This window comes from Diadema setosum, chromosome 21, assembly GCF_964275005.1.
Source record: "Diadema setosum chromosome 21, eeDiaSeto1, whole genome shotgun sequence".
Taxonomy (NCBI): domain Eukaryota; kingdom Metazoa; phylum Echinodermata; class Echinoidea; order Diadematoida; family Diadematidae; genus Diadema; species Diadema setosum.
Window position 1 is genome coordinate 23,130,502 of NC_092705.1, and position 62,912 is coordinate 23,193,413.

The 62,912-nt window shown below is 37.1% G+C and overlaps 1 protein-coding gene across 1 annotated transcript; it reads left to right on the forward strand.

The window, feature by feature from the left end:
• Positions 1–35,963: 35,963 nt before the first annotated feature.
• Positions 35,964–58,732, forward strand: LOC140244687 (alkaline ceramidase 3-like). The gene is made up of 10 exons (XM_072324304.1): positions 35,964–36,078; positions 37,767–37,880; positions 39,443–39,495; positions 45,178–45,230; positions 46,823–46,940; positions 48,240–48,295; positions 55,281–55,388; positions 56,339–56,443; positions 57,222–57,267; positions 58,504–58,732. The coding sequence occupies exons 1-10, from the start codon at positions 35,964–35,966 to the stop codon at positions 58,570–58,572; spliced, it is 837 nt and encodes a 278-aa protein (XP_072180405.1). The 3' UTR covers positions 58,573–58,732.
• Positions 58,733–62,912: the final 4,180 nt, after the last annotated feature.

Below are 62,912 nucleotides of genomic sequence, written 5' to 3' on the forward strand. Positions count from 1 at the left end.
TCTTATTGCAATAAACTGAAGATTCGTCATGCCTTCCTGCGCAGCATGGCGTTGCGCGAACCGACCTGGCTCTTAGTGTAATGATGCACCGCTTTCCGACAGATCCAAAACAAAGGAAAAAGCGAGAAATCAGAGTGCGACGGGAAAATATATATCTGATTTGTTTTCTTTGGATTCCTCGCGGTGTCTTTCAGACTATCCAAGTTTTAATTTACATTTGTATGTCTCCGCCATAACATACGAAAGTGTCGCCTGAGGCATTTGTTTTTGGTCGTCCGTCCGTCCTTCCGTCTGTCCTTCATATCGCAATCAATATTGTGGACACCGTTTGAGGTAATGAAACTTGACATGTATGCTTGTGTGAGTGGACGAAGTTTTATTTTTAGCTTATAGGGCCTAAACTTTTGTGTAAACACGCTCAAATTAAAAGTTCAAAATCATGTATATAATGGTTAAATTCTTAAAATATCACTATTTCCCCCATATCTATATGCAATATCTGGAGGTATAAGTACAGGTATTTCCAAACGAACTTACTGCCTGACCGTGATTTTCTCGTGATTTTATTTATTTATCTATTTATTTTTTTTTTTTTTTTTTTTGGGGGGGGGGGTATGGGAGTGGGGTAAGGGTCAGGGATTGATGTCAGGTAAAATGTAATGTTAAGATTCTACTCTCTATTGTTGAAATACTATTACCCATGCAGTTCCTAAATACCTTGGAAATTACCCAATTCACAAACTTAAAACCAAATATGGTACACGTATTTGCATGCCATCATTACTACACAATGACGCGTGATAGGGAAAGATTTTGGCCATGATGGTCCAAGGTAAGTGAAAATACTGAAATGACAGAATTTTCTATATATTTTTAAAATAACCGTTGAAAGTATTGCCATGAAAATAGTAGTAAGTAAAAAGTAGTGAGAAGAAGTAAGCAAAAGTAAAAATGCTCAAATCCCTTAATACTTGCTCTCTTAAACAATAAAAGACATCCATTCATACCTAGTTCAAGGAAAGTAAACATTCGACGCATTAAATTTAGTGACAAATTTGCCATTTTTTTTTCTGCCAATTATGTGAAACTGTCGTGTAACATTGTCAAGACGTACTCTACACCTGCTAAGAGAACAATGTAATATGGCGGAGGAATACCGGTCGCCATTAGGACATCTTATTTTGTGTGTGTGTGTGTTTTATTATTATTTGGTACAGATGTCACTGAGGATATCCCTCATATTATGTTATCCAGGTAAAGTACTTGTGCTTTCGTTCAACATGTCTTTTTAAAATATTATTTTTAAACAATTTTAGATCATTTTACATACCTTAATATCGGTGACGTCACTTTTTCATGTTGTACACATTGTACATGTGTATTCCTTTTGGATTACATACTAATCGGCCTTCCTGTCAGTTTCATACATATATGGGACTAAATAGGATTGTAATTGATGATTACAATGTATTTACGTGCGAAACAGTAATAACTGTGGAATTTGTCTATCCTCTGCACAGCTAGAATTGTAAATTTATGTATTATGTTGTTACACAATATTCTTGTTCCCTGGACAATTTGCTGAATACAATATACATAGCATACAGTCTAGTGAAAGTTTACGATACAACTTACTGTGAATTCTTCTTTTATTTTCACAGCAATACTTCATCATATTAATATTCAGAAATTATGTCCTTTAGACAGCTTCCCTATTATTTATACGGTATACCTGTGTGCTTGTGTCTATTTGAATGTGTAAAAATGATTGATTGTTGGCTTTGTTCAACATGGATGGAATGAAAGAATGTCCCTCCCTCAACCTACTCCCTTTCTCCCCCCCCCCCCCCTCTCTCTCTCTCTCTCTCTCTCTCTCTCTCTCTCTCTTATAAGAGAAAGAAAAGTCAAGCAACACCGTGCCTTTGGGACGCCTGCGCGTACACTGTCCTCCAAGCGCACACGCTAAAACCATAAGCGCACTGTACGCTGGGTAACGACATGGCGTCCAATGAGTTGGCCAGACTCTCTTAATATACGGCACTGGTTTGTTTACAAGCAGAGCGCCACTACGACAAAATATTGAAAGGTTTGAATTAAAAGCGCGGCCGAGCCCAGCAGTGTAAACGGACAAAATTGCGAGGCTCGGCCGCACAATTGAGGCCCGAGCCCGGCCCCGCACTGTAAACGGGGTCTAACCTTCTATCCAGAGCTTGACGGCAGGCACCAAATGGCTTAATAGCTGTACCTGTTACTTTTTGTGTCTTATTGATCATATCTTGGCGATTAGATAGTTTTAATGCAGCAACAGCTTCTAGTGCATATACCAAAGTAGGCTTTATAACATTATGTAAATCATGTTTTACTCCGGAAACCAATGATAGCTCGGTCACAGTAATGGTTCACATTATACAATAGTTTTTCTTTTTTTTTTTTTCTTCTTCTTCTTTTTTTTAATCACGTAGGCATACCCCGCTTTTCTTAATTGGCACCATTAAATCACCTGGTCTTATCTTATATCCGTTCTCCGTTTCTTTTTCACAAACACTGATTACTCGGGGCTAACAGCCAAACAAACTTGCTTTCATGTAGGTCCCGTCTTACTTCTCTTTGGTCATCCCATTTCGATTTCGATTTTGAACAGTTATCATTACATGTAATTACTGTGTTATCACCATGTATATTGTTTGTTTTCTGCACATTGCTTACAAGGTAAAAGAACTTGTTTGATTTCTGTTGTAATGTTCATGAATGAGAAGTATGAAAATAAATGAATCGAATTGAATTGAATTTGAATGGATAATGATCGATATAGGGCTATCAACTTTTATTTTCCGTCAATGGACTCACCGACCGGGTTGCCGTGGTAAGCCGAGCAGTTCACCTCGTCGGCCATCCCTGGGCAATTCCCCCACCCGTTACATCGGGTGTAGTACATCGATTTGCACGACCCGTCGTCACAAGTTACCTCGGTCTTTGGGTTGCATGTGCCTGCGTGGAAGAAACAAACACAATTTGGTCATATTGGTCCAAGTACAAACATATCGGTCCGAACTTTCCCTAAAGGCTGTCACTTACCAATCAACATTTTTCTCCCCTCCCCCCCCCCTCTCTCTCTCTCTCTCTCCCTCTCTTTCTCTCTATTTACCATAAACTGTTCATTGGTTGAACACTACACCATGTACATGGTAGACAAGTCATGTACTATCTTGTCGCTTTATATGTATTTTCTTTTTTGTAATTCCGAAGGCTCGTTCGTAGGATCTACGCATTATCCTTTTTTTTTTCTATTTTCCTTTTCGGACTATCGAACCTTCGGAACAACGAATCTTAATTCATTCTTTGGATTGTCCAACCTTCGAAGTAGCGCCACAAATGTTCAGAGTAAAGACCTCAATTTCACTTACGGCTTTCCTAATGAACATCTAGGCTATATATATATATATATATATATATATATATATATATATATATATATATATATATATATATATATATATATATATATATATATTATAAAATGACTGATTATGTATACTTTGTATTTTTCGGAATAATAAATATTCGCAATAACGAGCCTAATTTCATTTTCGGTAAAACGAGCTAACTGAACAATGAACATTACCCTGCATTACTCACCGCACTGTTCTGGAGATTCGTCAGAATTGTCGGAGCAATCATATCTGTGATCGCAGAGTCTGTCCCGGTATACACAGTTGCCATCGTCGCAGGTAAAGTGCGTGGTGGGGCAAGAGCCTGTACGCAATGAGATTACCATCAGTTGGGTATTAGACTATAGTAAGTGAGTGGAATACGTTGTGTGCTGACATTGTCATCTTGTTTTGACACCATCATTGTCAAGATTATCGTCTTCTACTCTGTCATTATCATTATTTTCTATGTGATGATGATTCCAATGATGATTATGATCATTGCTATCAATGTTACTATCATTTCTATCATCGTCATCATCAACATCATTTCAATTTATCATTATTATTATGAGACTCTGTCGTTTGTCCTTAATAAAAAAGTGTAGGGCGGTACAGCACCACATCCTTATTCATATCCTTTAACCAGGGAGGTGGGCCACCAGGTGCACGTCACGAGACCGACACCCACGAGTCATACAGCCCATGAGTTCGACACTAAGCCAACAAGGCCCACGAGACCGACACATTACGCGCCGTGTTGAATCTGTCGAACTCGTGGGCTGTTTTTACCTAGTATCGAACTCATGGGCTTTATTTGCCTAATGTCGAACTCATGGGCTGTATGACTCGTGAGCTGTATGACTCATGAGCCTGTTTTCAATGTCGAACTCGTGGGCTGTATGACTCATGGGTGTCGGTCTAGTGGGTGACCCCGGGCCACCTCCCTGCTTTAACACAGCAACAATGACTGCATGCAACTTGTTAACTGCAAGCGATGCACGATTCGATCATCACGTATCTGGAAGCGTTCTACATAATAACACACTACCGAACGGGGAGGGCGCTTCAGGAATAAAAGTTGGGTACACTGACTTTTGTGATTTCACACATTGATCTCAAGACACTCCAAAACAACTCATTAAACAGACAAATCGCGTCAGCCAAACAAGTTTCTAGAGCCTTCAGATATCTTGCAGGCAAATTCTGATCGGTTGAAGATGAATTTGAGCCCTTCTGAAAACTATGCTATTTTATCTTTGTAAGTTATACACATTTTCTATAACGGTACTTCCCGGCTTTTTTTTTTTTAGAAGCTGGATTCTTGTCATTACTATGACAATTGCTATTCGAGCAGGAGTTGCTTTATTATCCTGATATGTGTATATATATATATATATATATATATATATATCATATATATCTCATATATATATATATCATATATATCTCATATATATATATATATATATATATATATATATATATATTTATGAAATGCGGCCCAGATGGAACGGATTTTGTCAGAGGCCTTTTGTAGTTATTAATTAAACGAGAAAGAGGGATCATAACAGCAGCCCGGTCTTAATTCGCGACTGATGCGACTTATCAGCAGCGAAAATGCCTTCGTAAAGGCTACCTGGGGTTCGTTTCATGAAAGTCTTATGAAAGACTTTTCGCTCATAAGACACGTGAGAGACTTCATGAAATGGATTTTACTTCTCTTCGGGAGTCTCTCATATCTACATACTATGAGCGACTTTGGTCATTCTGAGATTTTTTGTAAAGACTTTTACGTGATGACTTCATGAAACGGACCCTTGATATCACCTGTAAAAGTGAAGGGGCACAGTGCTTCGTCCTCATTCCCAAGACACTGCTGTGAGTAATCACACAACATGTATTTCGGGATACATTTTCCGTCTCCACAGCGGAAGTGGCCATGTCCGCAGACATCTGCGGACAGACAAAAACCAAAATACACACAGAAACAAAGAAAATGAACCACGATCATGCAGAAACAAAGGAAAAAAAAAACAAATTTTTACCCTTCAAATAAGCATTTTCCCCCTCCATTTAAGCTGAAAACTTATATTTGGCAGGCCTTAGCAGGTGGAATATAGCGAAAAGAAAAATAAAGGAGAAAATAGATTAAAAAAAAAGACAAGCAAATGAAAAGAAAATGAAACAAAAGGAAAAGTAAGGAAACGAAAGACAGGTAAGAAAGACGATGCAAAAAAAAAAAGGAAAAGAGAGGAGGGGAGGAAAGAAGAGATGAGGAGAGAAAAGAAGGAAAAGAAAAATATTATTGGGAGGGGCATTTGAACCAAATTCTTTTGGGGCTTGCCTTGTGATAAAATACCAACCACATGCTTCTTCGTCCTCCCCGTACAATGGACAATCCGTTGCGTTGTCGCATCTCTGGTCCAATGGAATGCACGTGATTCCATCAAGACACGCCCACTCGGTGACGGGATTGCAGCTCACGGCTGGAAGAGCTGAGTAACAAAGGAGGGGCAAAAGGAAATGGTCATAAACGTGGAAGTTATGAGATACAGTCCGATGACGATTATCCGGCCATCTCCTATCCGGACTTCTCTATCATCTGGGCCCTGTTGCATAAAAGTTACGATCAAACGCAAGTAAAGAAGATCAACGTGAGTCCCAAATGCTCCATTCTGATTGGGTGAAAAGCAAGTTACGTATGATCTTCTTGACTTGCATTCGATCATAACTTTTATGCAACAGGACCCTGGACGTCTCCAAGAAATAAATGATAATAATAATAATAATAAAAAAAAAATTGATGTAAAACACAATCGAAAATCCTGCAAAACTCACGCAAATTACCTATGATTTCCCCCCCCCCCCTTCAGAGACCTGTTATGAATTATTGTACAGTTAAAATAAATTATTTCAATTTTATTACTATGATTATGGCCAGCATAAACTACACTATTGTTGAGATGTACACTACCTACTTTTTTCACTATTAATTTTAAAATCACTCTTTATTCAACAGACATTACAAAGAAAGTTACAGACATTACAAAAGAAGTTACAGTGGGTTAATTGTTAGAAAAATAAGAGGAACGAAATGTTCTTCACTTTCCGAATCTGCATCTTTAAATTCTAAAGTTATGTAGAGGGCTAAACATTTTTTGTGTGTGTGTAATGTGCATTACTTATGAAATCATCAAGCAGAGACAGTGTGAGAGAAAGAGAGAAGACAGACAGACAGACAGACAGACAGACAGATGTCTTCGTGAACTGAGCATAAAAAAACAAACAAACAGATAAATCAACTCGGTATATTACTAGCTGGAAGCGCCACGAACCTCCTTTGCGAGTGACATATATCTTGGCCGAAAATTCTACTCCGTCATCTTGACTTGAGCGAGAGAAGGTGAGCGCAACTTTATTCGACGTCGAAAACAACGTGGTCGGCCGATCACCTGATCGAAAGGCAGCGAGGCTCGACGTCACGTTCGTCGTCGGGTCCACATCGTCGATGAGGAGCGAGGACAGTCCATCCATGTGGAGGAGGGTGAATTCAAAACGGATGACGTAGTTGGTCAACTGTGTCTCGAAGACGGTCGAATACGTAGTCTCCTCTCCAGGCGCCGGCTTGGGATAGTCATTGGACGAGATGTAGTCGACGGCTCCTCTCTCTATTTCGACATATTCTATGACAGACAGGCAGATAGGTATGATGTTAAATAATAATAAAAAAATGCCTGTTTCATTAGGAGAAGCAACTGATTATTAGTCGAGAATTCAAAGAGAACGTTAACTACATACATTATTTGTATATCATTGTCATCATCATCATCATCATCATCATCATTGTCTACAGAGTCCATAATACGGGGAAAAAACAAAGATTTTCATTTATTCAAAAAGAAAAAAAAACTAATGAGAAAAATAGAGAAATATAAATGCTCAATTGAAAGAATATTTGTTTTCCGTGTATGGATAATTCCCTGGGATACTACGTGGTTGTAGCAGAGAAACGTATCATGAAAGAAACAAAACAAACAGAACAACTTATTACCATATAATATAAAACAATTTCGAAAGTTTTCTTATGCTGTCATCTATTGTCATAAAATAGGCCTACATTACACAATGCTAGGCAATTCCTTCATCGTATTTCGCTGATTAGAGAGAGAAAAATGTTGTTGTTGTTGTTGTTGTTGTTGTTGTTGTTGTTGTTGTTGTTGTTGTTGTTTCCGGAAGAATGAGAAATCTTCAAAACAATTTACAAGAATCTAATCATGCTGATACACAGTTTTAAAGAAATTGAATTCAAATTTTCCCATTCTTTCATGTCCCATATTTTTCCTTCTTTTCTTTTTCCATACCTCTGGCAGTGTCTTTGTTCTCCTTCCCTCTTCCTAAAACGCAAAAATGATGAAAGAAGAAAAAATGTATAAAACCTTTTCCCCGTACGAATAATAATAATAGTATTGTCGTAGAATTATTTTGAAAACATAATGAATTATTCAGTTCCCGGTTAGGAATAAAATCAGTATAATTGCAAACGGAAGCCGGGGCTTTGTTGATGAGCTAATTTTATTATTCTTACTGTAATGTGTCCCCATTAGGCAACCACACTTGGTCGGTGTATTTTGCTCGACACAACGGTTAAAAAAAGGAAAGAAATAAACCAAGTGTAAAATGAAACAGTAATCGGTATAGAAGCAGCTGAGAGCTTACTAAACAGTGGTAACTATACAATGGCAAAAATAAGTAGAAACACGAATATCTACATTTGTATCAATTCCTACTTTGATTGATAAATTCTGAACTCAAGCATGTGAAGATTTTGTTATTGTATTTTTCCTGAAGAAATAGACAATTATGCATAGTTCGATCGAGGGTCCATTATTAGAATTTGTCGCACTTCAAAATGTTGGACAAATATCGTATTAGGACATTCAATCCCCAGCGACAATACCGGTTAGTGATAGTGGACAGATCTCATCCATGCAGTGAGACATGCATTGTTCCTTCGCAATAACACGCAAACTTGAAAAAGTACAATTTGTCATTGTTGTCTTTAAAGTTCATGTGCTCAGTCATGCATGACGTTTGTCAACATAATTTGGTATCAATGGAAAGAGGAATAGCTCCCCTTTCTTCTCAATCGACATTGCGCTCTCCATACCTGACAGTTATAAAATAGTAGCGCTCCAAATTTGGATTACCTTTTTTTTTTTTTTTTTGATACGCACTGCAGAGGGGTAGAATTTGAGTTAGGGTCAGGGGAAGGGGAAGGGTCTGGGGTAATTGTCCAGGGGGTAATTTTTCTAGAACCGACAAATACATTATTCATGTCGTAGATGTGGTTACCTGCGACGATGACTGCGAATATGACGACAAAGAGAACAACCAGGATGACGATCCCGACAACGAGTTTCCTGGTCACCATTGAGGCTGGAGGGCCATCTTTCGTTGTTGCAAGAGAGTCACGTTGCGAAGCGCCCTCTTCGTTGAGCAAGACATCGCCTGTCTTCTTCATCTCCATTTCTAGTTAAGTACTTAGTACTGTTACAAAGGCTCAGTGAGGGTCCGTTTCTGGGTTCCCCAGAAACAGGCCCCCACTAGTCCTGAACAGTGATGATCGTTATATTTAATGTCGAAAGTTCATTAACCCTTTAGCAACTGAAGATTCCGTACATGATGGCCTATTGTTCCTTGGAAGGTATGGCAATATCACTGTCATTTCGACAACTTTCTAAATTATGCAAAATAGATCACAGCATGTTAACTTTTGTCTATTATAAGTTATGTTTATTTTGAAAGCCTATTAAGACTTTATCAAGAGAGTTTTGTGTCACAGAAATAATTCTGACATACTTTCGTTGACCGTTGACCTTTTTCAAATTGTGTAATCATCTTTTCTATATGAAAACAATAAAAATAGTAAAGCATAAAACTATAAAAATGCTGACGGGCGGTTTCGGGCGGTTACTGGGAGTAATTTGACGAGCGGTTTCGGGCGGTTCCGGGCGGTTTCGAGCGGTTCATGATAATGGGTTAATCAGAAAATGACATGGAATTCTTTATTCCAAAGGTTCTCTATTTCGGAAGTTCGTTAACCGGAAAATGAAACGAGATTCGTTATTCGGAAGGCTCGTTATTTCGAAACACACAAATGTATCTGATGTTTACTAATCCGGAATTGAAGAACTGTTTGTTAATCCGACCGTTATTTTTCAGGCGTTACATTTCGAAGATTCTTTAATCCGAAAGTAATTGAAAAATGAAAAGAGGTTCGTTGTTTCAATTAAAGGCTCGTTATTCAGAATCCTTCAGAATAACGAACCTTCGGAATAACGAATCGTTATGTGTTTCTGTCCTTTCACGCGTATCGGTAGTATCGGTGTGTATATGTATGTATGTATGTATGTATGTATGTATGTATGAATGTATGAATGTATGCGTGTGTGTAACAGTGGGAGACAGAAGGACAGACAGGCGGATCAAAGGATAGAGAGAAAGAGAGGGCGGAGCTGGGAGAGAGAATAGACGTGATAATGAGGGAAAGAGGGATTACAGGTAATATAATTATCAATTCGATGTAAATTTGTGTATGTGTGTGTGGGGGTGGGGGGGGGGGTGCAGGGCTTCCCCCTCTTGTTCTGCAGCCCCTGTATACTTTGTGTTGATCACGGAATGGATCATTCAATACTGGTGAATGCATACATTACATACATAGGCCTATACAAGCATGCATAATACTTATTGTGGGATGATACCACATGGATAATACTAAATGCGCACAACGCTAATTTGCAGGGCAACTTCCATTAAGCACATTACGGTGTATCGTGTATGATTATACATAACACAATGGGTTTTACCAAGGAGGTTGATTACGATAGAAACTAACTTGAAGTCCTGAAGACTGTTTTTGTTAGTAGGCAGATTCCCGGTATACTGTTTGTTTGGTTTAGTAACGAGTCTGCACTCCAAGGCAATAAAGGAAAATTATTTTTCGCGGCCGGGAGAACCAGCATAGTGTATAGTCAATGTTAACAGCCAATGAAAAATGCAGTCACCCCTATTAGGAAAAAGAAGGCAGTTACATTAAAAAAAAGAGTATACACATATTAATAACATTAGAAATCATTCCGTGGAATACTTACTTCACCCCAATTGCCTTGCGCACTGCGTCTCGTGAAGTAAGAAATGAATAAAATGTGATAGCCTCTTTTCACAACACGAGGATCAAACTTCTGCTTTTATCTATCCCGTCACAGCTTGGACCTCCTACTCACGCCTATCTACCGTTAGCAGTGGGAACGGTATATGAGCATTTTGGTTATTGGGTGAAAGAAAGAAAGAAAAAAAAAACCGATGGATTGTAAACTTTGTTTTCCATCATTATGACTATCCCGGGTGAAGGCCAAATCCCTAAACTCACATCCGCGAACACACATCCTGTCTCTAACTGTCCAATAGAGCTGTAAAATTTAAAGGACAAGTTCACCTTCATAAACATAAGGATTGAGAGAATGCAGCAATATTGTTACGAATCTAGTACGTCCCTATCTTTTCCTCGGGCCGGCCATCTTTTCAAGCAATGCTTATAATGGCGGCCTTCTGCATAATCGTGTTTTAACTACATTTGTTACTGTAATAACTGCTGCATATACATGTATACTGTATATTATATCATTAATTTTCTTTCATATAGTTGTTTATGCAAGTCAAACGACTCTGTGTTAAATTTACTTTGTATATTTCCACCATGTTCATGATGAATTGAACGTGAAAGCCACCTATATGTAATGGTGGCTGTATGCGTATTACAGCTATGAGTGTCCTTTCTCCTTTTTTTTTGGGGGGGGGGGGGGTAGGTGAATGATCTGTTTACAAAACAGTCCCGAAATGTGATTATATAAACTTCAGTAACAATTTACGAGTATTCACCTATACTTCCCTCATAATTTGTGTGTATGAAATTTAGAATGCATTTGCAATGTGTGAAATTTGAAGACTGCTCACATCTAAAGTGAATTGTACAGGACAGAAGTTACTTTTCTGTCACACCTGCATATTCCAGTTTATCATATTTAATCCAGGTACTTGCCCGATACTATCCTCATGGGGCAACCATGAAACCTAATTGTTATCTCTTTTTTTTATTGGGTTTTACATATTTTTGTACTCTTAATACCGATAAATTTGTCAAAGTATTTGTGTACACCAATCTTTACTACACCTCGAAGTCCCGCAATCCCTTTTCACCCTCACATGGCCACCTTCCCTAGCACCCCAGATAAGAGCTGATTCATATACATTGAGAAACGCATTTCTGACCTTTTTATTTAATACATAAGTTTACTTATTTTCAAAAGTAAATATTCTTAACTTTCGCACACCAGCTGTGAGGATGAGGAAGGGAAAGTATAGCTTGTCAGGTGTGTTGTATGCAAGAGAGGGCCATAGTTCTGGGGAGTGTGACCAGCAAGTACGCCTTTATCTCTACTTACTTCATTGTACATTGTTTTGTTTTGTTTTTCAAGGGGGGGGGGGGGGGTTGAACTCCACTCACCTTCCTACACTCACCTTCCTTCTGTACACACATGTAGTATGTCAGCCGTAACTACGCCGGAATTTTTTATGTAACAGTCCTCATTCAAATGCGCTCATACATTCACATCGTATACAATGTTATTCTCCCGTCCACAATGTCATTCTCCCGTACACATTTATTCTTATGCTGGGATGCTGATGATACTGAAATGTATTTGTCAGATAAGATAAGTTTTGATGTTGGCATTTGTTTTCGTTCTGAGCAACAGAACGCCTCTAAGAAAAGCTCACACGAAGTCTGTATTATTTACTGAAACCGCGAGGGTTTTAGTCCACAGCATCTCTTTGATGTGCCTTCACATATTTTTGTACTCTGAATACCCATAAATCTGTGAAAGTATTTGTGTACACTAAATTTCAATTCACTTTGAAGTTCTATAATCCCTTTGCAGATGTGTGGTACTGTACGGAAGGACAATAGTTTCGGTTGAGTGTGAGCATCGAGTACGCCTTTATCTATTCCACATACATCGTACTTTTTCTTGATTTGAACTCCACTCACCTTCCCACACAGTCGCTAGAATTAGAGATCGGCATTTTGTACACACAATCATGTAGCATGTCAGCTGTAATTACGCCACTTATGTAACAGTCCTCATTCAAATGCGCCCGTACACTCATCAGTGTACACAATGTTATTCTCCAGTTCACAATGTCATTCTCCGCCCGTACACTCATCAGTGTACACAATGTTATTCTCCAGTTCACAATGTCATTCTCCGGTACACAATGTTATTGCAGATTTGAATTTTATTCTTAAGCTGGGCACCATGGTGAAAGGAATAGAAAGCCACCAATGTAATGGCGGCTTTATGTGTATACAGCTATGAGTGCCTTTTTTTTGGGGGGGGGGGGGGTGATCTGTTCACACTTTTGTACCAGTAACATCAACTTGAAAATCAGTTCCGAAATGCATGTATAATAGACGAAATATTTCATTATATATAAAATTATGGGTTTTTTTTTTTCAACTTGAATGTGATTATATAAACCTCAGCAACAATTAACGAGTATTCACCTACTTCCCTCATAATCTATTTGTAACATATGAAATTTGAATCCAGGTAGCTGTTCACATTATTGAATTGTAAGGAGCAGAAGTTATCTTTCTTAATATCTGCATCCTCCCGTTTATTATACTTAATCCTGGTATTTGCCTTGTACTGTACCCTCATGGGGTAATTTTGGACCTAACTTTGGTCCTTTTTATAGTGTGCCTTCAATTACTTTTGTATTCTTCATACCCATGAAATTGCTAAAGTATTTGTGTAAACCATACTTTAATTCACCTTGAATTTTTGTAATCCTTTTCACCCTCACACGACCACCTTCACTGGCACTCCAGAAAAGAGCCGAGTCTTACACATTGAGAAACGCATTTCTGACATTTTCATTCAATACATAGGTTTGCTTATTTTCAAAACTATATACTTTCAATTTTCACACACCAGCATTAATCGCTGTAAGATTTGTTGAGTGTCATTGAAGGGTGGAATGGTGAGGGGATGAGGAAGGGAGAGTATAGCTTTGCAGGTGTGTTGTATGTTCGAGAGGACAATAGTTCTGGTGAAGTGTGAGCATCAAATACGCCCCTTTAATCTATACTTATACATTGTAGGCCTACTCTGTTTCGGATTGAACTTCGCTTACCTTCCTACACAGATGTTAGAATTATAGGCTTGCATTCCGTTCACACATGTAGCATGTTAGCCGTAATTACGCCACTTATGTAACAGTCCTCATTCAGATGCACTCGTACTCTCTCTAATCAGCGTACACAACGATATTCTCCCCGGTCATCGTCCTCCAACATGAATGTTAACAACTGGTAGTTTCAGAAATGTTATTTTAACCTTATGTCCATACATGGGCATTCGGAATGCAGAATGCCGAAGTTTTGTAACCACAGTGAATAATTTGTTCTCTTTCCAAGATGCTTACGATTATCTAAATCACACAAGAGAGTGTTACCAACGAATTTAAACCACTGCGTGAGGTTGCCAAGCAACTCTTTTTTTCGGAACTTATGTCAATTCCTCACATCTATTCTTTTCATTATTATTATCATTGTGTAATTTCCTTGGTACCCACAGGCCATCTGGAGCCACCTTTCATGTCACTTGCCGATAATGTCCTGACATACTTGCATAGTTTGTTTTGTATACGTTGACTCTGGTTCCCAGTAGACACAGCCTTTTTTTTCTTTTTCTCTCTCTTTAGTTTCACACATCACAGACATTCAAGATGTCAAACTCATCAGTACTGCCCTCTACGGGTGCCTTCGTGGACACAAACAACGGACATCACGTTCACCCTTTGATCCACAATACAATAGACACAGCATTCAATTCAATTAATGATGATGACTTTTTTGATACGGCCGGGCCTTCTTTGGCAGAATGTGAAGCAAATGTCACTCAAAATGATACTTTTTTTGATAATCATGTTTCAGATAGTTTTAATTCATTGTCGCAAGAATTTGAATATGATTTTGACGTAGAAACTAATTACAAAGTCCATCTTCTGAATATCTCACTCTCAACCAGTTTAATAATGTTGTTAAGGAGTATAATGATACCACCTTTTCTCTTACACATTTCAACATTAGAAGTGTTAATAAACATTTTGAAGAATTGCAGTTGTTTTTAAATAAACCCATCAGGCAAAAATTCTCAGTGATAGGTTTGACCGAAACCTGGCTTTCCCAGGATTCAAGTCTTCCATACGCTCTCGACGGATATGATTTTGTAGTTAACAACAGGCAACATAGGGTGGGTGGGGGCGTTGCGATATACGTTTCACAAATGTATGATTATGTAGTTCGTGATGAGCTTAACAGCATGACTGATTCGATTGAATCTCTTTTTATTGAAATATCCGTTCCTGGCAGTAAGAATATTTTCATAGGTGTAGTATATAGACCTCCAAATGCAAACACTAAATCATTTTTAGATTATTTTTCGGATTTGGTGAAGAACCCAATTTTTCTTCACAAAAAAATGTTTCATAATGGGAGATTTCAATATAGACTTGTTAAAACAAAATGATATGTCACAAGATTTTTTGGAAATATTTTTATCTGCTTCTTTTTTGCCTTTGATATCTAAGCCCACACGAATAGTTAATGAATCTGCCTCCCTTATTGATAATATTTTTTGTAATATTCTTCCTCCTCCCGATTCCCTTATACTGCTTTCAGACATAACAGACCATTTCCCCATCTCTACTAGTTTCTCTTTAAATGATACTATTGATAATATATATGGTTGTTTATTGAGACGAAGAATCACTCATGAAAATATAGCCAGTCTAGGTGGTAGTTTAGACATGACAGACTGGTCTTGTATCTTTGATACAAATGATGTAAATTTGTCTTTTGAATACTTTATGCAAAATTTTCTTCGACTCTTGGATATCCATATTCCAAAACGTAGACAAAAACAATCTGATTATAAAAAAATACCTAGGCTCCCATGGATCTCTAAATCACTTTTACGTTCAATAAACAGAAAGAATGATTTATATTATAAATTCAAAATGAAACCTACTGAGCAATCGAAACTTAAATATACTAGTTATAAAAATACGTTGACGAAAATTATACGCATAGAAAAGAGAAAATATTATACCAAGCAGTTATATTTGTATAGGCACGATATGCAAAACACATGGAAGGTTTTAAAGCAAGCAATGAATATATCAAATTATAAATGTAGTATTACTAAAATTAGGTTTGAAGATGAAATCATTGAAGATTCTCATCAGATTTGTAATATTTTGAATAATCATTTTTCTTTAATCGGGGAAAATCTTGCAAGCAATATACCCCATTCAACGAAACATTTTTTTCTGAATTTTTAGGTCCACCAAATTCTAGTTCAATGTTTCTTAGTCCAACATATAAGCAGGAGATAATTAATATTGTTTCAGATTTTAGTTCTAAAAAAAAGTGCTGGACATGATGACATCAGTAATTTTCTTTTGAAGGGGGTAATATCTTCAATTGCGGATCCTTTAGCTCACATATTCAATTTATCTCTTTCCAATGGCATTGTCCCTGAGAGCATGAAAATAGCAAAAGTCATTCCCTTGTTTAAAAAAGGCGACAAATTAGATGTTAATAATTACCGACCGATTTCTTTGTTATGTACATTGTCCAAAATTCTTGAAAAAATCGTTCATAAAAGAACTATTACTTTTTTAAAATTCAATCATAATAATTATACTTTCAAATTCTCAGTTCGGATTTAGAGAAAAACACAGCACAAAACATGCATTATTAAGTTTTGTAGAAAAAGTGGCACACGCTATTGACAGATCTTCGCATCTAATAGGTTTGTTCCTGGACTTCTCCAAGGCCTTCGACACCATTAATCATGATATTTTACTTGATAAATTACATCATTACGGAGTGCGTGGGAAGGCCTTGGAGTGGTTCAGGAGCTACCTCATGAACAGGAAGCAATATGTCTCTTTGAATGGGTATAATTCACAATGTTAAATATCAAATGTGGGGTCCCACAGGGAAGTTTATTAGGTCCGCTTTTGTTTCTCGTTTATATAAATGATTTTTGTAGGTCATCAGATGTTCTCTCCTTTATTCTCTTTGCGGATGACTCAAATTTATTTTTTTCGCACAATAATCCTCATACTCTTGTAAATACAATAAACTCTGAATTAGAAAATGTCGCCTAATGGATAAAGGCAAATAAATTATCTCTCAATCTTCAAAAAACAAAATATATGTTTTTTAGCAACTCTATAGAGAAACCACCTGTTGACGTTGTTTTTGATGGGACTCCACTGGAAATTGTTTGCCATATTAAATTTCTGGGAATAACGGTTGATAATAAGCTTTCATGGAAATTCCATATTGATAGTATATGTAAAATTATTTCAAGAAATATTGGTATAATCAACAAGGTTAAATTTTGTATTCCTTTGTCGTCCCTTATTATATTATATTCATCTCTCATATTGCCGTACTTAAATTATGGTATTCTTGCTTGGGGAAATACATATCAAACATTCTTAGATAAATTACTTTTATTACAAAAGAAGTCACTCCGTATTATATGTCATACTGCATTTCTGTCTCATACCGACCCGTTATTTTTTGAAAACAAAATATTGAAAATCAAGGATTTGTATCTGTATAACCTAGGACAATTTATGTTTAACTATGATAAAAAAAAAAAAATCTTCCAAATATATTTGAAACAATGTTTCCAAGAAATCAGTCCGTTCACAATTACCCAACAAGGCGTTCGAATGAGTTTCATTTGCCCTTTTTCAGAACTCTGCTGGCTCAGAACACCTTTATTTACGATGGGCCAAAGTTTTGGAACTCACTTCCTAATGATATTGGAACAGCACGAACTTTGAATTCTTTCAAGAATAAATTGAAATTATTTTTATTGAAATCTTATAACATATTACCGGACTAGGTTTGTTTCATTAGCTCAATTAAGTTATCACTTATCTTATATATATATATATATATATATATATATGCATTAATCATTACACATCAACTATTTTCTATCATGAGAGTAAAATAATCTGTCGAATATAAGTTCTCCTTAAATATGACAGTCGTCGAACAATGCATCATTGTGTCTATTCTTTGTTTTCTTTGTTTTTAATATGTCCGCTCTTTTGTAGTTTTTCGGGTATATGTACCCAATCCTTATATTCACAATATCATTCAAGGGTGCGTCTTATTACTCCTATACATCCTGGAAATCTGTTTGCTTGTGTCCACGATGGCGTGTGTTGCAGTTTCATTTTCTTTTGTTTCCCTTTTCTCTTTTTTTCGTTCTTTCCTGTTTTTTTTCATTTCATGTCAGTTGACATTGGTTTCTTTGATTTTGTTTCATATATTTGTTTGTAGTTTCATGAAGCCATTATTTGCTTTTTATGTATTTCTGAGGGTCCCATATCGTACAAGCTTGGCTTTTTAGTGGGACCCTCCATTTCCATTCCCATCCGTGTAATATGCATATGTATATACCTTATAAATGCAATTATGTCGTTAATCATCATCACATGTATCTTGTTGATGTACGTTTATCGAAATTACTACAAATTTGTTTTGTTTATGCATTGAACATAATTTCTCCTTATTTAATGGAAATGAAAATAAAGTTGAACTTGAACTTGAAAAAAAAATGATTATGTAACTTATGTATATCGTTGTTTACGCAAGTCAAACGACTCTGTGTTGAATTTACTTTGTATATTTCCTACATGTTCATGATTATGTAACTTATGTATGTTGATTTACAGAAAATAAAGTATCTATCTATCTATCAAATATTAGTAGAACACATCAGTGAAAGTTTGAGGAAAATTGGACAATCGATGCAAAAGTTATGAATTTTTAAAATTGTTGTGTTGGAACCGCTGGATGAGGAGACTACTAAGGCTCGTGATGTCATATGAGTACAACAGTATAAAGAAAATGTAAAGAAAATTCAACATATTATTTTCACTTTTTTCGCATAATAAAAGAGCACTTGACTTGCCTCTTTCTAAAGGCAATGGGAATAATATTACCCATAACATGTCAGTAACGAGTCAAGGGAATATGTACTTTTTTTTTTCAAAATATGACATTTTGTGAAATTCTCTTTATATTTTCCTTATATTGTTATACGCATGTGACATCATACACTGCAGAAGTCTTCTCATCCAGCGTTGACTGCCCAAAAACTTTAAAAATTCATAACTTTTGAACGGATTGTCCAATTATCCTCAAACTTTCAATGTCCTTTAAGTCCGTGAATAAGGTCCTTCAAAAGTTATATATGTTTTCATGTATGTGCATAGCAGGGTAATTAGGCACAATGAAGTAACCGCTTTTGCGCAGCAACAAAATTTTCTTCTTCTTGATTCAGTATGACCAATTTCTCATCCTTCAGTTATGCGACTTCTTTTTTTTTTTTTAAAGGTAATCCTGAGTGAGTCAGAAACAAGAGGAACTAACATCATAAGTCCTCTTTATCAAGAAAGTCTCATCATTGCAATGTGTGGGTTAATACGTTGTTAGCTTCTCACAGTGTATGTGGATGAATGTGTATTTAAAAAAAAAAAGAAATTCATCGATTAGAGTCGTGTCCCCGACATTATACATTCATAAATACTTATTATGTTTAATAGACACGACATTTTGCTCCTGCGACAATATTTTCTTCAAGGACTTAAATAGGGTTCGGCTTGTGATCTCTTATAGGGTTTTAAGTTTCGTTTTGGATTAGGGTTAGGGTTATGATTGTGGGTGGAATATCTATCTATGTTTGGTTAGCGTGCAGATAATTCATTATACATATAGGAACAATTGCCGCAGGAGCAAATGTCATTGAACCGTAATGTCAGAATGTACATGTAACATACGTTATTTTATGTGTATGGGTGTACGTATAAGGGTCTTTGTATGTATGTATGTATGTATGTATGTATGTATGTATGTATGTGTGTATAGGTGAATATAATTTCATGTGTAAGTGTATGAATGTAAATATGGGACTTTATGTACATGTATATGTATGCATCGTGTTAGAATTTGTATCACAACCATGTAGGCCTAAACATAATGTGCGTGTTTTCCCATAAGGATTTCACCCTCTGTGTAATTCATATACATGAAATTTTCATTTTGAAAAGTGTGAGAAGAAAAATGAAATGGCTATTAATCTATAAAAAAAAAGAGATAATATGATTACTTACTCTTAGCGGTGTACAATTATTATTTACATCATATAATGTTGTTATGCAAAACCGCAACGGTTGTAGTCACTTCTTCTTCTTCTTTCCTTGACAGTCTGGACGATTGTTCGGTAACTTTACCCTGGAAGGACTCCCAAGCTGTCTGCATCCGGAAAAAGAATGGATTTCGAATAACAGAAAAGTCACTAGTCTTTAGGCCAACATCATTAGGTCAAAATAGGCTTCGGCCCGACAGCTTGATAGCAAAATGATTTTTTTTTTTTTTTTTTTAAGGATTTGTCCAGAAATGCGTCTAGAATATGATTAATATAGTGAACGTGCTGAAAGTTCTCATAAGTTCTCCTTAATTGGCCATTTCAGAAATCCAAAAAGACGTCCAAAATTGGCCGCTATTTCGTTTTCTTTTTTCCACACGTATAGCTTTGCAGGTAGGTATCATGAATCATCACTTTTAATGTCTATTCTGAGAAAGGAGGAACCCTTTAAAGTACTTAAGAGATTTTGAAACAGAAAGGTACCAATAAAACACTCGGGCTATTCCTGAAATCCAAAATGGCTGTCATTTAATGTTATTCTCATGACTTTGCTCATAGGTATTAGCCATACACACAAAGGTCATAAATATGAATCATAATTACGAATTGAATTGCACTAAAAACGCCTTTGCAAAAGGAAGCTTATTGGGACCAAGCGCGGCTGAACACTATTATTCTATATCACTTTATTTATTTATTTATTCATTTATTTTTTTGGGGGGAGGCAAAATTTCGACGGGACACATTTTAAGTGACAGTATGAGATCCTCGGCGATGGAGGGAAGTGACCGTGAGGGGGAGGATGTGAGAGGTGGGATACCCCTTCTCGCATTTTGGGGACTTTTTGTCACAAATATAGTATAAAAGTCGCGTTTATAGAGCATTTAAAAACAAATGTCTACAGTGACTAGACTCGAACCAGTTATCTTGCTATTGACATTCCATGGTCACGTGGTTCTTATCCCCTGCACCCAAACAGTGTTGTTTATTGGCGTTGGAGCAAGGAGGTTCTAGAGAATGGAGTCACAACCGTCTTATTTCCTTTGCTAGATGTTCGAAGCCGCCGCTCAAAAATATTTGAAGCATGTGCAAAACAGGATCTGCCACGCAGATAGGAAGACAATTGACTCGTGTCTCATTGCATAATCACTAGCCACTTTCAAAGAAAGATATTTCTTTCTGATGGTAATTACTTTTCGCTATCCCTTCTTATAAAAGGTAGGTGGTACAGACATGAGGATGCGCGAATAGAAATTGAGCAAAAAATGCTGAAATGAAGATGAAAATTACTCGACTTGGCATATGCGGGCACTAATCTGATATATCTATCAATAAAGAATTATACTTGAAGATTATTCCCTATTAGTTTCATTTGTGGAAACTAAGCGGAAAAGTGATAAAACCAGCTTTCCAGGATGATACAGTTTTAAACATTTTCACAAATAGTCATGATACAGCTCAGATTTACAGTTTTGCGCAAATTTCTGGACGGAAATGTCTTTTGTTTTACATGCTTTATCATGAGGCTCACATCAGCCCGATAAAAATCCAAGCTCGAAATATTTTCCGCGATTGCGAGTTAGAGCGCTATTTCATTTCTTATTCACATCAGCCCGAAGAGGGGGTAGCCCGAATAGTTACAAATTTTAAAATAGCTAATTCGACAGCTGAGTATGTGCAAACAGCATCAGTAATGTGTGTGCCCTCTCAAAAATTCCTCATGATTTGTGTGCAGTTTGCCTCGGTCGATCGGGTCACACACGCTAGGCATGATGGGATTTATAGCGCTAATTTCTCGAGTCGTTTTCAGCGTTTTCACATTATCAATAGCGCGCTACTATCCCGCTATTTCAGAAATTTCCCGAGTTGGACTCGAGAAATTTTCTCGATCAGAGCGATACAACTAGCGCGTTAATTTGTGTTCACATTATCAAATAGTGCGCTATTTCGCTGTCGGGAAAATTTCCCAAGTCAGAAAATAGCGCGCTATTTCGAAACATCGGGCTGATGTGAAAACGCCTATTAATTGAAATTTCATTTCATTTAATAAATAGATAAGCAAAATATGGCCAAAATTATGATAACGTTCAAAATTAATCTTCAGAATGGTGAGCAACCTGACGGCGGCAAGGAACATCGATCATCAAAGGCACAAGTGCACCTGTGGAATTCCTTTGTACATCAATAGAAATCTGACAACTGTTTGAATAATCACAGCCAGTTGGAACTCCAATGTATAAAACCTCCTGGGTTGTAGTAACTTTCGTTGCTATTAACAGTAGTGTGCTCTTTTACCTGTTCATCGTCACCGCACATTCTTTTCGCATTCCAGATTCCAGCCTTGCCTCCTTTTCAAAATATCCTTGGTACTCCTGGCTAAATACGCGGGAGATTTTGAATTCTTTAGCCATTGTCTGCTGCATGTCGCGATTCCTTATTAGTCCATGGGCCAGGCCAGATATTGGTACCATCTGAGGTGGCAAAACCTTTTTGGTGTCATTTTGTTTGTCGGGCATAGATATGCTTATCAAGCTATGATAGCATTTCCAAATGAGTAGCTTAGTCATAGTAAATGAATTTTAAACCAATTTGGTTTCGTTGTTATATCCCTGTACTTCTGAATCGAAACTAACCGCTATAGAAAGAAGAGCACTGTCTTCTGTATGTCCACAGGTGTTCTGTTGTAAACGTGGTGCGCTTGGTCTTTATTCAAGGCAGCGAAGGGAATATCCAAGGGTTACGATGTCCACAGCGCTTAGTCTTTATTCAAGACGGCGAAGGGAATATCCAAATCTAATGATACAGTGTATATCCCTTTATCTAAAAAGCAAAAAAAAAAAGCAAAAAAAAAACAAAACAAAACAATTCCTAGTGGAAATTTTCAAAGGTCACACTCTGACTGTCTTTGGTCAAAGAGCGTCAAAAATATTTGGCATTGGTCGGGTTGATGGCTGAAATCTATGACTAAGCTACTACTCTGGAAATGCTATTATACTTTTATAGCAAAATAATATTCCTTAGATATATGTCATTTCAAAATGCACAACTAGAACTTGCCACCTCAGGTGGTATACCAGTAACTAATTTTTCGGGTCTTGGCCCATGGACTAATTGTGTGACAATTGTTTCCGTGTCTGTGTGTGTGTGTGTGTGTGTGTGTGTGTGTGTGTGTGTGTGTGTTGTCTGATTAACAACAGTATCAGTTCAGGTAAACACTGCAAAAAAAAACACAACAAAACAAAACAATGTACCGTTATCATATCTAAAGTTACTAATAAAAGAAATTATCTATTCTGTTTTTATACTACCCTCTCAACAAATACATAAGTTTTAAACAAAAATCACTCTGCTCATTTACAATAGTATTTATTATTACGTATTGTAGTGTACCGGTTCATTGTTTGATGGAAATAAAGCTACATTGGCGTGGCATTAGTGTTTTCACCTCAGCATTTTCACCGGAAAATGTTGAATAATAGAAAATACGGGAAAATCCACGAGGAATTGCTTTTTTGTTTGTTTTTTAGATAAAGGGATATACACTGTATCATAGGCTTTGGATATTCCCTTCGCCGTCTTGAATAAAGACTAAACGCACCGCGTTTAGCTTTGGACAGCATCACACTTTGGATATTCCCTTCGCCGCCTTGAATAAATACTAAGCGCACCGCGTTTACAACAGAACACCTGTGGACATACCATGAGCTCCATGGAAATACAGAAGACCTAGCTCTTGTTTCTATAGCGGTTAGCCTCGATTGAGAAGTATAGGGATATAAAAACGAGACCAAATTGGTTAAAAATTCATTTATTGAGACTAAGCTACTCATTTGGAAATGCTATCATAGCTTGATAAGCATATATATGCCCAACAAACAAAATGACACCAAAAAGGTATTGCCACCTGAGATGGTACCAATAACCAATTTTTCGCCTCTTGGCCCATGGACTATTATGTGCTGTCGATGAGAGAGTTACGCTGTATCTAGAAGGCTGCTTACTGACTCATCTTTGCAAGACCAAGGAGGTTTGAGAAATGGAGTTCCAACTGGCTGCAAACATTCAAACAGCTGTCAGTTTTTTGTTTTTTGTTTGTTTGTTTGTTTGTTTGTTTTTTTGACGTACAAAAGAATTCCACAGAGGCATTTGTGACTTTGATGATCGGGGTTCGACGCCACCGTCCTTCCGAGCAAAGAGATGATTCATTTGGAACGCTAACATAAAGTCGGCTATATTTTGTTTGCTTTTGCATTTAAGGATATAAATTTCAGTTGATGGTAAGGCATACAAAAAAGAAAGTAACTCCTGCCTAGGATTATGTCAAAAAGTGTAAATCCGAGACGTACATTGTGAAAATATTTGAACTGCACCCTTACTGGAAAGTCGATTTTGTCATCTTTTCTATCACTTCCGACAAATGAAACTGATATATTATAATTTTCAATTGTAGTTTTTTATTCATTTATATGCTAGATTAGTGTAAAAAACGTGTAAAGTTGGGTAAATTTAATTCTTATTTTATCAATTTTTGTGGAATTTTTGTTCCACATTCCTGTGTCTGTACTTTATGTACCGCTCATGTTTCATAAGAAGGGACAGCGAAAAGTAATTACCATCATAAAGACATAATATCTTCCATTGAGAGTGACGAGTCATGATGCAATGCCACATGAATCAATATTGTCTTCTTATCTGTGAGGCAGCTCCAGTTTAGCACATACTTCAAATATTTCTTAGTGGCGGCATCAAACATGGGATCAAAGGGAATCACACTGTTGTCACTCCATCTCTTGAACCTCCTTGGCAAGACGGACTATGAACTAATGCTATATATGTTATTTTCGTTTGGCAGTACCAGGATTGCAGCCTTTAATCAGTTGAGAAAACTTACTCCCTCATAAAAACTATAAGGACCCCGTTTACAGTGCGAGGCTCGGCCGCGGTGGAGCCGCGGCCGAGCCCAGCCCCGCTTCAGTGTAAACGCGCAAAAGGCCAAATGCGAGGCCAAAATTGGCCTCGCATTTGGCCTCGCTCTGGAGGTGGTCTCGGCCTCTTCTTGGTGTAAACGCAAACTGGGCCAAATGCGCGGCCAATTGCAAGGCCAATTTTAGTCTGGCTTCCAAACCCTCTGCCTGTATCTTTCGCTATTCAGGATATTAACCCCCTCAACGTGGAAAACTAGTATAGTTTAAGCTGGTTTTGTCCTGCAAAGGATTTTTTTCCTTCGGCAAAGGCCTTTGCCCGAACGGCGACTTCGTCGCCACGGAATTCATTTGGCAAAGGGTTTGAAAACCAGACAATACCAAATTGCGTTTGTTTACAAGCAGAGCGCCACTACGACAAAATATTGAAAGGTTTGAATCAAAAGCGCGGCCGAGCCCAGACTGCAGTGTAAACGGACAAAATTGCGAGGCTCGGCCGCGCAATTGAGGCCGGACTCGGCCGCGGCCCCCGTTTACAGTGCGGGGCCGGGCTCGGCCGCGGCTCGGCCGCGGCCGAGTTCGGCCTCAATTGCGCGGCCGAGCCTCGCAATTTTGTCCGTTTACACTGCTAGGCTCGGCCGCGCTTTTGATTCAAACCTTTCAATATTTTGTCGTAGTGGCGCTCTGCTTGTAAACAAACGTAATTTGGTATTGTCTGGTTTTCAGACCCTTTGCCAAATGAATTCCGTGGCGACGAAGTCGCCGTTCGGGCAAAGGCCTTTGCCGAAGGAAAAAATCCTTTGCAGGACAAAACCACCTTAAACTATAATAGTTTTCCACGTTGAGGGGGTTAATATCGTGAATAGCGAAAGATACAGGCAGAGGGTTTGGAAGCCAGACTAAAATTGGCCGCGCAATTGGCCGCGCATTTGGCCCAGTTTGCGTTTACACCAAGAAGAGGCAGGGCTCGGCCTCGGCCGCGGCCGAGACCACCTCCAGAGCGAGGCCAAATGCGAGGCCAATTTTGGCCTCGCATTTGGCCTTTTGCGCGTTTACACTGAAGCGGGGCTGGGCTCGGCCGCGGCCGAGCCGCGGCTGAGCCTCGCACTGTAAACGGGGTCTGAGGCCTTACAAACTCTTTCCCTGCTTTGAGATTATAGTAGAATAACTGAAATCTGTTTACAGTTCATTCTGTAAGGTTATGTATCAGACCTGCGTGCATGTAACTTGCATGCCAGAACAAGACAATGTGATATGCACTGACGTTCGTTCTTTGATCGATTTCTCAAGGCTTTTGTTTTTGAAGGGAAAATGATTATCGTAATATCACTTTAATTAGGCAACTTCCACACTTCACGGTGACAGTATTTATGGTGTATTATGTTGTTGTTCGTGTTTATTGGCGCTTTTCAATCGGTCTGATTATCTGCGCCACGTCTTCTCCATACTAATATTAGGAGTCCATGAAAGAGTCTATAAGCTCAGTTCGGTTGATCACGTCACTCTCACTCTGTTCCAGGTTTCGGCTTACCTGTCAAGTGGCAGTGTGTGAGATCAGGGAGGTGTAAGAAAAGGAGAGACAACTCGTTCGTAATTCATGCAAACACATGTTTGGTTTCAAAGCGTAAAGCCAGGCTGACACTTGCACGATTCTGTGGCACGCATTGGCACGACTCGAGTCGTGCCAGTGCGCAAACTAGTCGTAAACTGGCTTGAAGTGTGCGTAGACCCGTCGTGACCTGCGTGCCATGTCGGGACGAGAATTTTGAATGTTCAAAATTTTGGTCACGACTTGCCACGACAAAATCGTGGCCAAAAGTCGTGCAAGTGTCAGCCTGGCTTTACAATAGGATGTCTATCATTCCATTACGCTTTGAAGTAATGCTCTGCACCGCTCTAGTTGCAAGGCGAAGTTCGGAGACGAACAAAGCATTTCACCTTTCGTTGAATTACAAGCTTTATTCCCCCGTAAAATTTTAAATGAAATACTCGAATTAATTAAGAGTAGTTAGGAAAGAATTCAATATTTTAAACATGTATTTCTAATTTAGTTTCTTCGTAATGCGCAAATCGAAATGAAATGAAAATTAGGCCCTCTTAAAAACCTAATATTTTTCTATAATGCACACATTTCCGCATGTTAGTTTTCTATCCTTTAATCTGAGATATTTTGATCTTTCAAATAAAGTACTCCGCTAAAGCGTGCTCCAGCGTGCTTTTAAACTATTTGCTGTTAAAATTGTCAGTTTTACACTGCATTTTGATTCGCTGCTCCAATTCCAGGTACTCAAGTTCATTGTTACCATCCCATTGAAAGAGACAGCGAAATGCAGTAGGGGCAAGTATTTCTAGATGTGAGAGCGCTAGTCCCGATCATTGATGCTCTCTTTTGTCAAAGCACATGGGTAACACCTGTAGTTGAACGCATAACTTCTCAGCGGTGCCGCGCATCCTTCAAAGGAGAGCAGGAGTTGTCTCTCCTTTTCTTACACCTCCCTGGTGAGATCAATTTCCCTCCACCGTTAGTGCAGTACGTGCAGTGCATCTATATACAAATTTATAAAATGGGTTCAAGAATGTAGCCAATTGGAAGCGCTGAAATGAGTCACGTGTGCGTGTATTGATTTCTCACTAACATGCACGGCCTGACGTCACAATGTTTACACTAGCAGTGCGCACTCAATCAGTTGTTACAAGTGCGTCGCGCGCTACTATACGCGCTGTCAATCCTGTAAAAAACTTCTAGTTCGGGCTGCCGGCCGGCCTTTCTTGTGTGCATAACATGTGTGGCGTACGTATACTCTTATACGTACAGTACTTCTATGTGCGGGATTTCCGAATATTGCGACGTGCGTAAATGTTTGGGACGAACATCTTCGGACATCTTGACTCTTGAGCGAGTGCTACATGTAGCTGACTGGTATTGACCCATAAAGGTACGTGAAAAATGCTGTTAGTTTTCAACCCATTTTAGAAAACAAATGATGCACAGGATTATTTCGTGGCGTTAGTGGAGATGTAGCGCACTCGAGGGTATTTACAATTGTGAAACATGCACGAGGCGAAGCCGAGTGCATGTTGCACTACATTGTAAATACCCGAGAGTGAGCTGCACTCTATCCGCACTCTATCCTGTGCATCATTTGTATAATATATATATAATATATATATATATATATATTTTCTATGATACCATAAACTGTGTATATTTTAACAAAGTGTATAAGCACACAAAGTGTGCGTATTACTAATAAATACTAACAATATCAATAATTAATCTTTGTTGCATCAATGTTATAAACGCTTTGTATTTTTTAAATACACACACAAAGCCCTAAAATTATCTTCTATACTAACCTTCATTATATTTCTTATATTCAATACATCTATTTTCATCAATTTTTGCATCAATTTTCCTTCCTTTTCATATCGTTTACATTCCAATGAATAATGTTCTATTGTTTTTAACACTTGGCATGAATCACATAATCCATTTTAATGACAATTAATATCATAAAGATAATAATTCAACCTACATTTCCCCAAACGAATTTGATGTATCAACACTTCTTCCTTTCTACTCATTCCTTGTAACTGTATTCCCTTAGATACCTGCGATTGTATTCTGTAAAAATCTCTTCCTCTCTCAGATGTTTCCCATTCTGTTTGCCATATATTTCTATAATACGGCACCTTTTGGTAAGTTCTTGTCTTGTGTAAGCAATAACAACATCTACATTTTCTTTTAAGGACCCCCCTTTTGCTAAATTATCAGCTATTTCTTTACCTTTTACTCCTCGATCAGAGGGTATCCATTCAAAATACACATCTACAGTCAAACCTGCCTTAGCGGCCACCTGTCTATAGCGGCCACTGGAAAATCCCCCGAGAGAAAAGCCCTGTTAAAGACCCTGTGTATAGCGGCCACCTGTCTAACGCGGCCAGCGGCCACAAATTTTGTTTCCCGCGGTAGATTTTAACCCGTCAAAATCCCAGTGGAGCCGTAGCCGAGCCGATAATTCAGCATGTTTTTCTGCTTTGTAGCCGTGCGGGCAACGTTCAGTGATTGCCACCGCTGCTTTCATCCCTCATTCAGTCATAATAATGCACTAGTCTTAAGCTTTCTTCACGACAATACACATACTACTGTGCAACAATTTCATATACACCGGCATGGTTAAATACATGAAAGACACGGTGTGTGCATACGTACACACATACTATATACATGTAAGGATACAACGATGATACATGTACATGTAAGCAATGCTCACAAAGTTGGATTACCTGTCTATAGCAGCCACCTGTCTATAACGGCCACTTTTTCCGTCTTCCTTGAGTGACTGCTATAGACAGGTTTGACTGTATATCCTGCAATTGTAGACATTTTCAATTTCTCTAAAATTTCTACAACTAAAACACTTGTAATAGAAAACAAATTTTCTAGCGCCTGTAATGCAGCTAGAGAATCAATTAAAATAACAACCGAAATACTACGGAAAGTCTCTAATGGCATTCTAATGCCATCATGATTGCAGTTAATTCTGCTCTCATAATACATACTGAAGGTAATCTAAAAACTTTACCTATGTCATTCTGATCAACATAAAAAGCAGCACCAGTATTGTTATTGTCTTGCCTTGATCCATCTGTGTATATTTTTAGATAACCTTTCCATCTTAATAATAATCTTTCATTTGCACAATTTATTACTCGTATATCAGTATCAACTCTTTTCCTACTCTTATCAAAAATATAATATGATATTCTCGGAGGTACATAATATCAATATGGTTCTTTTAATATACAAATATAAATTTGTTCAACTTTTTTTATTCAAAATATTATGTCCTCATCGCAAGCAGACTTTGACCGGTTTTACAATTAAATCGATCTTAATACCAACATGGCTGTAATATTTCTACCGTAGAATGCCGTTTGCCTTCAAAAGACATTGAATAAAATCTATACTTGTCAACAAATATACTTCGTCGAAATTTCAAAGGCATCTCTCCACACTCCACTTGTAAAGCTTCAAGAGATGTCTTACACACTGCACCAGTGAAAGCTTGGTATTGAATACAATCAAGTTTACGTTTTGTGCTAACACTTGCAGCATCATGATTCACATCCATAATCTAAAATTATCGGTTACAGCTCGTTATTCCGAAGGTTCGTTATTCCGAAGGCTCTTCAGTCCGAAGATTCCTTATTCCGAAGGTTCGTTTTTCCGAATTTCATTTTCGAATGAACAAATCTTCGGAATAACGAACCTTCGGAATAACGCCACAAATGTTCGGATTAACGAACCCTTTTTCATTTTCGGATTAACGAACCTCTAGGTATAGGGAATTTGCGTGTTTCAGATTAACGAACCTTCGGAATAACGAACAGCACCCAAATTATCGTATCAGTCCTTTATATACCATCAATAATATTTGACCATTACTGCCCCATGGTGTACCGGCAACACATCTCAACAAACTTAAACGATTTACAGCCTTATCTTTAATAACATCAATATGTTTTTTTTTTTCCAATTTAACTTATGATCAAACCACATTCCTAAAAACTTATATTCCGCATATTGGGTAATTTCATATCCTTCTGTTTATTGCTGAATACCATCACAGCTGACTTATGAGCTGAAACATTAATCTTCCAATCTCTACACCATGACATAATTTCATCAATCGCTCTTTGTAATTTCTTCTGCAAATAGAGTAAATTTCTACTCGCGCTCCGTAACGCTATATCATCAGCATATACTGATAACTTAACAGAATTTTCTTTCAATTTTAAATCATTCAACATAACATCAAACAAAACTAGACTCATAACACTTCCTTGGGGTGTTCCCCTTTTCAGAACATATTCTTCAGAATATATACCATCTAACTTTACTAAACATTGTCTGTTTCCCCAAAATACCGCACACCATCTTAACATTCTATCTTCAATTCCCATTGCTTCTAATTTAATGAAGTAAACCTTTTCTCCAAATCCTATCAAAGGCCTTAGTTAAATCTAAAAACACAACAACCATATTTATATATTCTTTATTCATCATTCCTTTTTGTACACCGGTTTCTAATCTCACCAATTGATCGATAGTACTTCTATTTTTTCTAAAACCTGCTTGAAACGGCTTTAATAAATCATTCCTCTCCAAATACCATACTAATCTGTTTTTCATCATTCTTTCCATAATCTTCGATCTTACACATCACTGAGATTGAAGTAATCGGGCGATGATCTGGGATTCGTGGGGTCTTTACCCAGTTTCAACGGTCATGTATTTGTATGCTTTCATACCATTCAACTGGAAAGAATTGCTGTAATCCATACATTATACAATATTGCAATAAACATTCATACATAATTTCAGGTAGCGACTGTACCATAATAGCCTTAATACCATCTTTACCTGCCGCTGTATTTTTCATTTCTTTCAAAGCATTCTTCAACTCTCTCATTGTAAATTCCTCATTAAAAGGACTATCAACTTGTTCATATAAATTTACTTTGATTACATCATTCTCAATGTATTTCCTTTTTTTCTTCTTCTTCACTCAGCTGCCTCTTTTTAAAGCGCCTGGACTTTGACCACTTCCCCGCAGGCACGTGAGCAAGCACATTTTCACAACCAAGTGGCTGGGAGAAGACGGACGGAGCATTTACGTAGTTTTTATGAAGACCAAACTACATCAATGAAAAGGTTTACTTAAATGGAATCAACTAATACAGCTTGAGGAAAGAATTTCGTTTATTCTCGTTGACCCCAGATAAGAGTAGGCCTATAAAAGATGTAAATTTACGGTAGTTTCAGTTCGAAATATTGAATAGGTTGTTATATACAAATATAATTAAGATACTGAAAAGAATTAGATCGATTAAAAGAGAGGAATGTTCATTTTATAATATACATGTAGAAAATATAAATACATCTATTGAATGATTATCAGTTCGTTGATACACTGTGGACTGAAAATTATATTCACGACGGTAAACTAATCATTTGGTTTTCAGTACAGCAATCCAGCATCTTGTAGTACTATCTTTGTATAGGAAATTATCATTGTGAATTAAAGAGAGACTCGTTAACCTTGTTTTCACTCATGCAAAGTTATTGTTTTATAGAGAAGACCATGTCATGAAAAGTTTATTGCAAGACGACGTAATTGTACACTACAAGACGTGTTTCAGAAAAATAAGGGTCTGCTTATTACACTTGTTTTCTTGATCTGTAGGCCTATAATGCTATGATGATCTGAGAAACCGCAGTTAATCGTTTGTTTCCAAAGCGCCTTGTTGTTAAATTCAAATGTTATGCATTCTTTTGTTTGGATAAGTATGATATACGTGTATTTAGCAGATGAGTCTTTTGTTTTATCAATTAGTACATTTTAAACAAAGTGAATCTAAAATTGAGATGTACTTTCAGGCCCGTAAAGGGGGGGGGGGGGGGAAGGATGCCAGCAACGCCGCCCCCACCCTATAAAAGAAATAAAAAGAAAAAATGAGTCACGGAACCCTCCCCCTCCCCCCCCCCCCCCGTTTAGAAAAAAAAAATGAAAGGGGGCTTGTAGTGAACCAGAAAATTGCACTGAAGCGTTTTTGTTTTTGTTTGTTTCTTTGTTTGATTTTGTTTATCTTTTGCTTGTCAGCTGACTAAACCTGGAAGTGGTCCACTTTTACTAATTCTGAACCGTCCCATAAAAATCTTAGTTACGGGCATGCATTTTCATACACGTTCAAATTTCAATTTACTTGTGGTACAACGGCGTTCGTTCGACACCAACATAATCATTGTCTAATACACAGATAAAAAAGGGAAACCTTAAGGGGGAAGGCTAAACGAGACCGAAGGTATATGGAGTTAACGGATTATATTTCGAAGAGTGACAATATTTTGTATCAAAGACAGAGAAGTTTAGAACTGATCAATCAAAAATGAGCGAATTATCTGCATATATACACGGACGGTTCCCAGTCTCCAGACAAAGGAAAAGTAGCTGCGGCCTTTTTTGTCCCATTTTACAATCACCTAGAATCTAAGAGACTCCAAAATAATACTTCTTCATACAGAGCTGAATTAGTATAGCTATTGTGCTCACTCTACACTGACTAAATCAATTGCCAGGTCTGTATACAGGAGCAGTGATATTTTCCGATTCTCTCAGTGCCATGCAAGCAATAAAGAACGATCGGGAAGAACAGATCATCTACGAAATATTGATGTTGTATACAAATCTACGCCATGAAGGAACTCCGGTATATTTCGAGTGGATCCCAGGTCACTGCGAGATCCACCCAATTGAGGTGGTAGATAGAGCGGCCAAACAATTAGGCCTTCGTTAACACACAATCAAGTAGTTCAAGTCCAAAACCAATTAAACAAAAGTGAGTCAAGTTGTATCATATATATTATATGAAGAAATGGCAAAAAGATGGGAAGAAACAGTCTCCCCCCTAAAAAACATACAAAATTGTGTATTGGTGACATTCAAATGTGTTAAATCAAAAAAGCAGTGAGACAATTTTGCACTGTTTAAGAATTGATAATATTGGGTTAAATTATAATCTTTTTTTTTATTGAAAAAGCATGATACCGGGTTATGTGAAAGATGTGGAATACCAGAAACCACGAAACATTTTCTAATCGAAAGCCCTAGATTTATAATAAAAAGAACAATGTTGTTAGCTGAACTCTTGCAAGGAAGTAAAGAACATTCTGAGACTCCTATATTCACCAGAAAACCAAAAAGCAATGGTGGCCTTCGTAAGGACACAGGGATTCTCCTTTATAATCATTTACAATACAAGTACATCGTTGAAGATAAAATTATGTACGTATGTATAGTATGTGTACGTGTAAAACAAAAAATGTACGTATAATAAGAAGCATGATTATATTTGCACCTCACAAGAAGCCCAGGAATGTCTGCCTTGATTTTATGTTACAATGGTTTCGAAATTATTATATTTTTGTTTTTGGTTTCAGTGATTCAACCGGAAAAGGAAACTTCACATTGACAGACATCATCCCAGTCTTGGCCGGTATTGGAGTGGCCTATAGGCTTGCACGCGCGCACGGCGCAAGCTGAGAAGCCTGTTCTCGTATACGGAACCGGGCTGGCCAGAAAATACGCAAAAACGGCCAATGATGGGTGGTGACAGTCTGTTTTAGAATCTCCACAGTTGCGGCAATAAATGCAGCGGAATTAATGTGAATTTGTGTTCCCTCTAAACACAAAAACAAAAAAGATATTTGTATAAATTTTAGTAGATATTAGACGTAAATATTCATAACTGAATGATACACGCCTTAAAATCAAAATAAATATATGGTCGGAAAACCATTGCTTCACTTCTGATCGAAGTGAAGGTACACGTTATTTGTTATCTATCTCACGCAAGCGCGCCGGAACACTTCTGGTTTTGGGGGGGCAAAATCTCAACGGGGGCACATTGTGACGATGTGAGATCCTCGGCGCGTGAGCGGGGGGGGGGGGGTGGAAAGGGGAATCCCCCCCCCCCCCCACTGTAGGGAGCTTTTGTAAAACAGGGTACAAAAGTCGCGTTTATAGACCAAATTTCTAAGGTATTAAACATGGTGAAAATAATCAGTGCGAAGGACTGTGATTATTACATACGGGAGTACATAATAATGTGATGGTGTGAGATCCTCGGCGAGGGAGCGAAGCGACCGAGCAGGGGGAGGGTGTGGGAGGGGGGATACCCCCTCCCACGGTGGGGACTTTTTGTAAAAACACAGTATAAAAGTCGCGTTTATAGAGAATTTAAAGCAAATTTCTGGGGAATTAACATGTTGAAAAAATCAGTTGGAAGGACTATGATCATAACATACGGGAGTACATTAATAATGTGATGGTGCGAGATCCTCGTCGAGGGAGCGAAGCGACCGAGCGGGGGGAGGGTGTGGGAGGGGGGATACCCCCTCCCACGGTAGGGACTTTTTGTAAAAACAGAGTATAAAAGTCGCCTTTATAGAACATTTAAAAGCAAATTTCTATGGAATTAACATATTGAAAAAAATCAGTTGGAAGGACCATGATCTTAACATACGGGGGTATATTATGTGATGTTGTGAGATCCTTGTCGAGGGAGCGAAGCGACCGAGCGGGGGAGGGTGTGGGAGGGGGATACCCCCTCCCACGGTAGGGACTTTTTGTACAAACAGAGTATAAAAGTCGCTTTTATAGAGCGAGCCACTTTCATTTTGCAATTTATCTGAAATGTACTCATTAAAAGCTTAAACGTGATCGCATCGTTCGAACAATAAAAAATATTCTTATACTACTAGAAAGCAAAGAAGAAAATGAAATATGTAAAGTTTACTAAAGGTATGTTTCAGCGGGCACACTCGAGGACACGAGGCTACCATCTATACACAAAATTTACTCATAAGTTACTAATAGTGTATAGATACAATAATGTATGTTGTTAGTGCACTTTCGCCCCGTTAGGGGCGAAAATTTTTGCATTTTCAGTTATGAAATTATAACATTTAGACAAGAAATACGCCTTTATTGTTCATTTTGGTCTTTAAATCAGTGATTAATTATTTGTTACAGGGGGCACTTTGGGGGGGCAAAAACTCGTTTTGCCCCCCCAACATTTTGTTTGGGGGGGCAAGTGCCACCCCTGCCCCCCCCCCCCCCCCCCCCCGCTTCCGGCGCCCTTGATCTCACGTAAACAATAGGCGTACTGACCGCTTTCATGACTGAACGGATCCCATCATTCAAGAAAAACCTATCTCGCGGTTTGATTACACAATGCGTCTACGCGCCACAGGTATCACAGGCAAACAGACTCAATTTTCTTTATCTTTCTCTCCGCTTTTCAATAGCAGGACCGCACCGATATGGAAAAAGTTCGACGACCCAGTTGTGTGTTTTGATTGGTATTTGCTCACCGAGCGTGACGATTTTGCTTTTACCGGTGTACGCATCGAGTGAAGTGAACACACACACATCACGCTGGAGTGCACGCTGTCGCCAGAAGCGCCAGGCGGAGCGTGCGGAGCGGAGGGCCAGGGCGTAGCTAGGGGACAGCAGGCAGGCAGGATCAGATCTTGGCGGGTAAATTGACAGACGGTATTTCCAGATCCTTGCCTACCATCATCCACCTGCCAAACTTGTGCATACACATTATAGCGAACGACGTGTGCAGCTAGTTCTGCTGGCCGTAACTAAGGGCGCTATTCAACCAACATAATCATGGCGCCTGCACCCCCATCTCCCGAAGACGGCGAAGGATTTTGGGGCGCTCCAACTTCCACTCTGGACTGGTGTGAAGAGAACTACGTCTCATCGTATTATGTCGCTGAATACTGTAAGTTACCGATATATAAAGACTTCGCAATGACTGAGATGCAGGCCAAGTATAGGTTTTAGTGCGTAGTCAAAGAATAGGCCTATTAACACAAATAACAGTTAAATAATAATGTGCTCCGATTCGACTTAACCGAATGCGTTCAGAAAATCATTCTCATGCGCCAGAACGTAGATCTATAATTACGAATGATATGTGTGAGAAGGTTTTAATCCAGTTACAAATCTTATTGTCAATACGAGATGTTCTTGCACTGTAATATACTAACAGTAACACCAAAAGCTGACTCCATGTTTTGATAATAATTGTACAGCCGGTGCTGTTTTTTCTTTCTTTTTAAAATAATTAGTATACATGGTCAAACCTGTAATGATCACATGAAGTGGGAATAATCACACTCTCTCATAGTCACCTCAGTACATTTGTATGATGGTGTCTTTGAGACAAATTGATACTTGAATCTATGTAGGGGTGGATCCAGGAATTCCATAAAGGGGGCACACGCACCCCCATTTTCTCTCCTTACTACAGTGTATTTCTTTTGTTTTAAAACAAAATTAAGGGGGGCGCTCGGTGCACTCCCCCTGGATCTGCCACTGATCTAGGTGTAAAGACTAGTATAGGCTATTATACAATCATGGAGTTTGATGTGTGTGCCTGGGTTTCTGTAAGATGGTGAATGATGCACTTTTTAGGTTTACCTTTGATGTATTTATATTAGCCTAGCTGGTTTATGATGTTGATTTGTCTGATACTCTCTTTCTCTCTCTCTCTCTCTCTCTTCTCTCTTTATAAAGGACAGGCAGATAGCTATAGACAGATAAGAAACTAGTTAATGGAGGGATCTGTCTATACAAATGTATGTCATCTTGCTAATTTGTATGCATGCACTTCACATGGCCGTATATACCGGTAGTACAAAGTGTATTGTCATATCAAGTGTTTTTGAATTGGCATACAAGTAGTATGGTTATTCCACCTTAAAAATTAATAACTGTAACATTTGACAACTCTCTTTGAATATAGTAACGAATATTGCCAAAGTTATACATGAGGCAAGAGTTCTGTGTAGGCCTACACCTCTCCCCCCCCCCTACTATTAAAATAAAAAAGGTGATATGTATAAGTAATATGATTAGATTTAAGTGGGTTTTAGGGTTAGTGTTAGAGTTTAGAGTTACGTGTAGGATTAGGGTTAGGGTAAGGTTAGGGTAACGTTGATCGTGGTGTCCTATATAGAGTACACAGACCACGGAGTCCTATGTTAGGGGGGGGGGGGTGGGGAGCACATGGAATTCTTTCCCAGATTATGACAGTGCAACAGAATGACAGACTAGTGAACACAAAATGAAAGAAGGAGATGAATGCAATCCATTGCAATCCGTGGTGCAAGCCACAAAGAAAACACAAACAGCTTGCTGGCTAATGTGTGCCATCAGTGAATAGAGTACTGAAGTGATGATGTCACAGTCTTTTGTTATAGTGCTGGTTGACAAGGCTTCGGATAGTGTATCACTGGGTTTGAAATGGGTAAGGACATGGTTAGCATCTTTTTTTTTTTGTCACAGATACTCAATTCCAGTTAAGTGAGGTGGTTTAAAACTAGTTTCCATGGTAATGAATGACCATGCTGTTATACTTTGGTACCATAAAATTAAGCAAAGTATAATTCTCTCTTTCTGTGGCAGGGAACACTGTCACCAATGTCCTCATGATCCTGCTACCGGTCATCTCAACGGTCATTATGTGGAGGGACAAAGTGGTGGAGTCGAGGTTCTTATGGGCCAACCTCAGCCTCTTCAGTAAGTGATCATCAAAGAGAGCTATCAGGAGTGATTTTCAGTCCAAAATAAAAAAGAAAGCTGGATAGTTGCTTTTATAAGTAAAAGATGTTGTCAGCTTGTATTCTTGGGACCTGATTTGTTGATGCACATGGAAAAAGTGGTCTTGCCTTTCCTTATTTGATTATTCATCAATCAATTTGAAATAGCAACTTGCATAGCACGAGTTTATTTTTATGCCTCCGCCACGAAGTGGTGCCGGAGGCATTATGTTTTCGGGTTGTCCGTCCGTCCGTCCGTCCGTACGTCCGTACGTACGTCCGTACGTACGTCCGTCCGCTTTCGTTTACGCGATAACTTGAGTAATATTTACTGGAATTTTACCAAACTTGGTCCAAGTATGAAGTATGATGGGGCAATTATTTGATTAGATTTTGGGTGAAATCGGCTGAAGGTCAAAGGTCAAAGGTCAAGGTCAAATCATGAAATTGTATCCGTTTACGCGATAACTCAAGACTGGATGGAGCAAATTTCACCAAACTTTGTTGGAGGATGATGTATGATGGGACAATTACTTGATTAGTTTTTCAGTGAAATCGGACAGAGGTCAAAGGTCAAAAATCAAGGTCAAATCCTAAAATTTATCTGTTTATGTGATAACTCAAAACTGGATGAAGCAGCTTTCACCAAACTTGGTCCAAGGATGATGTATGATGGGACAATTAGTTGAGTAGATTTTAGTGACATTGGCAAGAGGTCAAAGGTCAAAAGGTCAAGGTCAAATGCTGCAAATGTTGCAATTTCCCCCATATCTATGCAATGCCCAAAGGTATTTTCTTGAAACTTGGTGTGGACATGTACTACTGCGTAAAGATTCTCCAGAGAGAGTTTCATGTCATAAGGTCAAAGGTCAAAAGGTCAAAGGTTAGGTGAAAATGTTGCAATATTACTTTTCTCTCAAATGCTTCAATGTATCTTCGTGGAACTTGGTACATATGCATGTACTGTCTGGCAGGGATTATCTAGGGAATTTAGGGGTCATGAGTCAATAGTCAGGGGTCAAAGGTCAAGGTCAACTCCTCAAAATTTTACTATTTCCCTCATATACTAGTATATGCAATGCTTGCATTATTACTTTCAAAACTTAATACATGCATTACTTAATGGAGATTCTCCGGGAAATTTCCAGCCAGAAGGTCAAAGGTTAAGGGTCAAAGGCCAGGTTTCAATGCCCCCCCCCCCAAAAAAAAAAAAAAAAAAATCTCTTTTGTACCATCATCACACTCTTTCTTCGTACCTTGGAAATTACTCATTGCATAAACTTTCCCAAAATTCCCCAAATATGTGTACCTGCACTCTTAGAAAATTATAGCAAACCCAGTTCAAGACATTTCTGACAAACCTGTCATTTCAATATTTTGCCAGTTATGTGAAACTGTCATGGATCACACATTGTGAAGACATTGTACTATACGCCTATTGGGAGAATCATGCATTATGGCGGAGGCATCAGTCGCCGTAGCGACATTTCTAGTTATATGACTGTGTTCTTCTTTTTTTTTCTCTCTCATCATTATTCACAGTTGTTGGTGTGGGTTCTTGGTGCTTTCACATGACTTTACTCTATGGAATGCAGGTAACATGTTGAATTAACTCTGATAAAGTCCTAAATAGTTTGCTACCTAAAGCTCCCAAAACCACATTTTTGTGGTTGGTTCTGCATCTTTTGATTATAATTTTTGCTAAATTTACTGCATGTGTCTCATGAGGTATAGAATGTAAATATATATGTATAATATTCCTTTTGAGCTGTTTGATGTTCGTAAATCAAAACCTGTATAAATGTTAAATGAATGGCTCTAAAGACTGCAACACATTTCAAAAGTTCCTCTTCTCCCTTACATTGTCAAAAGTTTAATGAATTTCTCTCAGATTTTGTACAGCTTTAATGAATTTGACCATCCACATGTAACTTTTCTCCATTATATTATACCTACCATTTAGGGTAACTGATAAATTCAAAGTTGTCAATTTGCTGATGGCAAGAGGATAATTAATGCAGCAAAATTACCCCAGGACTTGATAGGCTAAATAATAATATGAGAGTTTGGATAATTTCACTCATTCATGCAATACTGTAATTTCTGTCACCTTTGTCGAGCCTCGAGCCTTGTAATAGGCAGATGAGTCTTTATTTTTTGCCAGAAGGCCAAGATAGTTAATAGAGTGTGAAGTTTCTGTGGTGTGTATTCTCAATATATTTACACGTCAAAGTCAAATTGGCACAGTGGTTTCAGGTGGTGGGGGGGGGGGGGATTACACTGCATGGTTTCAGTATGTGGGCGTGGGATTTTGTGTGCACAGTCGCAGTTGGAAAGTTTAAGAGTATGAGACATACAAACTACACCATTGATTTAGGGAGTGGGGTGTATTGGGCAATTCCATGAGCATATCACAGCAGTATCATACATATTAAAAAGTGGATTGTGCATTAGTTGATTTATTTACAAATACTGTTAAAAGTTAAGTGTTATAATGCTATCATTACTCATGACTTACAGTTATAGGCCTTGCAAGATTTTAAGACCATGTGAACAAAATCTACGAATAATAGTTTTTGACAATAATTACAAGATTTGTTGAGCTATTAATCATCGGTTGTCAGTTAGGCATAAGAGTTGAATTGATGTGACATGAGGTATTCCCCTGCCCCTCAGGGCAATGTGGATCCTTTATAAACCAGCATTGCATACAACACCATCAGCTACACTATAGCTGCATTGAAGTCGTGCCAAATAAATTGTGTGCACTGGAGTGGAGTGTCTGACACATGCCCATTGTACCTTAAACTGAAAGTCCTTTACAACTTGCAGTAGTTGGTGTATCTTTGCAAACACTAGTGATCCGATTAATCATATACCAAAATTACAGTTTCATGCTAATAAGCCCTACTTGATTAACTGCTTCTGTGGTTAAATATTAACTTGACCACGCTCATTTCCACTGTGGTCACTACACAGAGTGTGTACACAAGGATGCAAAGTATAACAGGTACAACAAACACACCCATTACCTAACAAAATAATGTATGTTGAATACAGTGATATTAACATAAGATATATAACAGTACATTAAAAGCCAAAATTTCAATCAATCTTGCCCTTGAATTATTTGCATTGTAAGAGTTTGTCTCATTTGACTGAGAACTTTTGTGACAAGTCATTTGATCGGGGGGGGGGGGGGAGTGGTGAGTGGATCAATTAAGGTATTAACTCTTTGTTATTAGCTACTAGTACATATACTTTTCATGTTTACTTGCATACTTATCATCTCAATATCATATAACTGTACATCTAGATGTGGAAATTCAATGCATAACTTTGATTAAATCAGGGTGGAAAATTAACCTAAGGACAATTACACCAAAGTACATTGATGCTCAAATAATACAAAAGATTCCTGTGGTAATCACCACAGGATCAGTACCACAGGAATATTCCTGTGGTATTTTTGGACATTACCATATGTACAGGACAGTTACCTCAGGGCAGTTATCACAAGATTACCACACACTTCATACCACAGGACCATACCACACAAAATTACTGTACCATTAGTCAGCACTATCACTTAGCATGCACCCAGCATTGAAAAAAATATATATATACACCTGTAGTAGCAAATTAAAAGACTGAAATCAATCAGATTTGGCTGCAATCAACTGCTAAACCCATGTTCACCTGTGTACACAAACGTACACACTTGGCAGACTGCTATGACATCTTTAGAACGTTGATCTTCCAAGCCAGTAATGGAAAGGGGGACGTTGCGAGCAGACTATAAACAAATGAAATCTTATTATACATGTATTTTAGGTGAGCGTAGTCAAATATTTGAAAATATTTGAGTGAACAAATATTTGTATGCTGTTATCATGTCACTCCTAGTTCAACACAAGCTCTTCAAAGTGTCACCAAACTTTTAAAGGGGATGGCTAGTAACTGATCAGTGGGAATCAGTGGGAATGCTGGGGGATGATTGTTCCACTTCTTGTGGGATTCATTTAAGAGTATATTATATATATATATATATATATATATGTGTGTGTATATGTATATATATATATATATGTATATATATATATATATGTTGTGTAAAAATTATTTGCTTCAAAACAGTCTCATATTCAAGTAATGTGCAGTTTAATGCCCCATCACTGTACAGGCATGCTAACCTGGAAACATTAAACTGCACATTACTTGAATATGAGACCATTCTGAAGCAAATAATTTTCACACAACAATAGTAATGTACTCTTAATGAATCCCACAAGGATTGGAACAATCATCCCCCAGCATTCCCACTGATTCCCACTGATCAGTTACTATAGCCGTCCCCTTTAAGACCTGTATACACTATGCTCTTGTGGTTTGCTTTTGGTATCAGAATAGCATGAAATATACCATACCTTGACTCATGCTCTTGTTAAGTCAAGCATTCCAAGTTGAATTCACTGAATATTTTTATACCCTCTTTGAGTTCTTGCGGTGTGTTCACCCAATAAGCCAGTTCGGAGTTCCAGTTTGAGCATGAGCAGAAAAAGGTCATTAATTGTACCGAGAGACAAGCTGGTTTTTAATTTCACTGAGATAAGCAACTGTAATGCTATGATTATTCATGGAACCCTTATAAATAGTGCCTGCCAGTACATCCACCTGACAGCAAGCCTGGTATTTGGCAATGTTAAAGGGACATTCCAGACGATTTTCATAATTTCACATCATGTAGTACATAAATCGACAACTCTCTGTATAGACTTGTGGAATTTATCGTGGTTCTTGAGCAGAGAAACAATACTTTGAAAAACCTTAAACAAATTACACTGAACAAGGATGATGACATAGAAGGTTCACATATTTCAGAAATGATAGCAGTGTAATTCCATAACAATACCGCTTGCTTGCGAGTTCACCTGTCTATAATCTATGCATACCTTCTTCTTTTGTTCTGCTTCCTTGAGCCCCAACTCATGCATTCTTATGGTGACTCTGCCATGTCATCATCCTTGTTCATTGCAATTTGTTCTATTTTTTGAAAATATTCTTATTCTTCATCCCAATTATCACAAATTCTGAAACTCTGTCCTCAGTATAACTAATTTATAGTTGTACAAATGTAAAAATCTGAGAATCACCTGGAGGTCTCCTTTAACAGAAAAAGTTTGTTAATGTATTCAAAACAGCACAATGAAATAGATGCTTCCCAAAGTGTTGATTGACAAGCCATCCTGGTCACTTCATCTACACAGGTTCATTCTTTGTTAGAATATGAGTTTCATAAATTGCTATGTTGGGCAAGCTGCTGCATTATGTCGCTTTGAATTTAGCAATTTTAGTGCCTGACCAACTGAGAAAAATGAAAGGTCATTTTTACCCATGTGCACACGAGCTATCTCCGAACTGGCTTATATTCATGGATTATTCCCTTTTGTGCAAAATGTTGCATACTGCATTTACATTGTATTTATTAGATGTTAACTATATTATCGAAGTATTGAATTATGAATTGTAGTTGCAAGTCAAGGCAATCATCTGTCTTGATCTAAACACGGATAAAAACCAAAACAAAGATATTCTGAAGGAGGTTTCTGTAATTAACTGGTGGAAAATCAACTTCCCTATAGACTTCGTAATGCTTAGTGTCTATACTGCTGAAGGGGACAGCATTTGTTTGCATTCCTGTGCAAACATTGCTGGTCTAATTATCACTCCAGTGGCCAGGCAAACTGGCTCAATAGGTGACTAATTATATTTTGTCCCATGATCAAGAACAGTTACAGTGGAATTTCAATATGAATACATCAGACAAGACATACATTAAAAGGAATTTTAACTAGTGAAGTATAATACAAAAATTAATTCAAGCAACTGTCTGGTCACCTTTTTTCCAGTAATGACACATTACATGTATAGTGCATAGAGTACCCCAAACCAACTTTCACATATTAGGGTGTATTGTGATTGATGATAGCAGGTATAGTTTCAGGTCTGAGATCTAACCTTTGAACTCTTCTCCAGTTTCTCTCATACAGATATTTATCATGCCTGCTTGTTGTTGGTTGTGGTTGTTCATTTTTTAAAAACTAATGCTCTAGAAACTAATACCACGTTTTCATACACTACTAGTCGAGATCTTCATTTTTTTTTAATCTGTGTATTGTTGTCATAGTAATCAGTAATGTAAATTATGTAAAACCTCCTTATCTCTGGCAAGGAGGTTATACTTGTATGTTGGGGTTTTTTTTTTCAGTGTTGGTTCATTTGTTTGACTTTTTGCAAAATAACTGAAACAACTGCAAACAGGTTTGGATGAAACTTGCAGGAAAAGTTGATAATGACACAAGGAACAGATAATTATAATTTGTTAGTGAGCCATGAATTTTTATGAATTTTTGAAGGATGCTTTCTCTTTTGGCAAAGGGTCTATAATGAACTTGGGAGTTCAAGCTGTGCGTATTTGAGGTCTGCATATATGCACATTAAAGGTCCAGTTTACCTTTGGGAGTAGAGATTTCAAAAGTTTTCAAGATATCACATTTGATGCATATGTGTAAGTCTGTTGTATCATAAAACATCCTACCATATAAAATTTTTGCAATAAAGCCTAAAATATGAGGAGATACCAGTGTTTTTCTCCATAAACCGTAACTGTAGACGGTTTCATCCGGAAACATTTTTATCATAACTATTGTTCGCATTTTGTGTGTTAACAACACTTAACATTGATTATACAGATTCAAATTTTTACAGTGGTTGTTTCTAGCCTTAACTCACATTTTAGAACTATTTTGAATCACTAATGCTGGGTTTTTGTTTTATCTGCAAATGGTAAATTATGCCTTTAAAGTGTATGCTCACAATACACACACAAAAAAGAAATTACAGAAACCTGCAGCCCCATCTAAACCGAAACTGTACTGTCCCTTTAGGTGAGATATTATAGCAACATCAAAATCATATCACTATCATCATTGAAATTGTCCCAGAAACACCAAGCATACTTTTCAAAAAGGTCTATTGACATAAGTAGTTTGCTTTCAGTAGGATCTTGAATTTGGACCTCAGTATGAAATGGATATTGAATGCCTCCTTTAAAAACAAGGACTCGTGCATAAAAACAGGATCCTGTTTAGAGTTTTGTTGGTGTTTTTTAAAGAAATATTGTTCAGTTGAAGGTGTCAAGCATGTGTACAGTAGCTGACAATAACATTGCCTCTCTTTGTCCCACTATCTTAATTGTTCTCTCTTCTTACCCTCAGTTACTCGACGAGTTACCAATGATATGGGGATCAGTGGCATTCGTGTACTGTGCGTAAGTATATACCTTGAGGGGGGGGGGGGGGTTTCTCTCTCTCTCTCTCTTCCTGCGTAGGAATGTCATGATGTAAGAGCATGCATACATACATTGATATATCATGATTGTGTATATAAATAGATACATAATTAGATATGAAATTTGTTTATGATCAGTGTGTGTTTATGATATACATGGTATAATTGTTTCAGGAGCCTAATTTTGGCCAAAAATTAAAGCTAGCAAGGTCAGAATTATGGAAGTATGTATATTTAGTTAGATGTTGTTACAATATATTAAAATGTTATTGTTGTTATAGAATCTTATCATGTAATTATGAATGCTTCCCAAAGAAACAAGCTGTATTACAGGCTATGACGGAAAAGAGAAGCAAAATGCAATGTTCCTTGTATGGACGTAAGAAGGTGTGGTGCTGTATATGTGGTCTAGTTCGAGCTAGGCTCTGGGGAAAATCACCCACAAGGACAGGAAAATGATGTTTCCTGTTGAAAGAAAAGTAACTGGTACAAGTAACGAGGATCAGGTAAACACTGGGAACTGAAACTGCTGTAAACATCCTGTACAATAATTTTTTTTTTTCCACATTAAGATGTCATAAAATTGAATCATTGTTCTTTCCAACAGTAATTTATTGACTGCTTCTTTAAAGGGGATGGCTAGTAACTGATCAGTGGGAATCAGTGGGAATGCTGGAGGATGATTGTTCCAATCCATGTGGGATTCATTTAAGAGTACATTATATATCTATTGTTGTGTGAAAATTATTTGCTTCAGAATGGTCTCATATTCAAGTAATGTGCAGTTTAATGTTTCCAGGTTAGCGTGCCTGGTCAGTGACGGGGCATTAATCTGCACATTACTTGAATATGAGACCGTTCTGAAGCAAATAATTTTCACACAACAGTAAATATATAATGTACTCTTAAATGAATCCCACAAGGATTGGAACAATCAGCCCTCAGCATTCCACTGATTCCCACTGATCGGTTACTAGCCATCCCCTTTAAGTGTGTTGCTAGTGAAAACATTTGCTTTCATATAGTGCCATTCTTATTGCAAAAAAAAAAATGGTAGCAATCAGGGTAGCATCTTTTTTTATTCAGAGTTCTCAAACTGTGAAAAAAAAAGAAAAAAAAAACACATTATTTCTCTTAATTCTCACTGCAAAAACTTTGAAATTTGAGTCACACTCAGGATCACAACCCCCCCCCCAAAAAAAAAAAAAATGCGCTATTGTTTCCTTTGTAACCCAATCCGTCCATGATTCTCAGGCACATTTCCATTATTGTAACAATACAGTATGCCCAGGATTTGACAAGTTCATGCAAGCAACTTGTAAATTGCATATTATATTCTCTCCCTCTCTTTCTCTCCCTCTCTCTCTCTCTCTCACTTTTATATCTTCCATGACTTGCTTTTTACTGGCCAGGATACCAGACACGGGAGAATGGTATAAAAAAAAAGAATGATCCTTAATGATCTGTGGTTTGATGAGCATGATGTCATTTGATACTTGTTTTTCTTTTATCGCTCATGTTTTATTGCATATATATTCTTTCCATTTCTTATTGTTGTTGTTGTTGTCTTAGGTATGAGAGCCACGCTGAAAGAGGTGCCTTCAACGCCAAGCTATTCCTCTTCCTGTTAACGTACTGCACGCTAACAACAGTTATCTACCTCACTGTAATAAATCCACTATTCCATCAGGTAAGCTTTGACCTCTGACCTTTGGACTAGTTTCTACAACAATAAGAAAAGAACAGTCCTTAATTGTGAGCTCCTCAATAATATTGCAGAACCAGGTGACTAAAGAAAAAAAATCGTCATTCTCTCATACACACATGGATATCATTGTCTCCTTTTAAATTGTGTCCATTGTTATGCTCAATATTGCATCAGTGTTCCTGTTTTCTTTAATGCTCTCTGAAACGCAACTGTTCTGCACTGGACTTCTTTGTACTATTTTGATTGCACATTTTACTCATTCAATGGTGTCCCAAGCCTTTGACTTGCTAAATTTTTCAGTCCCTTTTCAAAGTGTGTATAATTTGCAGCAACATTTCCTGGGTACAGATCGTTGAGCAGAGAATATCTAAACGTACACGTAGTTGATCTAAACATACACGTACTTGATCTCCTCTCTCATTGCATCGAAGAAGGAGAACGTTTTTGCAGTTTTATGTCAATTTCTAGGGAAAATCTTTAAGCAAAGCATTAAAGAGAAGGCCTATGTTCACTATTGAAAGTAAGTTAACTATTTTTCTAGACAATCATATCTCATACCCCCCAAATTGTAAATACATGTACTGTAAATGACTAGTTCCACCAAGCTGCCCCTATTATGCACAACTTTTTTTATGAACTGTAGATATGTTTCTGTTATTTTGATACTTTGTCTTTTGAAAATAAAGACAAAGAAATCTTAGACAAGTGTATAATATTGTATTGTGATGAATTTTTTTTTCCATACAATTCAAATATAAAACAAGATTAGAAAATGCCAGCATTTCGCATTTTCTTGCTGCAACTCAACTATAAGAGCTATAACATCATCTTTTGTTCTAGTATCTGGAATTTATGAGCCCTTCATTTTGCCTGCAAACCCAAATCAGTATTGTTTCCAATATCCAATACTGTTCAGGGAAGTTTTTGCTGTTGAAAAAAAAAGGCAGTGTGAAGTCTTAAAATCTTAAAAATTAACTTCTTCTCTCTTCTCTTATCATGACTGCAATTATGCCTTGAAATAAAAGGGCACCCCTTCATTAGAGTGTTCAGAATTATCAAAACATGTAATATAAAGCACCGTTCTAATTCCATTTGCTGTTCCTATAATTTAGAATGCAGCAATTAGATTTACCATTAGATCACTTGGATAGCCCTGGAAAAAAAAAAGAAGAAGCATGAGACAGTTGCAATGTTTATTGCACAGTGTACTTGTTCTGAATAGACCACACCAAATCAAGCTCACAACCTATGCATCCATTTCTTTCCTTTCTACAACTCTAGGTTGCATATGGTATTTTAGTGTTCACGCTTGTTGGACGTGGTATTTATTTGTTCCGGTAAGAAAGGGAGAGTTCCGTGGCTTTTTTTCAATTATTCCATCATGCACTATTTCAAACCATGAAACTTCATTGCCTTCCTCTGTGCATTAGGTATTTTAAGCATGCCCTTCTCATCCTTCTGACACCTTTTTTTTTTTTCTTTCATACTGTGAATTCCTCCTTTTATGTGAAAAGCACTTATATATTGACTTTGATGAATACTGCAAACTCAAACACACTGTCAAAATGTATTCATCATATGACAGGATTGTGAAAAACAAATGACTATAGCTCTGGAAGTATGTGTTGTGTGATTTTGTGCAGTTTCCTCCTAAATAAATGGAACTGCATCTTGATGACATATCTTGCATTCTCAAACCCAATTCCTTTGCAGAACATATGTGACCGTGCACCTCAAAACGAACATAAAGTCGCACACACTGATTTTGCGTGAGGACTGAAAATAAGTGAAATGGGTCAACCTAGCTGAACTTGACTTTTTCATATTTTCTGAAAGAACGGGTCTTATTTTACATTATGCTAAAATTTGATACCATAAAACGGGCAGGAAAGTGTGTTTTCTTAGCAGTTTATCTTGAACATTTTTGGTAGAATATAGTGTGATTAGGTGTGTCTTGAGAATCCCTTTTTCATTTCTGAAAAACCTTGTCCACACTCTTCACTTTCAACTCTAATAACTTTTGAAAGGATAGTGCTACTGCTTTGAAAGTTGGCATTAATTATGGACATAATGTGCTAATGAGGCATGCTTAATTTCAGTTTAATGTAATAATCCCTTCATTGTTGTTACTCTGGTGGTTTACTTCCTGTTTTTTGTCCCATTCATCGCACAGCCAGCACGGTTTGGTAAAGATTAAGCGCTTGAATAGACACTGTACTTCAGAGCCTCTTTTCTCAGTTCACACTTTTCCTGAGTTTGTGCTTTCTTTCCAATATTTATATAGGTTAGGATAGTCCATTTGATTTGAGTTATACATCATTTTAAAGCTTAAAGTCTGCTCTTTCAGAATATGGTCTTAACTAAAAATTCATGTCTGGCAACTTTTTGTTTGTTTTGAGGTGCAGAGTCACATTTGATGCTATATGTTTGGTTTTACTTGATCCATTAAAGTCAAGTCTAAAATGAATTGGGTTTAACTCCAAAGGGGAATTCTGGACCTTTTGAAGGTTAATCTGATAAGAAAGAATAATGTTCTTACAAGTACAACAGTGAAACTTTGATTTTAAAAAAAAAATCACATAGAAATAAAAGAAGTTATGAAATTGTGAAGCTTTGCTAATTTTCACAAGAAAACACTTAAACAGTCAATGTAAATGTAAACAAGTGAGTTGATGTCATTCCCTCACAACTTCCCATAGATATAGTACAACTGTATGTGTACACAAAATCTTGAATTTTGGAGAAGTTTTTTTTTGTGTGTGTGTGAACTTACTCACTAATGCCCCCTCTTAAATCCTAGTATATCTGATTGATCATTATTCTGAAGTTATTCAAGTAGGAATTATATGTTTTACACTTTTGTGCAGAAAAAGATTTATTTTCATCAATTCTTTTCAACCCCATCAATGGAAACTTGTCAGATGATGACATCAACTCACACATTTTTATTTTCATATTCATATCAACATGTTTGCCAAAATTTGTGAGACATCATAATTTCATAACTTTATCAATAATTTTCAGGTTTTGATCAGTTGTTTACCATGGTATGATGGTAACGTGCTTGTGAAATTTCACTTTCTTTTCAGAAAAGCTTTTAATGTGAATTCCCCTATAATTCATCCTGACTTTCACTTTCTTTTGTGGTTAGGTCATGATTTAACTCAGTAACATCACGAGGTGAAGATGGATGACACGTGGATCATGAAATGTGAATACTAATAGAGAATTTCTAAAGCTTTCTGACTTCTTTTGTTCATTGTATTCTCCTCGAATGCAGGTTTCCGTAGTTTCTTTCCTAAATTGCTTCTTTACATCTAAAACTCATGCATCAAATTTCATTAGAAACTACATTTCCATCAAAAAGTTACAAAGCAAATTACGTGTAAAAAAAGAATGAAAATCAATTGACGTACAACTGTAAAGATGTGCAAAAACAAAAACAAAAAACAATGTCAAAGGAAGAAATGGACTGGATGACTTGGGAAAAACTAACCATACCCGTTATACCTGTGGTTGATTAACATGGGATTATGAAAAATAATGTTTGATTACAGTACTGCAAACATGCAGTTAGTTATAACATGTGACCTTCCATAGCAAAAGCTTGGCTGTAAGGTGGCTGAGTTGGTAGTGTTTCTGCCTGATTGCTAATAACAAGACCATAGCTTAAGTCCCAAAGAGCCTGGATCAGCAATTAACTTAATGGCCTGAATTCACGAAGGTGGTACAAATGAAACCATGGTTTAAACCATGGACAAAAACCATGGATCGCCAAGTGTCGCATGGAATATTTCGTTACAAAATTGGTTATTTCGTTGACAAAATAACCGTTTCGTTAATGAAATTATCATTTCGTGGACGAAATGTTCATTTAGTTACAAAATAATAATTTCATCAACAAAATGACTGATTTTGTAATGAAATATTCCATGCGACACTTGGCGCTCCATAGTTTTTGTCCATGGTTTAAACCATGGTTTCATTTGTACCACCTTTATGAATTCGGGCCAATGTGTTTGAGCTTCCTTGCCATATGTTACCCTCTAAGAACAGGCAAAACACCCCTTCATCTCTGTGTATGGAGGTTCATGTGCGATTTAAAAGAGTCAGAAGTCAGTGTATTTTGAAATATATGCAACTTCACTTCCCTTAAATTTGGAAAGAACAGGAAGTAAGACAAATTTTATGTTTTAAAGGAAAGTTAGGACACGTTCACCTTAATAATTAACATGAGGATTGAATGAATGGAGAATTATTAGTGGAAGAAAATAAAATCAGTGAAAGTTTGAGGAAAATTGGACAATCTGTCCAAAAATTCTTGGTTTTTTTGAAGTTTCTGTGCAATCACTGCTGGCTGAGAAGACTACTACAGTTTGTGATTTTACCTGTGTAGAATGGCACTAAAGGGCCCCTGAAATCCAAATGCATGTTGATTTGTGTTGATTTATGATACCCTCAACATCACTTTTGCAGTGAAACGACTATCTAGAAACATTCCATATATTTAAAAAAAATTTTTTTTTCTTCTATTTTTCTTCAGATTACTTGGGAACGCCCACAAAAAACCTTCCAAATCAATATTCCTCAGATGACCTCATCAGTCAGTCATTGCTAAAGTACTGAAATGTTTAACAAAAGACATTGGAATGCACCTACTCCTCGACTCAGCATAACTTGCATGTTTCTGTGATATTAATGTGATTAACAAAAGACATGGCGAGGGAACATAGAAGTTATGCTGAGTCGAAGGGTAGGTGCTCTTTTATCATGTTCAAAAATTAAAAAGGGAAAAAAGTTTAATTTCCTCTGTATTTTCCTCATATTTTCTTTATATTGCTCTATTCATGAGACATCACAAACTGTAGTATTCTTCTCACCCAGCAATGGTGCCACTGAAATTACATCGGTATAAAAATCTGTACACTTTTGAAATTTTCCTCAAACTTTCATTGATGTATTTGACTAGTATTGCAACATTCAATAAATGTATTTCAAGGTGAACTTGTCCTCAACCCAGGTACTTAAAGATTCTAACATAAGAAACATGAAGTTCCAGGACTATACCAGTATATTAGGCTTTTGAAATGACATGTCACATAAACTGTGCAATGTTTACAGTGCACACGAGTACGATGTATGTCAAAACTCAATTCTAAAATATGGTCATTTCTGTGTTCCACTATATCATTTGATTGATTATTAGGTATGAAACTTTACCTTTAAAGGGAAGGCTAGTAACTGATCAGTGGGAATCAGTGGAAATGCTGGGAGGTGATTGTTCAGATTAATCTGCATAATGTGCAGATTAATGCTCCGTCACTGACCAGGGACGCTAACCTGGAAGCATTAAACTGCACATTACTTGAATATGAGACCATTCTGAAGCAAATCATTTTCACACAACAATAGATATACAATGAACTCTTGAATGAATCCCATAAGGATTGGAACAATCATCTCCCAGCATTTCCACTGATTCCCACTTATCAGTTACTAGCCTTCCCCTTTAAAAGAAAAAAAATAGAAAAGAGCACAAGCACACACATACATACCAGCTTTGATTTATTAGAACTTGTTTCATTGTGGTATATATGTCACATATCAGTTGTGTTCACTTTCTCTCTATATCTTGTGCCATCTACAACCATCATTTAAAACATTCTCTTAAAAGATTCTCTTACTTATACACATTAACCTGAATGTGTATTGTATTTCAAGCTGTACAATGTAGATTAACAGAACAGTCTTCTAAAACTCACAGAATGCTTTACCTTTCTATCTGTACGTCTGTCCATCTGTCATCTCTCTCAGTGCCGTGCTACTTCATATCAGCTGTTTCCATTTCTCTGACTTGTACTTTAATTCAGTTTCACATACACCATGTATATCATTGATGGAATATCAACTACATAATCATCAACTCATACTCATCAGTAAATCATGTTTTGATAGCTGTCAGATCATGTTATTTTTTTTCACACTATGCATTTTAAAAGAAATATGAAGAGTTTGTTTGCAAAAACCGATAAGTCCATATTTGCTAAATGGAGATATTTGCGATTAAAGGTCAAGAAAAATAAAGAGAATAATAAGAAAAATTTTGCTTCTTTTGACCATAATTTCAAAAATATACCTTTATATGTAGTGACCAATATATCATTTAAAAGGTATTATTTTGTACTTTATGACAAAGACCGTACTTCAAAATCTTCAAAAATGGACTTATCGGTTTTTGCAAACAAACTCTTCATATACAGATATATGTTAATCTTTTTTTAATCTATTTCAGAATTGTATAGTATTTTCAATGTTTTAACATGTTTATGGAGTGAGCAGTATCATTGCATATTGATTTCCTTTGTCCCAGCCATATTACATATTAATGGCATAGGTTTGTGCCTCAAAGGGCGGTCCAATTAGTGGCTAGAATCTTAGAAGCTTAGAACAGGGGAGGCTTATACAGTATGTCCAAAAAAAAAAATTACAATCAGATTTTCGCATTGATAACACTCAGTATGATTAAACTGTCTACATGCTACTTCAGGGTCTTAAAACATTACATCTAAGCTCTATTTTGCAGAAAACCCCATTCAATTTGGTTAAGCGGTCACAGAGAAATGTGGATTGTTGTAAAGCATGTCATGAGTCTGATTCTTCCCAAGTTTAGCACTTCGATGCTCTTGTGTGTCAATACAATAGACAGAACTTGGAGGAAGAGATTCCTGACATCCTCTACAAAATTCCTCATTTCTCTTTGACCACTGAAGCAAATCAAATGGGGTTTTCTTTAAGATGTGAGCAATGAGTTATAGTTTCATAACCTGAATTTGTATTTGGATTGATTCACTATTTTTAAAGATATCATTGCGGAGGGTCCCGTTGTAATTTTTTGGGGACATACGGTATAGAGTTGTCAAATGAATGCTTTAGTGATTTTATCTCTTTGACATTTTGGACAGTATAAGAACGAGAAAATATATTTAGGGAATTATACATGTAGCCTCGCTTTTGGTCTGTAATAGTATCAGGCAAGACAGGAGACAAGTTATATGAAGGTTTTCCATGAAAGGATTGTGCAAACTTTTCATTTCATCATTGTAGTGTTCTAATCAAAGAGGCTTGTTGTTCAGAACAGCATGGAGACTACCCAGTATTAATAGCAAAGTTGATTAGACATGACTACTGGTTTGTCCCCTCTGAACTTTTTCCCCACATTCAGTGACAATAAAGTCAACAACACAAAATGTTTTAAACTTACTGTCATGATGAGGGGAATACACCACGTAACTAATGACATCAGTCATATTGGACTTTTTGGTGGTTACTGCATAATATATAAATAAAATTAACTATAAAAGCACTAGAAGTATTCTTAAATTGTTTGAGCTGGATAAGCAGTATCATTTTTTAGATAGATACACAAATCAACCTTTAATGAGGATATCCATACCCTCCAAAAAAAAAAATAATAAAAATAATAACTGTAAAAGAAAGATAAAAAGTCCCTAAAAACATAAAAAAAAAAAAAAAATTGGATGAGAAATAAGGAAGATATGACATTTTGAAATTTCACCTTTTTGGGGGAAAACATTTTTTTTTGACCAGTCCTTATGAATATTCAAATGAGTGAGTTGATGATGTCATGCCCTCACAATTTTTCATGTATGTTTTATCATATAGGCCTATAATGAAATTTTGAAAAAAAAAATGTTTTTAGCTAATACAGGTAAGAGCATATTCCCATGCCAAATTATATCAGAGTTTTTTGTTCTTATCTTGAGTGGTTTTAAGGCAAGTTTGATGTTTACACTGCTGAAATATGAAATTTTGGGGTTTATGTATGTATATATATATAATGAATAAGAGTTTGTGAGAGTATGACATCATCATTTTGCTGATTTGAATAATCTTTATGACTGGCCAAGAAGTATTTCCCCTCCCCCCCCCCCCCCCAAAAAAAAAAAAAAAAGAAAAAAAAAAGAAATCATGACTTCCTTATTTCTTATGTGATTTTGATCATTTTTTGCACTGTTGGGTAGGTATTCTTTCCTCTCTTTTTCTTTAAAAAACTGATTAAATTCTGGGGCAGATTTCTACTTTAATCTATTGTATTCATGTGTTGCTAATTCCTTGTTTCTTAAAACTCTAAAGGGGTTCATGTGGACTTCTTGATTTCTATGCTGCTGAATATCACACACATTTTTGTCTGTATTATTTAATTTGTAGGGGGCATTTTTTGCTGTTCCTGTAGCATGATACTGTAGTGCAAACTGTTTTATCTGTATGCGCAATCTCTGTCTCTCTGTTTTGCCTTTCCAGAAACTGCAGCAAGCAACTGGATAGATTCTTGTATTTCTACTGCACAGCACTCTATGCATTTGCATTCTTCCTATGGAATGTGGACAACAACTTCTGTCCAAGCGTCAGGTGACTAACTCAGCATGCTCAAGAGAGGGCCCTCTTAAAGGGGTATAGTCCCGGTAGTATAGATGGCGCTGTTGATGATACTGCCGATCACCGTTAGCATTGATACGAAGGTTACCGAAGTTGAGCTGTCATCAAGAGTAAAGTGCGTAGGTGTTGCTAAGTAACGTTGCCTTTGTTGTCTTCTTTGCGCATTGCGCAGTCTGTAGTAATGCCAGGGTGCGTGCATATGTGCTTGTTATTATGACATCACAAAAGAAGTTTGCTTAAGCTGTCATCCTCCTCAGCCGAATCATGAGCCGAACTGTGATCCGACCACTGACTACAGTGAATGGGACTTCTTCGGACTCGGGAAAGTGGGCCAAGGTGTAAGCGCCAAAGAAGTCGATAGCGTAGGTCTCTATAGGAAACTTGCGCCGTGCGCTCACGTACACATTTGACTAAAACACCGGGACCATGCACCTTTAAGCAACTGAACACAGATAATGAATAATGATATAGAATCTTTGGATTGGTTAATATCATCTGTAAAGTCTTTTTTTATTATTTCCACCTTACAGCTCTTCAAACAAACATTTACACTTGATTGGACATTATTTTCTTTTCCATCATTGTTTCATGTTATGCTATGTATGCAGTCATATTGCTCTTATCGTTTTAGTTTTGCTCCTATTTAATTAATTTTTGTAAATATTTTTCTCTTTGTCATTGGTTTGATTTTAATAATATTAGCCAGATATCTCACAGCACACTGAAGCTTATGAATTCATTTACCCTACTAAGTATAGATTGGTTAATTGCTGAACAGTAGCCTAAAACAGATGTTAAATTATGTTATTATTCCATTTCCCCCAAATATATATACTTTCCTGGTATTTAAATTCTCTGGTAATGTTATAAACAATGAGTCCTTCTGTATTTTGTTCTCTGTATGTTTCTCATCTGCCTATCAGAGCTGCCCGCAAGGCTCTGCCATCACCACTGAATGCCGTCACTCAACTCCATGGCTGGTGGCACATACTGGCTGGACTCAGCACTCATTGCCAAATAATACTCACGTAAGTGCACCCAATAATCAACAGTGCCCTCACTAGGTCAAAGAATGCTCAGCTAATTTCTGTCTTGTTGATTCAGAAGTGTTCTACCAGGGGCGGATCCAGGAATTTCGTAAAGAGGGGGCGTGTTTACAAAAATAAAGGGGGGGCGCACGCACCCCTCCCCCCATTTTTTTCTTTTTATTTCTTTTGTTTCAACAAAAAATAAAGGGGGGGCGTGCGCCGGTTGTGGTCCTCCCTGGATCCGCCCCTGTAGAATAAAATATACTGTTACTGAAATTCATGTACATTTAGTTAATGCAGTCACTCAATCAAAAGATATTTGAAAAACATCTTCTTCTTTTTTTTCAGCAGAAAACTGAAAAATAAAAAACAGAAAGAGAGAGAGAGAAATCTTGTTGACTGAATTGTATCGGTGTTTGCACTGGAACCTAATTGTCCCCAACAAGTCTGTCTCATAGCATTGAGCATTTTCGTAATGTCTACCAAAAATACAAATGAACATGTATTGATGCCTTGATTTGATTAACAAAGATTCAGTTGATACTTATGATTTCAATGATATGATTACCTCCTATTTATACCTAGTAACAGTTCACTCTTTTGTATTACTGAGAAACACATGCACAAAAGTTTCGTTCTTTGAACCCACCATATATAAAAGATTTTATTCATCTACCTTTGTATAGACTTAATGCATAGCAAACTCATGTTTCATAAGTACAAAATGAACATAATCTATAACCATGTTCATTCTTATTACTTGTGTATGATAATGCAGGTGCAACATTAGAGCCAGTGTTCTGCAACTTAAGTCAAATATACAGGTGAGCACTGCAGACTGTCTTAAAATGCATGAACTTTCTTACCTGTGCGAATAGCCTCCATTCATGACACGCCCACAAATATAACCCTCCCCCCCCCAAAAAAAAAAAAAAAGAAAAAGAAAGAAAATGGACAAATATTGATTATCTGATTATTGGCATTTTAAAATTAGACAGACCAAAATTTTCCAGATTGATGCATTTTTTGTGTAATGTGTAAATTTGTATAACCACTCTTCCCTCCAAGTTTGATTGAAATTAAAGTCTTCAGTAGAGAGTTATTCAAGCTTTTGTAGCATTACGGACAGACGGACGATGGACGGACAGACGCCGCAGGCGATCCCTTAGTCTCCCAGCACCTCCGGTGGGCTTGACAAAAACACAAAATATCTGCTGTCAAATTGTGAAACTGTGAAGGAAATTTGAAATTGGAATTGGAACATATTGTATACCCATCTATAACATGAATGAAAAACAATTTTTTTTTTCAGAATTTGAGAATGCCCATAGATTGTGTGAATTATTCATCTATGCCCAGCTTCGTTATTGATGTCCTGGCGTGGTCGCGATTCACATTTTACACAAATTGTTATGGAGGACATTAGAAAGAAGAAAGAAAGATTATCATAGTGTAAGGTAGTAGTTATTGATTTACACAATTCATGTTTGTTTCCAGTACACAATTCTGTGAGAACTGGATGTTACCTGATCCCCGAAACCTGTCTCATATCTTACACTCCAGTAAATCTCACCTGTATAATCTGTCTGTGTGTCCCCGGTTGTCTCAAGAGGATATTGTGGACATTGCATTATCATAGTGAAAGCACCATGGATGATAATTAGCTTATTTAACCATTGCAATTATCATCTTTTTGCCAACATGTTTCTTAAAAATAAAGTAGATCAGCAGTTGCGTTCTCATGAGTTTCATTTGAACAGAGGAATTTAGACAAATTAAAGAAAAGTCATACCTATCTGATGATTCATCGTTATCATTATTGATTGTCTGTTTTGAATATGCCACGAGCAATGAGCTTTACAGTGATTCATTTCATTAGTATTACCTTTTACCTTTTTATACAGAAAATTTAACAGTAGTCATCCCCTTGTTCTTGAAGGAGGGGAAAAGTGTACAGTATGTAGCAAGAAAAAGCATATTGCCACTTCCAGGCTAAAACAAAAAAAAAAACAAAAAAAAACAAAAAACTAATAATCATTGATGTAATTTTCCTCTCACAGTACACAGCTGGTCTGATTCCGTTCATACACCATAGCAGTCCAAAGTATGAGAAGAACCACAACATGTGATGAAAACGTTAACGGTTGTCTGTCATCCCTGGTTGCCGTGACGACAGCCTCAAACTGAGTCTTTCATATGAAGGTGCAACACAGCTGGTTAAGTTCATTCAGTGAGCTAGTTTGATATTAACTAGCACTGGATTACACAAACTCACCATGTTTTGTTCGTATGTGCAACTTCAAGAGTATTCATGTATCATTTAGAGAAAAAAGTGTGCAGTTTTGTGCCATGATTTTTTTGGCAAATTCATAGATTTTAAAACCAAAGGATTTCATTCCACTACATACCAAAGTTTTCAGTCTAGAATACTAGTGTTACACTCTTGTACCTTTTGATAATATTTTTAGTCATGTATATGTGCATTTACAATGCCAACCCGTTTCATATCAGGGAACCTGGTGGCTTGTGTATTAAGTCTATGGAGATTTCAGAATTCAGTATGGAATGAAGGAAACATTTTACAATAGCAAATAAGAAATTATATATATATATATATATATATATATATATATATATATATTCGCTGTAGTCTGACTATGAACAATGAATATTAAAGTGATGGCATTAGACCATGATACTACATGTAGACCACACCTTGCTAAAATGCTAGTCACTGAAATGTGCTGCCTTGTGTCATAATGCCATGATTTTTTGGCAAATTTATAGATTTTAAAACCAAAAGATTACATTCCACTACATACCAAAGTTTTCAGTCTAGAATACTAGTGTTACTCTCTTGTACCTTTTGATAATATTTTTAGTCGTGTACATGTGCATTTACAATGCAAACCGAATATGAACCCGTTTCATATCAGGGAACCTGGTGGCTTGTGTATTAAGTCTATGGAGATTTCAGAATTCAGTATGGAATGAAGGAAACATTTTACAATAGCAAATAAGAAATTATATATATATATATATATATATATATTTGCTGTAGTCTGACTATGAACAATAAATATTAAAGTGATGGCATTAGACCATGATACTACATGTAGACCACACCTTGCTAAAATGCTAGTCACTGAAATGTGCTGCCTTGTGTCATAATGAATTAATTTGTAGGTCAGCATGTCTTGGAAAGGCATTGTACGCTCTATGTTCACATTTCCTCGGGCAAGCATTCATGTGCCTCCAAGCATTTTGTAGCATACACGTATTTGGTTCAATTAAATGGTGAGTATAAAATAGATAAAAATTGAAAAAGCACATGCATCGAGTCATACCATACATGAATCAATACTGACCTACGTATAGCTTTCTATTGCTAAGCAAGTTTTCTTCTTTGATTTTTTTTTTTTTTTTTTTTTTTTTTTGCGGGGGGGGGGGGGAGGGGGGGGGTTAGGATTGGATCGTGTTTGAAGGGGTTTAGCTGTGCAGGAGTAAGTTATTGGTAATTCACAAAACCTATGATACATGTAGCTACCTATCCTAATGACACGTGAAACATCTTGGTATATTGGGAGTGAAAAAATTGGTTTAGTTTATTTTCCATGATTTCCGTGACTAGAATTAAGTTTATTTGTTGAAGTTAGTACATGTACCACCCAAACTAAATGATAGATCCCGTTTCCTATGTGCTTGTTTTGTATCTTTTTTTATGCCTCCGCAACGAAGTGGTGCCGGAGGCATTATGTTTTCGGGTTGTCCGTTTGTCCGTCCGTCCTTCCGTCCATCCGTCCATCCGCCCGTCCGTCCGCCCGTCCGTCCGTCCGTAATGAATTTTGTGGACAAGGTAACTATCAAAACCTGTTGAGGTATCGTAATGAAACTTGGCATGTATGTGTATTAGGGGGTGAAGTTGTGCCTATCAACTTTTGGGTGCACATGCTCAAGGTCAAAGGTCAAAAGGTCAAGGTCAAATACATAAAATTTCACTATTTCCAACATATCTATTGAATGCCTGAAGATATTTTCTTGAAACTTAGTGTATACATGTATTACCCAATTAAGATTCTTTGGTGAAAGTTTGGGTCATGAGGTCAAAGGTCAAAAGGTCAGGGTCAAATACATAAAATTTCACTATTTCCACCATATCTATTGAATGCCTGAAGATAATTTCTTGAAACTTAGTGTATACATGTATTACCCAATTAAGATTCTCTGGTGAAAGTTTGGGTCATGAGGTCAAAGGTCAAAAGGTCAAGTAAAAATATTAAAACTTTTTTTTTCTCCATACCTTGGAAAATTGTTCAAGGTATCTTCATGGAACATAGTATATACATATACTGACTGGAAGTGATTATCTAGAGAATGTAGGGTTCATGGGGTCAAAGGTCAAGTGCAACACTTCAAATTTTACTATTTCCCTCCTATCATGCAATGCCAGCAGGGTTATTTTTTTTTTTTTTACACTTGGTGTATGCATACATGTGTAACCTAATAGAAATTCTCTGGAAAGTTTTTTTTTTCTTCTTTTTTTTGCCTCAAAGGTCAAAAGGTCAAAGATCAAGTGAAAGTGCTGAACTAACTTTTTCCTCCATATCTCGGAAGTGGCTCAAGTTATCTTGAAACTTAGTACATATTATGCATGTTCTACCTGAAAGTGATTATCTTATGAATTTTAGGATCAAGGGCATCTTATGAATTTTAGGGTCAAGGGCCAGATGAAAATGGTAACAATTTACTATTCAATTCAGAAATTGCACTTTTTCTCCACACCTGTACCTTGAAAATTACTCAATGCCTAAATGTATGAATGGGTCAAAGTCGAGTTAAAGTCCTTAAATCCCTAGATACATGCTCTCCTATTCATCTAATTAAACCTGGGTCAAGGAAGGTGAACATTCAACACATTTGTGACAAACTTGTCATTTCAATATTTTGCCAATTTTGTGAAAATGTAATCACACATTGTCCACATGTACTATCTAGACCTTTTGGGAAAATCATGCATTATGGCGGAGGCATACCAGTCGCCAAAGCAACATTTCTAGTTTTTTCTGTTTGTTTGTTTGTTTGTTTTTTTCTGTGAATGTACAACAGCGGTGGATCCAGGAATTCCGTAAAGGGGAGGCGCCTTTATGAAATTAAAGGGGGGCACACCCCCCCCCCATTTTTTTCATTTTTTTTTGTTTTTTTTTTAAAAAAAATTGAGGGGGCGTGTGCCCAGTGCATCCCCCTCTGCATCCACCACTGATCAATACTTAAGTTCCATCACAAATTTTGTCATCACTGTGTTCTGAGCCAAGTTCAATTTACTAATCAAATTAGGTTTTTTTTTTTTTTTTTTTTTTTTTTTTTTTAACTTCTGCTTTCTTCAGAATTGCCTGAAAATGTCACTTCTAGACTGGAGAATGTAATCAAACTGAATGTTCAACTTGAGTATCAGGCTCTTCTTTAACCCTGTAAAGCACTGTTCTGCTGTTTCTTTCATGCTAAATAATTGAATTATAAGACTGTTTAGGATATTTTGTTCCAAGATCTTACTTAACAGCATTGCAAATAGTGGGTAAGGGTCTTATTGGCACTTAATAATGGCCAGTAATATTTGGTAGCTTTATTAAAATAATAATGATAATAATCAATCACACAACAGTGATTGGTGTTTTGTTTAAGTTTTAGTAGAATATTCTGATTGGCAGGGTAGAACAAAAGTAAAGAAAAAATACGTTTGTAAGCAATATTACTTTAAGATGCGTTTACAAATGGGTGTTATGTTTGTTGCTGTTGTTTTGCATAGCACTTCATAGTTTTGTTTCATGTCTAGTCCCTGCTGCATAGGTAGAATATTATCTGTCTATAATCAGGGCTCCACACTAACTTTTATTTTTGGTGGCCCAAAGGCAAACATCCGACCTTTTTTGGTGGCCCGATCAGGCCACCAAATTCTTCATTTCTGAAATGTTGGTGGCCCGACGTGCGTTTTTGGTGGCCCCGGGCCATCGGGCCACCGTTAGTGTCGAGCCCTGCTATAATATGAGTTGCCAATATCAAGCTATTCTATCATTTCGAGATTTAATGATAGAAATGTATCAATCCAGCAGGTTGTTATTGATTGTGCCTTTCAGAAACTTTGTAGATGTTCTTTGCTGTTTTTAACTCTTGAATCGTGGTTACCGTCAATTCATGTGCTATGTGCTACATATTCCAACAGTACTTGTTTTGTATTTTTTAACAGTGTGTCACGAGTCATTATCGGTATTCTTTGGACCAGAAATTGCAGCTCAAGTTTGCTGGTTAATTTGTTGTTTTGGAAAGTGATTCTGGATTAGACTTGTGTCAGTCCTGGTTTGTTTTTCACAGCAGGCTATGTGCAAGTGGTAGTTAGAATATTATATTATACAGCATGTTGAGCTTGAGGCATCACAACAATTTACGATGACCGCACATTGTGTATGCCAAACGT

Coding starts and splice junctions, on each gene's coding strand:
- LOC140244687 (XM_072324304.1), top strand. CDS start 35,964: ATGGCGCCTGCACCCCCATCTCCCGAAGACGGCGAAGGATTTTGGGGC. Junction 36,079..37,766: donor GTATTATGTCGCTGAATACT/GTAAGTTACCGA, acceptor TTTCTGTGGCAG/GGAACACTGTCACCAATGTC. Junction 45,231..46,822: donor GTGGCATTCGTGTACTGTGC/GTAAGTATATAC, acceptor TTGTTGTCTTAG/GTATGAGAGCCACGCTGAAA.